The sequence below is a fragment of the Cololabis saira genome, chromosome 11 (assembly GCF_033807715.1).
Source record: "Cololabis saira isolate AMF1-May2022 chromosome 11, fColSai1.1, whole genome shotgun sequence".
Lineage (NCBI taxonomy): Eukaryota > Metazoa > Chordata > Actinopteri > Beloniformes > Belonidae > Cololabis > Cololabis saira.
The window spans coordinates 6,310,820-6,382,908 of NC_084597.1; the positions used below are offsets into that span (position 1 = coordinate 6,310,820).

The following is a 72,089-nucleotide window of genomic DNA, read 5'->3' on the forward strand; positions in this document are numbered from 1 at the left end:
CAAAGTGGAAAGTTTTCAGGAACTTGTGCAGGTTCAATAGACATCACAGGTCAGGGTGTTAAGGTTAAGGTCAGGGTGTTCTCTGGCTTCCGTGCCATTCACTCGGATAAGATTCTGATTCCAGCGAGAACATTCGGAGACATCAGTTAAGTTCAACTTTAACCACTTCGTCCTGACAGGTTTTCCAGACGTATTCGTTGCTTTGAACATACCCTTTAACACACAGATAACATCAGAGACAGTCAATGGTTTAGGTTTTACAAGGACGAGTCCCGCTGTGAGTGGGGCATGAGGGAACATGCATAACAAGAGGAGTTAACATGTAAAGCGTCAACAATAGACTTCACAGCCGTCCACCAGGAGTTTACTCGTCCTGCAGGATCTCGGTCTCGGTCGTACCCTGCATCTGTAATGGGAGCAGACACTCAGTACGTTCACATGCAGCGATTCAACCTGGTTGCAGATCTTATCACATAATGACATGCAGAAGATTGGATCACTTGTCTGATTATACATGCTGTTCTGAGATCAGACTGAATCAGATTGAATAAGCCACCGTAACCAGAGCATGGCTGACTCCGTGACGCTAGGTGGCGCTGTACCCAAGGTAAAAGTGTGGACAACTGGCCGGATCATGTCCACTTCTATTGTTTCTGTGTTTGGCGCTAATATATCCCGTGCGTACATTCTTCCACTTTATTTTGAGCTGCTCCGGTGTCCTCGTGAAGCCCGCGTCAGCCATCTCTTTGGCGATCTTTTTATAAAGGTCCGCGTTCCTACTTTTCCGCCCATCCATGAACCTCAAAATGTTTAACTCTTGCATCTGACGTAGCAGAAAACGCGTCTCCTCATCGGACCAAAAATGAGTTCTTCCTGTAGACATGTTTTGAAGAATTAAAGAATGGCTAAACACGCGCCGCCTCCTTTTCAACTACTGAGCACGCGTCGTCTCCTTTCACTTCCGGGTGAACCCCCCCCTCCGGGGGAAAACCCCACCCGGGGGAAATTCTCGAGCATGCGCAGACTGCAATATCTATGTCCCCGTATACATGGCGTTAACAACCTGGTTGCGACTGGCTTATCTAGGTGCTCCAAACTGGTTGATGAATCCGGCTTGACCAGGTTGACTTGACCAGGTTGAGGTGTTTACATGCAGTTTAAAAGTCGGAACGATGTCTGCAACCGATCTGCAACCAGGTTGAATCGCTGCATGTGAACGTACTGATTGTTTGACCTTTACCATTGATTAGAACATGTTTATCATGTTTACTCTTCACATTCCCATTCCATGTTGTGATTTCAACTTTGGGAGCACTGTCCATGTAGCAGATCTTGTACTGGTACCGGGGAGGCTTCGTCTCCACCCAAGGAGAGATGAGGAAATCAGCACAAGATGCAGCGTTAGGTGAGCTGCGTTGGTCAGGTCGCAGAGTGATGACGAGGTTTCTTCTGGAGGATGTGAGGCTGAGTTGCTTCCTCCACTGTAGAGCTTTCCGGTCAGTGGTGGACGACGACCAGTCGGCGTTGGACTCACCTACGAGATATTTCCAGGACCACGTGTAATAGTCACCAAGAGTCATGTACCAAATCATTACAGGATACGTGCCACTAGGGATGTGCGGTATGGACTAAAAAATGTATCACAATAATTTCTGGAATTTATCCCGATAACGATAAAAATGACGATAAAAAAAAAATACCAATTCAACTCCAACTTTGTAACTATAAATCTATCTCACTCTCAGATCTGCCATGTTTGTTACGAATGTAGCAGAACGAGGGAGCTGCCCTTAATCAACACAGCTGGTAGCCAATTATTGGTCCAGCTGTGTATATAAGTGGCAGCTTTCCCTGTGTCTTGCGCTTCCCCCATTGCGTCATTGCCGCCCCGGACTTTCTTGCCTCTCAGGTAATGCTGCTGCTGCTTCACTCTAGTTGTTAGTCTTGCTCTCTCGGTATGTTAAAATAATTTGTATTTCCTTGCAGAGCGGCGACTGAATGCCGTGCTCCTGTTGCGTGATTTAGCATCTCCTGTGTAGGTCTCTCTCTCTGCTATGGTTGTTATCCACGCTGGCTGAACACTAGTGTGGTCACGGACAAATGCTGGTGGCCGTGCGGGTTTCCTCTCTCCCTCACTCTATGCCTGTGTGAACCTACTAGAAGGTAGGCTATTACTTTTGCTGCCTTCCAAGTTTACTTACTTTTAGCTTGGGATACTAATTTAGTTTTGTCTATAGTAGGAAGGCTCATCAGCTGACGGAGTCCCCGGTGGTGTGACGTCAGAACCACCAGCTGATTAAAGCCGCTGCTGTTTCGTCTCCTGCTGCTGTTTGCTGCAGTTTGTTGCTTGCTTGCTCTCCCACTTGCTTGCTTGCTTGCTCTTCTGCCTTGTCCTCACTGCGGTGCTTGTCTGCTCTGCTGGGGTCCCCTGAAGTCTCGCCCAGTTCCCGGCTTGACCCCGATAATAAATGTGGCGATACAGTGCCGTTTTCTTTTAATTAATTTAGTTTAACAGTCTTTGGGACCAGTGTTTGTTTAACCTTGTTTATTTCATTTCGGGCAGTGTTTTTAGTGTAGTAGTTACCTGCCCTTTTGTCTTATTTTGCATGTTTGATATATGATTATTTTTGTAGCAATTTGTTTGTTTTGCAGTTGCTGTAGGCCGGTGGTGGTGTTGGTGACCTGGGTGGAGTCCTTCCCTTTTGTGTGCTGTGTGCTTGCCACGTGTGGTTGAGTGTTTAATTATTTTTACGTTAATATCTTTCATTTTTTTAGACTCCCACTCCCTTCACTAGTTCCCCTCTGCACCAGTACGCTACAGCTCCTGCCCCTTATTTATTTTGCTCTTTATTTTCATGACTGGTTTTTTAGTATTCTTTTAAAACATTGTGTAATAAAACCTATTTTTATAAAGTATCTGGATTTCACGTCTCTTGCCTTGAGTAAACGAACTTGTGTGTCTTGACTAGAGATATTAAATAATTCTTTGGGTGAAATTCCCGAGGTGGCGTTGTCAGGCAATGTGATTGGACTTTGTATTGGTGCAGCCCTTTACTCGACGCTGCGACATTATGAACGTCAGAGATGTAATTATGACACTGCATACTTGTGAATAATTATAAACATTGAAAAACGTACTTTTATATGAAAATAAAAAGAAATATATATATATATATATATATATTATAATGTCATAATATAAATATTACTAAGAATACTATAGAAATATTAATTTAATATAAATACCTTGTCATAGCTCTGTTTCTTGTTATTTTCATATAAAAGTACGTTTTTCAATGTTTATAATTATTCACAAGTATGCAGTGTCATAATTACATCTCTGACGTTCATAACAAACCAAACTGTTTGAAAATCTGTTGAAAATTGAGCAAGTTAAGGTTGTTTAAGCAGTACATGCAGCATTAAACACAATGTTATGAGTGAGCGAGCTCTCCTGAGGCAAGATGGCCGCCAGTGAACGACGCTGGAGACTCCGCCTTGAGTCATCTAGCCTTTATATATATCTATGCCGCTTGGAGCGGACTGCTCCGCCTGGCAACTCCAAGCTTTATTTCAATTGAAGCAGTGCTTTAAGTCGGCCGGTACGCACCGGTACGGATTACCCGCACTTCTCAATATTAGCCTCTGGCGTACTGGGACTTTTTGCGGCGTACCAGGACTTCTCATGAGCTCACAGTAGTGCTTACCTGTCCTGTCATTATTGCATCTCCATCCCGTTTTCATTGCCATGAGCATTTGCATTATTTAAGTTGACTGGCCATTAACCCACTGTACCCACTCAAAGAATCAATTTTGCATCTGATTGTTTGAGCTAGGGTTAAAAAAAAGAGAAGAAAACACCTGTTCCATTTCTTTTAACAGCCATTCTATTTCTAAAATGTTTGTGTATTTTTTATTGATGATTGTATTTCTATGCCAAATGTTTTATTAGAGAAAAACAATATGAACAAGTGTTCAATGCATCCCCATTTCTCCTGATATAGGTGGTTGAGAGTGAGGCAGAGGCAGGGGGAGCATGTGGAGACAGCTCTGTTGCTGAGGTGAGTGCTGAAAGGTGGCACTGGCAGGCAGATTTTTTTCGGCATATAGTAGGTTAGTGCTTGCTCCATAGCCGGAAACAAGTTTAATTTCTAAAAATCTGAAGCAAACAAATGAACAAAAACTTAGGCTTCGATTAAGGTGACCAAAACCACTAATGAGCGTTGGCCCATAATAACATGAAAAATTATATTTGTAATGCATTGATGTGTAATGACAATTTCTGGACTGTTTTAAGGCCATCATCAATATGAACAAGTGCTCAATGCATCCCCATTTCTCCTGATATAGGTGGTTGAGATTGAGTGAGGCAGGGGCAGTGGAGACAGCTCTGTTGCTGAGGTGAGTGCTGAAAGGTGACAGGCAGTTAAGGAAGATTTTGCATTGCTCATTGGGAGTTTAATGTTTTCAAAATCTTATAATGTCCAGTGCCTCAGTCTACAGTATGTTTACCAACTTTTGCAAAGGCATAATCTGGCATGCCTTGAAGGGGACCTATTAGGAAAAACAGGTTTTTTCTTGTTTTAACATATATAAAGTGGTCTCCCCTCACCCTGCCAGCACAGGGGAGACAAAATCCTATGAATTTCTGCAGGGTCTCTGACCCCCGCCGGACAGAATCCCCCAGTGTCACGTGGTTTTTTTTGAGCCGATGAAAATCTGCGCCTAGGGTGACGTCACCCTAGGCGCAGAGGTTCGGCCTCCGCTGCTGAAACCACGCCCACAACCAGCTCTCTCCGCAGGCTGGAGCGGTCCTTCCTTGAACCAGTCGGACGCGGCGCCGCGGCGGAGCGGATCCGGGTTAAACCCAGGTTCCCGGCTGGTTTGGGAGCTGGGTCCTCGGGGGTCCATCCCAGGTCGGATCAGCTTCACCCTCCGAGATTTTCAGCCAAATCTGTCGGTTTGATCCCCGGTAACGGGCGATGCGCAGAGGATGCGCCCCGGAGGCGATCTGTGCGCCCGCCGTGGGGTTGCGGTGCCACCCCGCAGCATCCTCCGGGCAGATCCGGCTGAAATTCTGCTGGTCGGTCCCCGGGAGTCCCTGCTACCAGTCCAGGCGGGTTCCTGCGGTCCCGGCCGGTCGGAACCGGTCAGATTCCCCGGTTGAAGCCGCGGTGATGCGCGCTGCTCCAGCCTACTTCCTGGTTCCCTTTGCTTTGGGAGCAGGGATTTCTGGGGTACGCCCCAGGCTGGACCAGCTTCACCCTCCGAGATTTTCAGCCAAATCTGTCGGTTTGATCCCCGGTAACGGGCGATGCGCCCCGCAACCCCACGCCGGACGCCCGCCGTGGGGTTGCGAGGCCAGCGTTCAGCATCCGCCGTGCAGATCCGGCTGAAATAGTGCATAAATGTTATTTATATACAACCCATATTTTATTTTTTTAACAATAAAGATGCCATTTGTGAAAATTCAGTGTTGTGATTTATTTACAGGCTCGGGCTGCTCTGGCGGAGCGAGGTTTATTCTCCTCCCCTGCTACACGTCATTCAGGGAGCCAATCAGCACAGAGCCTCATTATCATACCCCCCCCCCCCCCCCCTTCCCTTAGAATGGAGCACAGAAAAGTGGGTTAGAAGCGGTAAAACTAGTGACAGGGCCCACAGGCTGGATTTCTGATTTATGTAGAAAAAACAAGCTTTAGATTGTTTTTAAGACATTCAAGGCCTGTTTAAAATATACATTAAATGCCATAATATGTCCCCTTTAAAGGAGCCGTCTGTAAGAAATGGCCAAAACTGGTGCTGCAGTCACTTTCAAAATATTGTTGAGCGGCGTGTACCCTCCCCCTCCTCCCCCCGACCAGAGGTTGCCAGGTAGGCTGCAGAATGCAGCAGGAACGTAGGCTGCCACGGCTGCGATAATTAGAGCCGAGCTGGCAACCCGGATGCCGAAACAATACTGACTTGGTGATTGGGAGATAGGTAGAGGGTGGAGCTTCAGAAACAATACTGACTTGGTGATTGGGAGATAGGTGGAGGGTGGAGCTTCAGAAACAATACTGACTTGGTGATTGGGAGATAGGTGGAGGGTGGAGCTTCAGAAACATTACTGACTTGGTGATTGGGAGATAGGTGGAGGGTGGAGCTTCAGAAACAATACTGACTTGGTGATTGGGAGATAGGTGGAGGGTGGAGCTTCAGGCCAAAACAAAAAATGACAACATAAACATCAGTTGAGAGCTGCAACTCCTCTTTTTAAACTGGAATATCCTGGCTTGAGTGCTGTTGTCAGTGACATAAGTATTTGAAATGAACATGATTTTTAAATGTCTGTTGACATATCGGGGTCATTTTATGATTAGTTTTATTATTGCCCTAACATACAGCTCCTTTAAGTTTACTGTGGAATTATGAAAATTAATAATCAAATAAAATGAATGGACGATTTCATTGTTATTTTAATTTCTAGGAACAGGAGACATTAGATAGGGAAGAGAGAGAGGGAAATGTTGAGAATGAAGGAGAGGGCGAGATAAGCCAGCCTGAGAGAGACGAGGGTGAGGATGTGTACCACAAGCTAAATCAACCTGATCCAAGAGTCATTCCCCCCCAGCATCTGCTGAACAAGACTCTTACCCTTCAGGAAAAATGGTTTAGGGACTTTCCTTGGGTTCATTATGTGCCAAATGCAGGGGGGGGGGTGTTTTGTTTCTATTGTAAAGAGGCATTCAAAAGGCAGGTAAGCCCTCTTGCTAAAAATGCTGATTTAGCCTTTGTGGTTTCTGGTTTTAAAAACTGGAAAAAAGCCATTGAGAAATTTCGAGCCCATGAAAACAGCCATGCACACAAAGTTGCTATCACAACACACACACACCTTCACAGAAGCATTGAGACACACCTATCATCAGTGAAGATGCAGCAGCAAAAAGAAGCCAGATCATGTTTGCTGAAGATAATGCAATCAGTTCGTTACCTTGCTCGTCAGGGTCTAGCACTACGTGGACATGAGAGTGATGGGCGAAACTTGGTTCAGCTACTGAAGCTTAGAGCAGAGGACGATGAGGTTCTTAAGCATTGGCTCAGTAAGCCCTACCATTACACAAGTCCAGAAGTGCAGAATGAGATGCTAACTATTATGGGCAACTCCGTTCTGCGAAATATATCAAAGGAAATACATGAGGTGTCCACACTGTCAGATTAATCAAAGTTTGAATTAGGTTTGTGCTTATGAAACCACCAGAATCAGAATTTAGGCCTATTAAAGTCAGCTTATTAAGCTGACTGCTGGTTGTCACATTCTTATCACATGTTAACAGATGAGGGCAGCCCTTCCTGTGTTCCGTTAAGGGTTTGGGCTATCCTGGGACAACTGTCCCATTGTAAGGTTAGCCGGCACGCATCTGTTTCAAGACCCACATGAGACTTCCTGTTCTCCAGAAGGGGCCCCATTTGACCCCTTTGACCTTCGTGTTTCTTAAAGACTTTAAGCTGACTGCTGGTTATCACATGTTAACAGATGACAGGGCAGCCCTTCCTGAGTTTGGGCTGTCCAACAACTATCCCATTGTAAGTTGGACAATCTGTTCACACCACAGATAAGTTACTTATTAACTGAAAAGTCATAGGTGTGACCTTTTTAACTATCATCTGATACCATGTCTGTTCTCCATCTGTTCATTGTCCATTATCTATACATTGACAGTCAGTTTACCAAATATGGTCATTCCTGTCATCCTTGCTGAATAAAAGCGCCAGCCTGCAGGGATAATTTGTGAGAAGGCCTGACGAGTTCTAAGAGGAGGGCCGTGTTGCCCTGAAGCTCCTCAGACTTCTCCCCAAAGCTTCTGCAGAGGCGCCTTGAAAATCATTCCACATTCTCTGTGTCTTTCCTAAGTTATGAATTTATGTTATGATGATTTACGAAACCTAACACACACTCATGTACTCCATCATAATTGATGGAGTACAAGATTTGTCTGGGAATGAACAAGAGGCCATATGCCTACGCTATGTAGATAGTGATTTGCTACCTCATGAGGACTTTTTGGGCCTCTATCAAGTCTCCTCAACAACAGGGAAAGAGTTGGCTCGGATGGCAACTGATGTCCTCCTTCGATTGAACCTGCCCTTATCCTGCCTTCGCGGGCAGAGCTATGATGGGGCAGCCAATATGGCAGGTGGAGCTAAAGGCGTTCAGGCAGTCATAAAAGAAACACAGCCTCTTGCTCTCTACGTTCATTGTGGTCCTCATTGCATTAATCTGGTGACACAGACAGCCTGTAGCACAAGCACTATTGTGTCCAATGCGCTGGATTTAGTCCACAAACTTGGCAATCTGTACCATCTATCTGGGAAATATAAAACCATATTTAAGGAGGTTGCCCAGTGAGAAGCAGAGAGTTTCAGAACTCTGACGCCCCTCTGCCCCACACGATGGCTCATGAGGGTGGTAGCTATCCAGGCTGTTGTAGACCAATACGAAAAGATTTTGGTCAGTTTTTTTTTTTTTTTTTTTTTTTTTTTTTTTTTTACCTTGTCTGCACACATATTATTGATTGATACCATGACGGTAGAAACCAAAAGTGTATATATGTGCATTATTACTATATGTAATATATACATATATATACGCACACATATGCGTACACATACATAAATATACACATACAAACCCAGTGTTTTTTTGTTTTTTTTGGGGGGGGGGAGGGGGTGGGGGGGGGGGGGGGGGTGACGACATCCACTGCCAATCCAGGAAGCAGGAACACACGGAGGCACACGTCAAGCACTGGAAATCTGCAACAAAAAACCACAAACAAAGCACGAAACCGGCACGGAGCCAACCAAAACACGAACAGCAATCTTGAGATCTGATCGCAGTCTGAGCTAAGCTATCGCTACCGCTACCTAAACCCAAAAACTAGAGAGCCAGCATGCAGGTGAACAAGCCAGTGTGTATGTCTATGTGTGTGTGTGTGTATGTATATGATCATGCGTGTGTGTGTGTGTGTGTGTGTGTGTGTGTGTGTGTGTGTGTGTGTGTGCATGTGACTAAATGACTATATGTGTGTATGTGTGTGTGTGTGTGTGTGTGTGTGTGTGTGTGTGTGTGTAATAAACCAAACAAAGCTCCACCTGAAGTGTATCTATAGTGGGGGAGGGGGGGGAGCGACCCCGCCACCCGCGAGACCAGAGGCCGACAAGGAAGAGCCCGGAACCCAGGCCACCGGCAAACCCCACAGAGGGGAGAAGTAGGAGGGAGGCAACCCACCGCCTGCGAGCCCCCCCCCCAGCCCGGCGGCGGCCGAGGGGGCCCGCGGGCGGGGCCCCCACGGCGCGGAAAGAAGCAGCCAGGGATCCCGCGGCGGCGGACCGCGACCCAGGCAATCCCCGGCCACCCGGTCCGGGCCGGACACGCGGCCAGGAGGCCCTCACCCTTCAGGCCAACGACCCCCACCCGGCAGGGGGCCAGCCTGCCCGGAGAGACTGAGCCGCCCCGGCCGCCGACGCGGGCAGGCGCACCCGTCCCCCACGAAAGTGGCCCTCCAAGACCAGAGGGGCGCCCCGCCGTAGAGGCAGCGGGGGGGACCGGAGACGGGCCCGGAGAGAGGGAACCCCCCAACAAGGCGACACCCGCGCAGGCCCGACAACGGAGGGCCCCAGACCCAGGCATCCCATTCATTCATCCATTCACCTATCCGATACCTATACTAATAATAATATAATATACTATACATAATAATAATAATAATAATAATACTAATAATAATAATAATAATAATAATAATAATAACCATCTTTGTATAATATAATATTGATAAATTATTAAGTTTTTGATGTCCTGCCAATGGAGGCTCAAATCCTCCATGGCAGGACCCTTCCATACCGCATTCTCACCGACACAGACATACAATCACGCACCGTTTCCCCCTCCCCGGGGGGGTCCAGCACTGCCAGAAGGCACCCCAGGCTGCACGGCGGGCCCCGCCAGGCCCGGGTAACCCGACCCACCCGTCCGAGGCCCAGGCCGGTGAGGGAACGCGGGTGATGTGGGACCCCCTCCCGCCCCTTGTGTTGAGTGCATGTGATTAATGCCATAAAAACAGGGAGGAGGGAGGGCCAAGTATCGATTGACACCGACCCCCCCCCCCTCCCGAACTACGTGTCCTTGTCAAGTGTATTTATAAAGTGTTGAATGTGCAGTGTCTAGTTTGCTGTTAAAACCGTGAGGCGGGGAGTGCCGGGCCACGCGGGACAGTGCCCCCCACGACCCGGACCCCCCGCCTTTCGCCTATGTGCGTATGAATCGTGTAGGGGGGGCAAGAGGGGGAGCGGAGGCCGAAGCCAGGAGGCAGGACCAGATAAGACACCCGCGTCCCCCCACCGGCCATCCAGTAGACGGGGGCCGGCCCCCCGAGCCGGGCCAGGGCCCCACCGTACCTCCACGGGCGCCCCCGGAGCCGCCGGAGCCCCCAGACGGAGGGGGAAACGGTCCAACATCCTCCCATTCATACTGACAACATAAGACATAGATACCTGGGAATGGCGCCACCCCGCCGCCGCGCCCGCCCGTGCACCCCCCGGTCAGGGGAGGCCCGATCTCCGGACCCGGCCCCACCCCCCCCCGAGGCCACCCCGGCGGACACCCCAAGGGTCACGGAGTCCCCACATCCGCAGGGGCACTTGGCCCCCGCCCAGCGACGGAGGACCAAGGCAGCAATGCCCCCCCAGCGCAGACAGCCACCCCCCACCCAGGCAGGACCGGGCCCTCCGGGTGGGACCCCCACGTCCACGGCCCAGCCCCCCCCAGGAGGCCCGGAGACGCCCAAGCCACCGCCCCCCGCCCGAGCCCTCCCCAGCCACCCCCCCCACCGCCATGAGGTACCCCCCCCCACAGGCCCCCAAGGCCCCCACCGGCCAGGGACAGGACCCCGCGGCCCCACCCACCGCCCCCCAGGGGCCACCAGAGGCCCGCGCCCCAGACCCCCCAAGCCGACCCCCAACCCCAAGGGCTACGAGATCACCCCCCCCCCCGCCCCCACTAGGTAACGAGGCCAATAATCGGGGACCACAGAGAGTGCAATTCAGCCGAGTGTTGTTCAGTGGAGGCAGACATTATCTCACTACTAATATGATCTGATAAAAGATTCCTAAAATGGTTAATACATAAACTGGATTTTTGTTTCCAATTTACTAGAATGGTTTTCTTTGCGATACATAAGGCAGTGAGAACCCGGTGTGTCCAATTAGGATCTATTTGAGTGTCTCCCAGGTGACCTAATATACACACCGTGGGGCACACTGGGATTCTGTGGTCGATCCATGTGGATAAATCCTCACAAATCTCCTTCCAGAACCTCTGTACCGGTGTACAGAACCATAAAGCATGCATATAATTATCTGGGGTGTTCTCTGTGCACTGTGAACAGATATTAGAGGTGACAAAGCCCATCTGGAACATCCTTTGTCCAGTATAATGTATTCTATGAAGAACTTTATACTGTATAAGTTGTAAGTTTGGGTTTTTAGTCATAGTAAACGTATTTAAGCATATTTGTGACCAAGAAAGCTGGTCGGTATTCAGAGAGAGATCCGCCTCCCACTTGGAGATCGGGAGAGAGACTGACTCGTCCAGTTTAGACACTAACCTGTAAAGTTTTGATAACAACTTTGAATTGCTTAGATTTAATAAATCTATTATCTTAGCGGGAAGTTGTAAGTCTAATTGTCTAATTTTGTATGTTTTATTTATTATGGCCTTGAGTTGTTGATACTCTAAAAATTTACTCCTGCTGTAAGTGCTGTAAGTACCGTATTCCTTGATCTCTCCATTGAACGAAGTTAACCATCTTTTTATCATTTTTCACGATGTCTGGGTTGTTCCATATGGGTGTACGGTCACATGGAAAAAGTGAAATTTTAGCTACTTTAAGAAATTCCCACCAAGCTGATAAAGTTGTGCTAATATTAATGCTTTTGAAACATTGATGACGTTTGATACTTTGACTAATAAATGGTAACTCTGAGATTTCTAGTTCGTTGCAAAACACTTGCTCTGAGTCCAGCCATTGACTATCTAAAGGATGATCCTTTGACCATTTTACAATATACTGTAATTTATTGGCAAGGAAGTAATACTGAAAATTAGGTAGCTCTAAACCTCCATATTCTTTAGATTTCTGCAATGTCTTTAAACTAATGCGTGGAGTTTTATTTTTCCACAGAAATTTTGAAACACCTGAGTCCAGCGATTTAAACCAGGAAATAGGGGGTTTGAATGGTATCATTGAGAAAAAATAATTTACTTTTGGTAAAACCATCATTTTAATGGTGGCTATTCTACCCATGAGTGAAATGGGGAGAGAGCTCCATCTAGCAAGATCATCTTCTATTTTCTTTATAAGCTGAACGTAATTTAATTTTATTAACTCTGACAGCCTAGGGGAGATGTTTATGCCTAAATATCTAATGTTCCCTGATTGTAATTGAGTATTGGATATATTCCTAAAATTGCAGTTCACGCACAAAACGGTGGATTTAGACCAATTAATAGAATAATCAGACAGAGATGAAAATCCCTCTATAAGTGCAATTGTCTGTGATAGTGAAGATCGTGAGTTCTGGAGGAAGAGGAGTACGTCATCCGCATAAAGACTTATTTTGTGCTCTACTATTTTGCATTGTATACCTTTAATATTTTGATTTTGTCTAATAGCTGCTGCTAAAGGTTCGATAAATATTGCAAATAATGAGGGAGATAGAGGGCAACCCTGTCTAGTGCCTCTTTGCAAGGTAAAACTTGTAGAGATTTGATCATTTGTCCTTACACGTGCCTTGGGAGAGCTGTATAATATTTTTACCCAGTCAATGAAAGATTCACCAAATCCAAATTTATGTAAGGTTGCCAATAGAAACTTCCATTTTACCTTATCGAATGCTTTTTCCGCGTCTAAGGATATAATAGTAGTTTCCTGTTTATTGATACTGGAATAATCTATAATATTTAATAATCTGCGAATATTAGTAGAGGAATGTCTACCTTTAATAAAGCCTGTTTGATCCGGATGTATAATAGAAGGGGTGACTCTTTTCAGACGTTCAGTAAGGGCCTTGCTAATTATTTTAAGGTCTACATTTATTAATGAAATTGGGCGGTAGCTCGATGGGAGCAAGGGATCTTTATCCGGTTTTAATAAAAGACTAATATTAGCAGAGTTCATATTTAAGGGTAAGCTTTTATTTTCCCTAATATTTAGAATCATTTTATAAAATGTTGGTGCTAATATGCTCCAGAATTCCTTATAAAATTCAGCTGGGAAACCGTCTGGGCCCGGAGCTTTATTATTGGGCATATGTTGAAGAGCTTCATGGAGTTCTCCTATTGAGAGTGGTGAATCTAAATTCGTAACCTGTTCCTGATGTAACTTTGGCAGGTTAATTTCTCCAAGAAACTCATTAATGGATTGATCAGATGGTTCAATTTGTGACGAGTATAATTTGTAGTAAAAGTCTCTAAAGATTGTGAAGTTATTGTTAAATTTAGGGAGGCCATTGCTTATCTTACGACAGTGCGAAATAGTGATGTAGTCGAGGCCAGTGACCTGGGTTCTACCTCTGCAGATGTTGATTTCCTTGCTAGTAACACTGCTGATTTGTTGCATTCAGCTTTAGATGAAGTTGCTCCTTTGAAAAGGAGGGTTTCTAGCCACAGGAGCTTAACTCCCTGGTACAATTCAGATATCCGCATGTTGAAACAAAACGTGCGTAAAATGGAAAGGAAGTGGTACTCTTGTAGGTCTGTAGACTCTCATCGTGAATGGAAAGATATTCTAATAGTATATAAAAAAGCCATTCGCAAAGCCAGAACAGCTTATTATTCAACGCTGATAGAGGATAACAAAAGTAACCCACGTTTTCTGTTCAGCACTGTAGCCAGGCTGACAAAGAGTCACAACTCTGTTGAGCCGTGCATTCCTGCAGCTCTCAGTAGTGAGGACTTTATGGGCTTCTTCAACAGTAAAATCGCGAGAATTAGAGAAGAAATCAACCAGCCGGTTGTAGGTGTTTCTTCAGCTTTAGCGACTTCCCTAGGCTCTGACTTGTCTCTAGACTGTTTTGATCCTATAGACCTCCCTGAGCTGACTTCACTCGTTAATAGAGCTAAGTCAACCACATGTATGTTAGACCCCATCCCGACTCGTCTATTCAAACATGTTTTTTCTCTTATTGGTACGACAATACTGGACCAAATTAACCTATCCCTAAGTTTAGGATATGTACCACAGGTTTTCAAAGTCGCAGTAATTAAACCTTTACTTAAAAAACCTTCTCTTGACCCAGACACCTTAGCTAATTATAGACCAATTTCCAACCTTCCATTTGTGTCTAAAATTCTGGAAAAGGCAGTTTCAAGCCAGTTATGTGACTATTTGTATAGAAATGATCTGTTTGAAGTCTTTCAGTCAGGGTTCAGAATGCATCATAGCACAGAGACAGCACTTGTTCGAGTCACGAATGACCTCCTTATGGCCTCAGATAAGGGATTAGTGTCCATACTGGTTCTACTGGACCTCAGTGCTGCTTTTGACACTATAGATCATGGCATTTTACTGCACAGGTTAGAGCATGTTATTGGGATTAAAGGGACAGCTCTATGTTGGTTTAAATCATATCTATCTGACAGGTTCCAGTTTGTTCATGTACATGAGGTTTCTTCAGAACAGTCAAGGGTCTGTTATGGTGTTCCGCAGGGTTCAGTGCTAGGGCCAATCTTGTTCAGTTTATACATGCAGCCGTTGGGAAGTATAATCCAGAATCACGGCATACACTTTCATTGTTATGCTGATGATACGCAGCTCTATTTGTCTATGAAGCCGGATGAAACAGAACCGTTAGTTAAACTTCAGGCATGTCTTAGGGACATCAAGGACTGGATGTCCAGAAATTTCCTGCTTCTAAATTCAGATAAAACAGAGGTTATCATTCTTGGTCCAGAGCATCTTAGGAAGGGATTAGATGGTGTTGCGATGGCTTCCAGTGCAACTGTGAGAAATCTTGGTGTTATTTTCGATCAGGATTTGTCGTTTAAACCATATGTCAATCAGGTTTGTAAAATAGCCTTTTTCCATCTCCGTAATATTGCAAAGATTAGGAAAATCCTCTCACAGAGTGATGCAGAAAAACTAGTTCATGCGTTTGTATCTTCTAGACTAGATTACTGTAATGTGTTGTTAGCAGGATGTCCAAGTAATTTGCTGAATAGGCTCCAGCTGATCCAAAATGCAGCAGCACGAGTACTGACAGGAATTAGCAGGAGAGACCACGTCTCTCCAGTGTTAGCGTCGCTCCATTGGTTACCCGTAAAATTCAGAATCCAATTTAAAATTTTATTACTTGCGTATAAAGCCCAAAACGGCTTAGCTCCGCATTATTTGCAAGACCTGATAGTGCCTTATGTTCCTGTCAGAGCTCTCCGTTCTCAGAGTGCAGGTTTACTCGTAGTTCCTAGAGTATCTAAATGTAGATTTGGAGGGCGGGCGTTCTGCTATCAGGCACCATTACTTTGGAACCAACTTCCAATCTGGGTTAAGGAGGCTGACTCCACCTCCACCTTTAAAACTAAACTTAAAACCTTTCTGTTTAGTAAAGCCTATAGTTAGTGTTTAGTAAACCTCTAGCTGGTGTTGGTAAATCTCTAGGTAGTGTAAACTTTAGTGTGTCAGAGTCGCTCCTGTAGTTTCTTGTGCTGGCCCCCCCTTCTCCTCCCTTTTCTCTCTTTTGTCCATGTTGCAGCATCCTTTGCCGGACACCGGAACCTGCAGGTGGTCGTGGGTGGCTTGTAGCTTGCATTACGGAGCACAAGTCTTTCCCTGACCCTGCACCCCAACCTGGGACTTGCTGATTGGGCCGGAGCTTCGGGAGCTGTGTGCTGGCCTGCGGTCCCCACCCCTGGTCATCCCGTTGCTGCCCCCCCCTTCTCCTCCCTTTTCTCTCTTTTGTCCTGCAGGTGGCCGTGGGTGGCTTGTAGCTTGCATTACGGAGCACAAGTCTTTTCCTGACCCTGCACCCCAACCTGGGACTTGCTGATTGGGCCGGAGCTTCGGGAGCTGTGTGCTGGCCTGCGGTCCCCACCCCCGGTCATCCCGTTGCTGCTTCCACCTGCCTGCTGTGCTGTTGCCGTCCCTGACCCACCAGTCTGGCCCTCGGCAGGAGGGTCCCCCCTGATGAGCCTGGTCCTGCTCAAGGTTTCTTCCCTCCTAAAGGGGAGTTTTTCCTTGCCACTGTTTGGCTTAAGGTTTTTCTCCCACTAGGGGAGTTTTTTACCTGCCATTGTTTATGTAATATCTGCTCGGGGGTCATGTTCTGGGTATGGGTCTCTGTAAAGCGTCTAGAGACAACTCTGTTGTATTAGACGCTATATAAATAAAATTGAATTGAATTGAATTGAAGATTGAATTTATTAAACAGGGATCATGTGTAACTTCCCCTGACTGGTCCTTAATAGATGTTATGGTTGTTTTTTCTTTGTTTATTTTTAATTGATTGGCTAAATATTTTCCTGATCTGTTAGCATGTGCAAATTTGGTCAGATTTTGGTCAGTCTTGAGGAAATGGCATCTGGCTCCTCTGACACTAGCATAACTGCAAGGGGGCTTCTGGAGAGGGTTCAGAAGGGGCAGGTTTTGCTTAGCCTGATTATGGCCCTTGAAGGTCTAAAAGAACTTGAATGTCTTAACCGCTCCCTTCAGAGCAAGACAGTGAGTGTCTCAGGGATGCTGGCGGCTGTTGATTGTGTGGAAAACACAATTCGGGTGAAGAGATGTGATGAAAAATTTCATCAGATATACACCCAAGCCTGTGACATGATCCAGGAGTTGGACATTGAGATTATTCAGACTCCTCATATCCGGAGACCCCCAAAGCGGTTCACAGGAAATGCACCAGCATTTAGGCCCACTTCCCCTGAGGAGTTCTACAGAATAGAATTCTTTAAAATGCTGGATGTAGTGGAGATCCAGTTGACAAGGCGTTTTGACCAAAGCAGCTTTGAAACACTCAGCCTACTGGAAAAAGTGTTAATAACTGGAAAGGTGGAGGATGTGAATGTGGTCAGTTCGTACCATGAACTAAACCGCCATTCGTTGGAGGTACAGCTGGCCATGTTCAAACTTCAGTATCCCTGCAGCACAGTCAGTGAAGTGGTGGATACATTGAGAGCTATGCTGCCAGAGGTTCGAGGTCTGTTCACTCAAGTAGAAGTGTTGGTCAGGCTTCTTCTTGTTGTGCCATGCTCCTCAGCAGAGGCTGAGAGAAGTTTTAGTGCCTTAAGAAGGCTCAAGACCTGGCTGCGCTCTTCAATTGACTCAAAAGCGCTTGAACAATGTGGCTGTTTGCCACATCCACCAAGAGCATCTTGACAAACTCGACTTAGAGGAGATTTGCCAGTCATTTGTGTCTGCAAATGACAAAAGAGGTCACATTTTTGGAGCCTTTGTATGATGGTTATGTTCTATTTGTAGAAATCCTGCTGTAAGCATGTACAGATAAAAGAGGAGATGGGTGAAGATATGGAACATTTAACAGGTTGTATTGAGTATTGAGTTATAGTTGTATTGAGTTATAGTTGTATGTTCTGCAGGTCACTGAATATTTTGTATTTCCTCATTACTTTTTTTTCAAGAGATTTTTTTGTTGCATGACATTATTAATCCTCATTTAATAAAGTGCCAAAAAAGTTGTCAGTGTCAGTCCTCTATGAATTAAACCAAAACATAATAGTAGTCAGTAATTGCAGACCATGCCAGCTCCAAGGAAAAACAAAGAGAGAGGGAGATTATTTTGGGTGTAAAATGCACCAGAATGCGGGAAATTGAATCTACTATTTTCAAAATTTTCTGGGGGAGGACCCCCAGACCCCCCCCCAAAAAAGTGTCCCCCCCACATTACAAAAGCTGCTGACGCCCATGACCGTCCTTATTGAAGTCTCTGAACGCCTCCCTGATCTCCTCCTCACTGTCCGTGTCCTTCATCTTCCTTGCCATCATTGTAAGGAACTCGGGGAAGTCAATGGTACCGTTGCCATCAGCGTCCACCTCGTTTATCATGTCCTGGAGTTCAGCCTCAGTTGGGTTTTGACCTAGTGACCTCATGACGGTGCCCAGTTCTTTGGTGGTGATGGTACCATCTCCATCTTTATCAAACAGGGAGAAGGCCTCCTTGAATTCAGCAATCTGCTCTTCTGTTAGTTGGTCAGCCATGTCTGTGTGAGTTTGACGGTTGGTTTTACTAGCGCTACCGGAGGGAGGAAAGGGACGGACGCCACTGAGCGAGGATGGCCTATCTAACCCCCAAAAACCAACGCCAGCGAGGGATTCCTACAGATACAATAGGGCCTTCGCACTGTCAGTGCTCGGGCCCTAATAATCATAATAAAACAGGGGCAGCATGGAGGTTTCAGAGATCAGCATCCCCACAGAAGCTCGTCCACCTGTGGCTCTGTTTCTGTTTCTGGTTGGACTCAGGTTTTCTCCCCATGTTGCGTGGGTTTCCTCCGGGACGCTCCAGTTTCCCCCCACATCCCCAAAACACCAACCATATAAGTTATTGGAAAATCAAAACTTATAAACCAATCAGTCATCCAATCAATACTTTCTTGTTTAAAAACACACTTCTCTCCTTACTAAGTGGAGCGGGCGTATCAACAACCTGGCGACACTTGTTTCCTGTGGAGAAATAACAATAAACCTCCTAAAGACATCGGAGGTTTTGGTATTCTTCATTCACAGAGATTATTAACTAAATAACACTTTTATTCCCCTCAACAATTTGTAAAAGGTTTTGATTGACTCTTTGCTTCCAGCCATGACACATTTCTGGTCTCTTTCCGGTGACGGTGGGACCAGTTGGTGCTGCTGGTTCAGGTCTGACCTGGATCCAGGCAGGTTTCCATGACGATTAGTCTCAAAAAGTCTGAAAAACTGAATTGAAGATTTGTGTTGAACATATGCAAGAAAATCACAAGCTGCAGAACATTTAATGGATGTTTTCAATTACATATTTAATCAATTTATGATCATTTCCTGTCAACTTTAATTCAAATACTATTAAATAATGCTTTAATTATTACATACTAGGGCTGTCAAATGATTATTTTTTTAAGTCGCATGTTGTCCATAGTTAACTCGCGATTAATCGCATATTAATCGCACATTTATTCACACATTTTTTGCGTTTCTAAATTACCTTCAGGTATTTTTTAAATGTTTTTAATACTGTTAACAACATGAGAAATATGCTGCTTTATGCCAATGTTTTTTCAACTTTCCACAAAAAAAAGCTTTTGACCTGAATGTAACATTCCTTCATAAATACAAACACAATGTAGTCCCCAACTTTACACTTGTAAAGACTAATTTAAGATTCCTTCATTTGTTATGCAGCTCAATGTAAAACAATGAACCATATGCATCACAAACCTTGTACAAGAAGTTCATTGCTCAGTTAAATTTTCCATGTAATTATGTCTAAACTCGGAGGAAAATAAAAGGTTCAAAAAATATCCCCTTCTCCTAAGTGGGATCAAAACAGGGTGATACAAAAAATAAATCACAAACAAATAAAGTGTACATGTAACAGCAGCGAGTGTAACTCAACCTATAAAGTGCAGTTGGGCTATAATTAGTTAACTTCAGATTCCTTGCTCATGTATTCAGGGGAGGAACTAGTCTTCTTCCCTCACATCTATCCAGCGTTGTCTGCTTTTGACGGGGGACGGGGGGGGCGGCTGCGCTGCGCTCTCTGCATCGGTTGTGTTTGGCTGCAAGTGGTATTTTGAGACTCGACGTACTTCGATGGTAATTCATTTCAAATCGACATGCAAATAACTTTAGTCTTGTCCAGCGAACCATCTGGGCTTCTTTTTGAAAGTGAACTAGCTGTTCAAAAGTCCCTTTTCATTCTCCATCTTTCAGTTGACCATACTTTTCCTCAAACTACGGGTGCCGTCAAGCGCCAGAAGTTATATAATGCGTGTTTTTTTTTTATCCTGCACGTTAATCGTGCGTTAAAAAAATTGTCGGCGTTAAGAGGACGTTAAGTGCAATACCCCCCAAGAGCGCTAGTTGATACTTTGTTTAGCTTCCTGTTGTGCATGAACGCGTTCATTGAACACGTTCATTTCTGTGAGAACGTTGAACTGATCGTATTTGCAAATAAAGAACTAGAACGTGAAATTCTTAATTCTGCAAATCAAGAACTGGAATTTTAACTGTTCAGATTATGTGAGTTTCAGCTTCAGTATTTAGGTCCAATTATTACGGAATAATCCTTCTCATTTCACCAGCAGGTGGCGCGGACATTTAAAATACTCGACGAGACGACGACTTCACACTACACTACCCACAATGCAGTGCACACTAGCATAACAACAGCGGCCCGAGCTCGGTGCAGTCTTTACATGACCAGTGAAGAGAGAGACGTTGCAGACGCGGCGTCAGATGACGCCTCCGCTTATGATTATTTGCGGGAATTTTACACATTGTCTCCCAAAGAGTCCGAAGGTAAAAATCGAACCTTTCTAAGCAAATGATGTCCACCTGCGCTGAGAAAAGCAGTCCAAACGTCTGCCTACTAAAGTCAAAACGTCATGTGGAGTCAAAGCATCTGTCCAGTGTGAGAAAATATCTGCAAGTCCTTGACAATCAAAAAAAGTCATCAGGAAAGGCCAAGAAGACCCAACAGCCCCAAACGACCCCAGTCCCACTGCTGCACCTTCAGGGGTTTGATTTACCTGCAACAGGTAGACACATTAATAATGGACTACAATGTTGGAGATTTACAGCCTCTGAGTAAAGCTGAAAAGCCACTAGGACAATACATGATTGTACACAGCAGTGGTCTCCAACCCTGGTCCTCGGGACCCCTGTCCTGCATGTTTTAGATGTTTCCTTGCATCATCACACCTGATTCTAATTAATGGTCATCATCAGCTTGTCATCCAGGTCTGCACAAGTCTGTTAATGACAGTCCTTTGTATCAAGGTGCTGGAGCAAGGAAAAATCTAAAAGATGCAGGACAGGGCACCTGAGGACCAGGGTTGAAGACCACTACAACAGTTTTTAGAACAGTCTTGCGTTTCATTCATACTCCTCACCTAGAAATATTGAAATTAAATCAATTTGAACTTAGTTCAAAGTGAAAATGGTGAACTATGAACGTGAACTGTTCATTTTTAAACTATGTGAACTGAACTTTGAACTAGTTCATGAAAAGTATGAACTTGCACAACACTGCTCTCCGGTCACAGTGGATCAAAGAGATAAGGACAACTATTGTGCAAAAAACCAAAACAACCCAAAAAAAAAAAATCACACACACACAAAGAAAAGAGCGTTGAAAGTTCACTACTGCTTCACGAACCGAAATCGGAAATGCGTTGCTACCAAGCAAATCAATCACAGCCTTCTCGGTCTGCTTTGGCTCTGCGTCGCCTCGACGCATAGTTACATTTTTTGGGAGGTGCACGTCAGGCTACGGCGTAGGCTACGGAGAGCCTCCTGCGTAGCCGCGTACGCAACGGCGTAGGCTCTGCGTTGATTTAACGCGGAACCATAATTCAGCCTTAGGTCTATGACAGCATTCACTCACTTTTACAGTTGACCAGCTGGTCTCAGAAGCAGAGGGTGTCATTAGTAAAGCACTTTGTTCTTACATCCCTCAGATAAAATTAAATCAAGAACCATCATTCATCTATATTGATGAAATCACATGAACAAGGCACTACTGTGGGACACTGTTCTAACATTGACTTCCTGTTTGTTTACAATGGTGTTACTGAGCAAGAAACTGAAATCAACAAAAAAGAAATAACTTTATTCAGAACAGAATAACAGAACAATGAGATTACGATAAAAACATAAACACGTTTACTAATTTACAACCAGAAGCAGAACTATTTAAAAAAAAAATAACATAAAACTGAACTTATTTTCAATTAACTTATTTCCAGATAAACACATTTTATTCAATGTGAACACGTTGGTGTTTTCTTAAATTACTCGATACGGCAAAAGCTGCCCCACACTGCTCACATCTGTACGGCTTCTCTCCAGTGTGAATGCGTTGGTGCCTAGTTAAAGCACTTGATGAGGTAAAAGCTGCCCCACACTGCTCACATCTGTACGGCTTCTCTCCAGTGTGAACACGGTAGTGCCTAGTTAAATTACTTGAGTTGGTAAAAGCTGCACCACACTGATCACATCTGTACGGCTTCTCTCCAGTATGAATGCGTTGGTGCGTAGTTAAAGCATCTGATGTGGTAAAAGCTGCCCCACACTGCTCACATCTGTACGGCTTCTCTCCAGTGTGAACACGGTAGTGCGTAGATAAATTACCTGATCTGGTAAAAGCTGCCCCACACTGATCACATCTGTACGGCTTCTCTCCAGTGTGAACACGGTAGTGCCTAGTTAAAGCACTTGATGTGGTAAAAGCTCCCCCACACTGATCACATCTGTACGGCTTCTCTCCAGTGTGAACACGGTAGTGCCCAGTTAAAGCACCTGATGTGGTAAAAGCTGCCCCACACTGATCACATCTGTACGGCTTCTCTCCAGTGTGAATACGTTGGTGATCTCTTAAATTATCTAATCTGGCAAAAGCTGCTCCACACTGATCACATAGGTGCGGCTTCTCTCCAGTGTGAATCTTCTTATGTCCCTTCAAGGATGATGAAGTGGTGAGTACTTCCTCACACTGATCACAGGGGTAACCTGTGGGCCTCTCTTTGCCTTTACGTTTCTGTAAAGAAAGAAAGAGACTTAGATCCTATTGTCGGTTGACCTGTCAAAAGTTTTTTCAGTTGTATTTAATAGCTTTCTATCATGGTGTTTGCAGTGAAACAACTGTTTACCGAAGCCACTTGAGATGACTGATCTCAAACTTTCATTAGAAATTTTGTCTTTAAAACAGTTTTGACTTCAGAACGGGATGTGAAAACTCAGTTTTATTACCTGACAAATGTGATGTCAAAAACAAGTCCTCATCAAGATAGATGACATAAAAACAAACATTTTGGGCTATAAACCAGCCCCAAAACAAGCTGCAACATGAGACAAAATCAACATTCCAGCAACCTGAATTTATTTGTTGCTACTTTCAATGAACATACATGACAAGCAGCATGAAGGCTTGTGGTCTTATATGTCAAATATGATTTCATTCACTCTTTCAGCTCAATTAGCTTATTTAAAAACACAAATTAAATTCATTGGGCATTAAAATTATGAAATTCATTTATAAAATTGAAAGTATAAAGTCCTTATAAGATCCAAATAGCTCACAGATGAACATTTGGCGACTGAACATAAACGGTGCAATAAAAAAAAATTAATTGGGAGTTATGCGAATGTGTGAGGAATAAACAAAGAAATTCGTTCAGTCAGTTATTTGAAAACACTAGTGCGGAGAAATCTTGTAGTTGTTAATGAACAGAGTACGGATCAATGTAGGTTAAAGTTATCTGTGTGCATTACATTTTTTTTGCTAAGGTGTTTTTTGTCATATCACACTTTGTCCTCTGACAGGACATAGTGTGGGAGATGCTTTTTTCCCCCTTCTTTCCTCGTGTCATCTTTTTCTTACCTAATGAAAGGGCAGTGCTGACACATTGGCTGAACCCTCAGGCACCAGCTCTCCATTTTCTATTGTTTTGTATGATTTATTTATGAAACGTATACAAATATACAATATACAAGAGGCAGTTTTATCCCCAATTCCCACCCCCACCCTCCCGTACAAGTAAAAACGAAATTAACACAAGTACGTGCATAAATGCAATAAATAAAAAATAAATAAAAAATAAAAAAATAAAAAAATAAAAATAATAATAAAAAAACAAAACACTGCTACTGCACTATAGGCTAATGTTCATGTGTGTGTGTGTGTGTGTGCGTGCGTGTGCGTGTGTGTGCGTGTGCGTGCGTGCGTGCGTGCGTGCGTGCGTGGGGGGCAGCAAGACTAGGTTGTCTAGATGTCAGGGTCGATCTCTAATTGGAGAGATCTGACATGATCCAGGAAGGGTCGCCATATTTCATGGAACTTCCGTTCGGAGAAACGAAGAGAGTATTTAATATTTTCCATTCTCATAAAATGCACGGCGTCTTTAATCCATTGAGAATGAGAGGGAGGGTAAGGGCGTTTCCACCGCATCACAATGGAACGTCTTGCTAACAATGTGAGAAAGGCAACAAGCTCAGCAAAGTGGGACGGCAGTGAAAGGCCAGTGGGTAGGACACCAAACAGGGTGAGTAGTGGCGAGGGTCGGATGTTGGCAGATGTGATGGCTGACAGGGAGTTAAAAACGCAATCCCAGAACGGAGCAAGGGTGGGGCAAGACCAGAGCATGTGACTGAGATGAGCTGGACCTAGATGACATGTCACAGTTTGGGTCGATGTCAGGGTATATATGAGCCAGCTTAGTCTTAGACCAGTGAACTCTATGCACCACTTTACACTGTAGAACTCCATGGCGAGCACAGATAGACGAGGAGTGAACCCTACTCAGAGCCTGCTCCCAGGTGGATACATGAATACATGGACGGAATTATGCCAAGGAAGACCAGGATAAAGTACATGTGGAAGATAATGAGAGCCCAATCTCAACCATTTCATTTGCAAAGCAGACCTTGCTGTCACCGGAGCACGTAGGTAATGCACGAGCATTTGAAGAGAAAGCACGTTGGACAGTTGAATGAAACTGACTCCCCTTGGTAAGATATTAAGCGTATTTTGGCTTTAAAAGAGAGCTTTAACATTATGCCTGACTGTGCCTGACAAAAGTATTTGTGATATATGAGCAGCTCTCCATGGCTGATGGTGACGGGTTTCAACAAATGGTACACCAGTTCAACCCAGAGTACGCCCTGCCATCCAGAACCCATTTCACCCACTTGATGGAGAAAAAATATGAGATGTTTTATTTTATAATCTTTTTTTATATAACACATTTGCCTGTTCTTAAAACATGAAAAATGGACAGAGGTTTATTTATTCATGGATTTTTTTCTATACTGACTGAGCACTGTGCCTGTCCCTGGTTTTAGATAGGATATATTTTTTACTTTTTGTATGAACAGCAGTGTTGGACCACCGCCCATGTGATTATGAAGTCATGTGTGATTATGAATTCATGTGTGATTATGGACTCATGGAGTGATTAGGAACTCATTTGAAATGTGTGATTGGGTGAACAGTCAGGCTTTGACAAAATTACCAGGCCGGATTTCGGACCTTCAACCGAAGCCTCCCTAAAGTTTTATGACACCTGCCACATGGTCTGGAGAACAAATGGAGCAATGGAAATTTCCACAGCCCAACTGTCTGTGGTCCCCTGAGGGGCGGACTGTACTTTTACGGTAGAGCCGCCTGCAAGGACTGTGTGAAGTCAGAGAATCCTTAAATACCGGCGGCTCCCCAAAAGAACTCTCCTCTCTCTTCTGTACCTCGCCTTCAAGTTTGGGGCTTCAGCTCCAGTTTTTTCGTCTCTTACCTTTTTGTTTTTTTCCTTTTTCCCTTTTTGCCCGTGCCTTTTTGCTCCCCGTGCAACGACCCGTTTTGAGTGGTCTCCAGTCCCGACTTTGGTCCCTCACAATTCCGCTCTTGCACGCGGACAGCCGTGACTCTTTCGCCTCCAATTAGCGCTGCATCTGCCCCGGAGCGCCCTGCTGGAGCGGCCTCGCCACAGTAAAGGATTCCCCCGGAGCATCCCAACGCAGGGATTCGGCCCACCGGCCGCAAAGAGGAGCCGTTAGGGGTCGCCACCGCTGGTAAACGGGTTCGCCCCCGGTCCTGCAACGCCGCTTGTGTTCCTTTTTTCAGAGTCGGACGGAGTGAAACGGGAGCCACCCGGTCCGCTTAAAACCGCAGACCGCGCCACGGATTGAAGTGCCTGAGAGCTTTAAAACCTCCCTTCCGAGGACGCTGCCACTTCCACTGGTCCGATTCCAAGTAAGAGGCAATTAGTGTCTGGGCAGATTTTAGTTTAAGAGCATTCTTGCGTGGTGTTTCATTTTGTTTATTGGGTTTCATATATTGTGTGACGCGTTGATTGTACTGTTTCCGCCTGTCACGTGAGCTTTCACCGCCGAGTGATCGAACCACGGCTCCCGGTTGAATCTCGGGCGGGTGATCTCAATCCCGACCCGACTCCCGAGTGGGACCCGTGGAACGATCCATCGAATCGGCCGTTAGAGCACACACCCGTTTGATTTTCACGGCCGTGGATGTGATCATCTGCAGCTGTGCATTTGTGTGATGCGTCGAGGATCCCGCAGGCAGGCCGGCGGTCGTCAGAGCACGATCCGCTCCTCCTTCTCTCCTCTGATTAAAACGGTGACGCCTCAGACTCGCGTGGCGGTTCGCCATTTTTACTCGTGGTCTGAGTTGCGTTGTCCGCCACTTTCCTTTCGGGTAGTAGCGTGACGTGGCCCGCCCTGTTGGCTACGTGCCCACGTAACCCGCCCCCTGGACTGCGTGTCCGCGCGACGTGACGCCACGCACGCACGCACGCACGCACGCACGCACGCACGCACACACGCACACACGCACACACGCACACACGCACACACACACACACACACACACACACACACACACACACACACACACACACACACACACTCGGAAAACCTGCATTATCTCATTTTCTGTCTCTGTTAAAGGGGACATATTATGAAAAACAAGTTTTTTCTTGTTTTAACATATATAAAGTGGTCTCCCTTCACCCTGCCAGCACAGGAAAGATGAAATCCCATGTATTTCTGCAAGGTCTGTGGAGCTCCGAACCCGGGGGCTCCGGGCTCGGGGCTCTATTAGTACCGTGATACATTTTTCTTCTGTGGTTTCAGATCTTTCAAGCACCTGGAGCTGTTCACATTCAGAAGACGCGCGGTCCTTCCTGAGCCAGCAATAGTGCATACATTTTATTTATATATTTTAACAATAAAGTTGGCATTTGTGAAAATTCAGTGTTGTGATTTCTTTACAGTTACATGATTCATTTGTCTTGTAACATAAGAAGTGAAATGATGAGGAATTGGAGTAAATAACTGTGGTGTACCTGTTTAGAATTAAATTCAATCTTCCTGTGTGAAGACGAGGTGACTAAAGGCTGATTTATGGTTCCGCGTTACACCAACGCAGAGCCTACGGCGTAGGGTACGTGTCGATTTAACGCAGAACCGTGGACACGCTTTGCTACGCAGCCGCTGCTTTTCTCCCCGGAGCGACGCTTTGTCTCCTCCCCTGCTACACGTCATTCAAGCAGCCAATCAGCGCAGAGCCTCATTATCATAGCCCCCCCCGCCCTGAAAATGAAGCACAGAAAAAGGCTTTAGAAGCGGAAAAAATAAAAACATGGCCCAGAGACTGAATTTTTGATTTATGTAGAAAAAACAAGCTTTAGATTGTTTTTAAGACATTCAAGGCCTGTTTAAAATATACAATACAATTACCCGGAATGCTGTTTTACCATCTGATTGACACTGGTGTGAATAAATTCTGATTGAAAGAAGTCGTCTTTGTTTATTACACATGCATTTGCCACGGATGTTGGGTGCCGGAGTGTTCGGATTTCATCCTTCATCCTTCTGTAGAATAATTAATCTTGAGACTGATTCTGTTGTTAAGTTATCATTTTCCTGGTTAAAGCTAAGATGGTGCCCCGAAAATAATAGTCATTTTGAATAATTCAATTTGATAAGTAATTTACTTTATTAATTATTAATAATTGTTGAAGGATAATTATTAACTTTTGATAACTGAACAGCACTGCATGTTGCACAACAGCGGCAAGTTGTAATAAAATATCTATTTTTCATTGAAGTACCCATCTTTCTTGTGTTTATTATCATTTTCCACATAATTAAAGCAACCTCATACTAAATTTACGAAAAAATGACTAATTATTCGATTAGTCGACTAATGGTTTCAATAGTCGATGACTAGTCGACTATTAAAATAGCCATTAGTTGCAGCCCTATTCCGGACACTCAAACAATGAGGTGAGAAGAAAAGCAGTCAAGTTGCTTAAACTAGTCATTGAGAAGTTTTCTGGAGATGTCAGCAAGTGGCAATGTTTCTGGAGCCAGTTTGAGACGGCTGTTGACAGTGATGTAAGCCTAACAAAGTCTGATAAATGTACATATTTGAAATCATTTCTGTATGGCACAGCAGCTGTAGTTATGGGACTTTCTTTATCAGACGAAAATTATGACAACGCAAAAAAAAATGCTTTTCAGACGTTTTGGTCATAAAGATCTTATCATAAATAAGCTTCATTTTACTCTGCCAGCGTCAGAGATGAGCCAAAGTGAGAAAGAGAGTCTCAACGAAATTAAAAGGAACCCTGGTTATTAAGACTTGTAGTCCCTAATTAGCCACAATTGTTCTCTTATACTAAAATATGTTGTTAGAAACAAGTAAAATAATCTAATTGCTTTAAAAATCTACAATGTTTATCACATATTTTGACCTGCGGGAGGCGCCATGTTTTACTTGCGCAATGCATTCTGGGGGCGATGACGTAGTTCGGTGGCTCTGGGAAGATAAGCCCCGTTAGTTTAACTGGGACAGGTATCTAAAACATAGATGAGCAGCACTCTCCCGGCCGTGGAGGCTGACGAGGGAGCCCATAAGACGTCTCGGTTCAGGCAAACTGGATCAAAGTTCTGTGATGCACGGGAGATCTGCAAAAATGATCAAAGTCGTGCGCATCTTACCTGTGCATTAGGCTCCTGCGTAGACGGCGTAGGGTACGCCGTAGCCTGCGTAGCCGTGGCTCTATGAGCCTGCAGCGCTCCGCCACCCGCTCTCCGCCCTCCACTCTCGCCGCCGCCGGGATGGAGACGCCGGTGGGCAGGATGCACGTTTGGGTGGGCATAGCCCACCCCTGCCCCCCCCTAAAACCGGCTTTGGTGCTGATGACAGACCAGAGGCTGAGGGGACTGGCCCGGGACTTTGACGAAACGGGAGGCGCAGACTTCGCTTCAAATAGGCAAGAACATCTTTATTTAATTTAATGACACCAGATCTGGCTGGGGTTTTTATTGTAGCATCGGTTATCTGCTGGTTGAAACGTGTGGTCGGTTAGTCTGTCTGAGTTTTATGGTGTTTTTATAGTTCATGCTGTATGGTGCGGTACTTTTTTTTTTTTTTTTTTACTTTTTTGTAGGTGCGCCGTCACCTTAATGTTTAGCTGTGTTTTGATCTGTGTTTCTGGTGCGCCGTCACCTGTTTAGCTGTGTTTTCATCTGTTTCTGGGTGTCAGAACAGTGTACGGGGGTTAGCAGGAGCCACCGTCTGACGTCACTACCCAGAATGTAAACAACAATGGCGACCTACGAGTTAAATTATATTTTCAAATTTTATAAAAACGAAGACATCAACAAGGTTTTTTATATCACATTGTTATAATTGATACCAACATTTATCTTTTAAGACCTACATGTCTTAATAGCCAGGGTTCCTTTTAAGAGTTGTATTTGATGCCTCCTCTCATGAGAAAAATAGCTGCTCACTAAACGAGTGTCTGCTTCTAGGTCCCAATTTAAATCCTGACCTTTCGAGCATTCAGATCATATTTAGACAATATCCAGTCGCTATAATGGCAGAGTCCGCCTTTGTGCAAATCTCCCTCCACCAAAGTGACAGAAACACACTACCATTTCTTTGGACAGATGACAAGCCAATGTCGCAAAAGGACATAAACGTAAAAACACTCAGGGTGACAAGAGTTCCGTTTGGAGTGTCATCAAGTCTCTTTCTGCTACTGTACGACACCACATAAAACAGCATGAAGAAGAAAATCCCGAAACTGTACAAACAATAAGAGAATGTCTTTATGTGGCGCAGCGGAGGAGCTGTGTGTAAAGGCCAGAGAAATACTGGCGAGTGCGGGAATTGAACCACAAGAACAAGTGAAAGATTCCACTCCATTAAAAGCTTCTGGGCCTCATCTGGAAAAGTGAAATGGATTAATTTGTCTTTCATGTGACAAATTACGGGAAGAATAAAAAAACTCAAAAAAACAGCATCAAGAATATTCAATCCCATTGGATTCTTGTCTCCATTTATTATTAGAACAGAAATCGTGTTTCAAAAGATGTGGGAAAGAGGCTTGGATTGGGATGAAGAGCTCCCGACAAATTTGGCTGCATGTTGGAAAGAGTGGTGCGAGGAGCTGCAAAACGTGAGTAAAGTGTCAATGAACAGACGTTATGATAAACAGTTTAATTAAATCGAAAATTCCCAAGAAATGCTAGAAATTCATGTGTTGTGTGCCGCTATAGGGGTGTAACAATATATCGTGCCACGAAATTTTGCGATACAAAAACGTCACGATACGTGTTGTGGAGGTGACAAAGTGTATCGCGATATTGGGTTATTAATATTAATCTATTGTGTTGACTAGAAACGCGCATCCGACCGCGCGTGCCGACCGCGCGTGCCGACCGCGCCTCGACCCGCGGACCAAAATCTTCCTCCACTCAGAAGAAACTAGTACCGCTTTGCGGTCCCATTTTGAGCTCTGAACCTTTACTTATGTAAGGCTGGTGTAGAGTTAAGCCTTACCTTATTAAATTAAACCTTTTTCGGGTCGTGAGTAGGATAAACACGGGGAAACTTCTGCTGAGTTCCAGTGTACTTTAATGTCCCTCAACAGTGTAGGATTTTAGAACATCAACACAGCACCTAGTGCCGTACTGTGGCGTATCACTCCGCCCAATCTAAAACAGACTAATCACTACAGATAAACTGACTAGTGTCATTATAGTCCCTGATTTACATCAGAATATAAAGAATATATTTATAAAATAATGAACCCTGAATTACCAAAATAACCTTCTTAACAAAAATAAATCTCCTCTTACACTTATAAGGTGAGCATGAATCAATCTTTTTTATGATGTAAAATTGTATGTATTTATTTACTTCTATTTATTTATTTAATTTTAGTTGTTACATTTCTGGAAAAGAAAAATGTCAAATCATACATGAGAGAAACTATTCAGTTTGTGGTAAAATATTTTTATTGTATGAAACTGAAGATCATAATGCAAACCTGACATTTACTTTTAGTTCAGTTTGTGGAAAATGGTTGGCCTGGCTTTCTCTTTAAAACTTAAACAGTTATAAAGCATTACAAACTGTAACAATAGGGCAAACGTACAGCATTGTTTTGTATTTTGTGTCTTTCAAATAAAAGACAATTTTTTCCAGTCATATGTTCCTCATTCAAGGTTGTTAACAAAATACTGCTATAATATCGTATCGTATTGTTATTGTGACCTCAATATCGTGTATCGTACCGTATCGTGAGATTAGTGTATCGTTACACCCCTAGCCGCTAGTGAACGAGCCTACTGTGCCGCTGCGTATTTATGCACAACCAAGCTGGATGGAACAATCACTGTGAGTTTAATCTCTGCTAAAACTGAAGTGGCTCCGCTAAAAAGGGTGACTTTATCCCAACTGGAACTGCCGGGAACTCTCATCTGTGCCAGACTTGGTAATTATCTGAGCAAGATCTTGAGTCTGAACAATGTTAAGTGTCATTTCTGGACTGACTGGATGATCACCATTCATTGGACCAAGAGCAAAGCAAATGGAATCTGTTTGTGGCTAACAGAGTAGCGGAGATCCAAAGTCTAACGCTGATGGAGAACTGGAGACATTGCATGGGAAAAGAAAATCCTGCAGATCACGGAACTCGTGCATTCAGTTCAGAGACACTTGTAAATGACAGGCTGTGGTGGAATGGACCGAGTTGGTTAAACTCGGGCAATGCAACATCTGCGCAGGAAATGAACACGCCTCTACCGGCTGGTGAGTGTGTAGAGTATAAGTTAGTTCTTTACTGCCAATGCCAATGATATTTTCTCCCAGAATAAAACATTTGTTGTCAAGTGTTATTTGATTTCATTTGGTTATATGATTTCAAAAGAAGTTTTTGGGAAAAAAATGTTGGGAAAAATTATAGTGTTGGACTTTGCAGACCACTTAAGAAATAAGATCAATGCTATTAGATACAGCATACATAATTACATACATAATTGGATCTTATTTGATCCCAGGGCGACATCTGGGTGATGTCTTGCCAATGAGCAAATGCTCTCCGTGCGACGTCTTTACGATTTAGGTTTGTTTCGTCAGCAGGAGACAGACGGGCCGAGAAGGAGCGGGTTCGTGGACCTGAACACTGACCTTCAGAGCAGCAGCGTCCACTTTAGTCCTGCTCCTGGAGTCCTGGCTCGGATCCCGGTCCATCTCCGGACCCTGGTTCTGATCCCGGTCCTGGATCTGATCCTGGTTCTGATCCGGGTCCATCACCCTGGCTCGGATCCCGGTCTGTCTGCAAACCTCGGCTGTAAGAATATCAAAATATATATGAAATAATAATAATAATAATAATAATAATAATAATAATAATAATAATAATAATAATAATAATATAAAATATCAAAACTATCAAATTATGCTACCCCAGAAATATTGATTTAAAATGGATTTGTAGTATTTGATCCTTCAAAATACACGACCCATGACATGAATTGCATTACACTTTGTGAACATTATACGATGAAGAGGGAAAAAAAACAATTCTATCACTTTATTTGATATTCATTCCCCTTTCATTAACCAGGCAGGTCATTAAGAACACATTCTTGTTTACAATGACGGCCTGGCAAGAGACAAGAGACACTTGGGAGAAAAGGAAGTGGGCTAGGGAGTAAAACACAGTAAAATTGTAGCTCTACAAAGGTAGAAAACCATTAGGTAGCATTTCTTGTACACTTTAGTATGGGCAGTTTTCTTGGTTGGAATACAGTTTAAACAAGGACGCGATTTTCTGTAAAATAGACATTTCCCCAGAGGAGCTGACGCCACACTTGCGAGAGGGTTTTGTGGACTGGAAGCAGCTGCGTCAGGCATGTTTGTTTGTTTTCTCCTTAAAAGTTTTTATAAGTCCGCTTTTCATGGGACAATACGGCACACCCATTTTTGTCCTGGCCCACCCAAAAAAATATTTCTACCTACGCCACTGTGTTGTAGTATACAGGCTGAGAAATACTTAAAGAAACGCCTGTTACACCCACAGAGTGCAAGCTGACTCATAGGGTGACATATTTTAGAAAATCATTAATTCTGAAAGAATAAAAAAAAAACGGAAATGTGAGTCGGCTGATCGTCAGTGGCTTTTACTGGTCCCAGTGTTAACTGAACTTATTTGGACCAATACAAATGACAATATAACAATAACAATATAATATCCAATCTAAAAAAAAAATCTCAATATTTCAAAATACGCTAATAACAATACATTCACTAAGTATTTCAATGTAAAATCAATAGGCTAATAGAATCACAATAAACATAAAATAGGTGGTTATGAATAAACGTAGGCTATTAAAAATGATCAATTCTATATTTATGTTATCTACCATTCTTATTATTATCTATAAAAAACAATGATATTATCCCCTTATGCCTTTAGTCACACAATTACATCAATAATATCAGGGGTGCATATCCGATGTCAGGATTGGGGGGAACACCAACGTGATTTTATTTTTTAATTTTTTGCCAATATGCAACTCATACCATGCCATAAATTGGTAAAGGCTCGCCAAAAAATACTGCACAGGGAATCATTTATTGTTTATTTGTCCTAAACAGCCAACAGTGTGTGTCACTGCTTATATTCGTAAATCATCATTTTAAGGATTTTGGGCATGTAGTGTCTACTCATCTCAAATTCTTCTCACCATCTTCCTTTTATCCTATGGGACGACTTTATGCACGATCAATTGATATATGGATGAAATATGGAGCCCTAAACAAGTTGTTTAAACTAACTGATCATGTTTTAACACAGTTATGGTGGTAAACAGTTCTAAAAAAAAAAAAAAGGACCCATTGCTAAGAGCACAATAAACACGGCCCAAGTTTACCCAACATCAAATTATTTACATAAATGTCCATGTTCGTTTTCATCTGTCATTTTCCAGGACTCCCTGGAAGAAGAGATCCTGTATCTTAATAGGCTAACTCTTCTTGTCTGTATAAATCTTCTTATCTGTATCTAGACCAGTACTGGAGTTGAGGGGGGATGAGGGGGATGGCATCCCCCCCTGAAATAAAAAGGGTCCAAATCATCCCCCCTGTAAAACTGCCATCCCCCCTTTCCATCCCTTATGTCATTTCATCAATGAATGAGGTTTTACTGCTATTTCAACATTTAGAGTCATCACCAGAAAAATAACACCAGAAAAATAACTTATTTGACAATTTTCACCTGTTTCAAGTAAATTTTCACTTGAAATAAGTAGGAAAATCTGCCAGTGGGACAAGATTTATCTTCTCATTACAAGCAAAACAATCTTGTTCCACTGGCAGAATTTTCTACTTATTTCAAGTGAAAATCTACTTGAAACAGGTGAAAATTGTTTTTTTCCAGTGATGAGTATTGTTTTAAGTGTAATAAGATTTTTTTACTGATTTTTTACTGAATGAGACATTTTAACTAGAAATAAGACACATATTATTGTTAAGATTTTGAGTTTTTGCAGTGATCCATTTTACTTATCCTGTGAAGGACAGAGTCATATTGATAAGTTCAGAAAAGTGTTTTTTATTGTTGTGTTTTGATGTATTTGATGTAAGCCCAGTGGATATTTAAAGCTTACAGAAGGCTGCATTTAACTGCTGCTATGTCATTCCTGCAGTATTTCTGCAGCTGTTTTGGTCACTGTTATTATTTGTAATATATTATATTATTTGTAATAAGCACAAATTATCTGTCCCCATATGATAAAATCCACCATCCCCCCTGATTTCTCTTTTACAACTCGAGTACTGATCTAGACAACTCATGGATAATACAACTTGACAATGAATTCATATTCATTCATTTATATAGTCATTCATTTAGAGAAGAGACAACAAAATCATGAAAATTATCAATAAAATGTACCCATGTTGCCCTAATCTCTCCCATTTATCCTCTTTGTTAACATGTGACGTGTTACAGCGTGCGCGCTGCCTGGTTGCCTTGGCAACGGTAAACTACAGCGCTGATATTCAGCTGGTGGGAAATTAATAACCGTTAGGAGAAAATTAATAAAACACAGAAAAATATAAACAACAAAACACTCTAAAATTATATCGTACTCATATATATGTATCAGTTGAGTCAGGCAAACGTCATATCCGACTCCGATTGACAGTTGTAACATTAATTTGACCAAAACCAACTCACCGTAACCGGCGAGCTGCTGCTTTAGAAACCAAACTAGTACAAATACCGCTGACTAAATACACGTTATAATGCGACAGTACACTAAATAAAAAGCTAACAATATTGACCAACTGTAGTAATGTTTATATAACATTTACCCACCTGAAAGAAGTCGGTTGATCGTCAGTGTCTTTTACTGCAACCAGTGTTAATATATAATAATAGGCTATATATTATAACGGCCAACTGAAGAATTCAGCGCAGCCACAGCTTTTATACCCCCAGCTGGTCTCGTGCCTTTTATACTAAAAAATAAAATAAGAAATTTTTAGAATTGAATCAGGGTGTTTGTAAATATGCAATATAAGAGCTATGTGTATAAAATAACATATTTAAGTGAGCAGGCAATTATTTATTGTAGCGGCCCGCTTTGCGGAGCCTTAAGTAATATCCTATGTGAAAAATTAAATGAAATTTTTTTTATTAAAATAAAATAAACAAAATTAAAATGAATAAAATAAAAATAAAATACCCTTCCTCTCTTTCTTCCTCCTTTTTATCTATTTATTTACTTTTCCTTTGTTTTTGGTTTTTTTTTGGGTTTTTTTTGCTTTGGGTTTTTTGTTTTCTTTTTTTTCGCCCCCTTTTTATTAATCTATTTTTTAATTTATACTGTGTAGCTTTAATACTTAAATATTACTTAAAATAATTTTCATTTATTTGTCATTATTTTGTGTGGATTTTTTGTTCTATTCTTAATTTTAAAAAAGGAGGTAGACTGTATATCTTTTTATTTGTTTATTCCTGTTCTACTGTGCCTTACCCCCTAATAAAATATTTTTAAAAAATAAAATAAAAATAAAATACCCTATGTGCCAGACTACTACTGCTGTTGTTATTGTTGTTACAGTATCTTTGTTTTATAAAGGGGAGGCATTTTCATAAGCCTTTTTGGCTTCCATCTCTCCTGCACAATGCTTAATTTGACCATTGTTTTTACTGTTTGTTCCGTTTTATGTGCAAATAAACTAAACTAAACTAAACTTTGATTATTATATACATATTACTTTTCATTCAAAGTAAGTTTTTAAAAAGAAATGTAACTTTGTCAGAGAAAGCTAAGTGAAAGGGTAAACAGCCTGACATCTAGCAGCATCTTTTGTGCCCCAGTGCCACACATCCATCTCCATCCTGCTCCTCCAGCATTAGTTTTTCCCCTATTATAATCTAATCATTTTAAAAAAGCATTCTTGTTCCTCTCCTAATTGAGTTGGCACTAGCCTCGCACATCTGTATGACCCGTCAGCGAATAACAGAAAAACATGAGTCACATGACAAATTAAAAGAGAATTTTATTTTTTATTTGTATTTTTTAATCATTTTCTAGTGTGGGATATTTTATTTCATTTTGTTTTAATTGTATGTATTATTATTATTATTTATTGCTGCGTATTATCTGTAGCGGCTAAGCCCAAAACTTAAAGCCACTGAGGGGCTGCATAGACAGGCTAGATTTAATTGACGCGCTTGCTGCTCTACTGAACTTTGTGTCTGATGAAACAAATGACCTTTACGATTCACTTCTTTTGTGATGTTCTTTTATTTATCACCTTTTCACCACTACCAAACAAAGTGACAGAGCGGAGCGGAGCAGAGCAGAGCGGTCAAAAAACTATATGCTCCTCCGTCTAGCAACACCTGCCAGCTGATTGAAAGCTCTCACCTTTATACTAATTACAAGGAGGAAGTGAGGACACCTACTGGCCCAATTTGGTATCATACAAACACACACCCACATAGAAATGGCTCCTACAATTATTAATATTACTATTATTATTATCATCATCGTCATTATTACTATTATTATTATTTTGTGTAGACTAATGATACTTAATTTGTTCTTTTTGTATATTCTATTCTGTTAAAAGGTGGGCAAGATAAACTTTATGCTTCAAGCCCAGACCTTTGCGGTCAAAATAATCACAATGTTGACCAGGGAAAAACCTGTGTTATCTTGTTTGTTCATTTTTATGTTTGTGATTGACCGAAATAAATATTAACTAACTAACTATTTATTTATTAATATATTTAAGTATTCATTGTCTTCCTTTCCCTTTATGCAATCTCAATTAATAGGAGGTGTAATTGTTCTCTCAATCTGATGTCCTATGTTTCCATCTGAGTTTGTCATTGACTCAGTGTTAAATAAAGTTTTCAAAACAACACATTCTACGTTTGTGGACACTGAACAGAGAGTGTGGTCTGAGTCCAGTATATGTATATGTATATATGTCTATGAGTCCAGGGAGCAGCTCGGTTCCTGCTGCAGTTCTGGTCCGGGACGGCGGGAGCTGCTCCAGCTGCAGGAACAGAGGAAGGAGTGATGATGCTCCATCACCATGGATCTATAAGTCCATCACCGACGCTGAAGCAGCAGCAGCTGAACATGGATGCAGCTGAAGCGGTGGGGGCGGGGCTTATTCATGTGACCCTGATGACGTCTGAAGCGGTGGGGGCGGGGCTTCTTCTTCATTCAGACCGTGTCAGCTGATGCTCCGCCTGGAAACTCCAAGCTTTATTTCAATTGAAGCAACAACAACACAGAGAGATATTATTAGCGGCTACACTCGTCTCCCTCGTACTGGGAGACCAAACAATAAAAGACTGAAACACGGCAAAATCACACACATGCAGTACTGGAGTTGAGGGGGGATGAAGGGGAATGGCATCCCCTCCTGAAATAAAAACAGTTAAAATCATCCCCCCTGTAAAACTGCCATCCCTCCTTTCCATCCCTTATGTCATTTCATCAATTAATATGGTTTTACTGCTATTTCAAAATTTAGAGTCATCACCAGAAAAATAACACCAGAAAAATAACTTATTTGACCATTTTCACCTGTTTCAAGTAAACTTTCACTCGAAATAAGTAGAAAAATCTGTCTATTTATCTTTTTATTACAAGCAAAAAAATATTTTTCCACTGGCAGATTTTTCTACTTATTTCAAGTGAAAATCTATTTGAAACAGGTGAAAATTAAGATTTTATTTCACTAAAATTAGACATTTTAACTAGAAATAAGACAAATATTCTTGTTAAGATTTTGAGTTTTTGCAGTGATCCATTTTACTTATCCTGTGAAGGACAGAGTCATATTGATAAGTTCAGAAAAGTGTTTTTTATTGTTGTGTTTTGATGTATTTGATGTAAGCCCAGTGGATATTTAAAGCTTACAGAAGGCTGCATTTAACTGCTGCTATGTCATTCCTGCAGTATTTCTGCAGGTGTTTTGGTCAGTGCTATTATTTGTAATATATTATATTATTTGTAATCAGCATAAATTATCTTTCCCCATGTGATAAAATCCTCCATCCCCCCTGATTTTTTTTTACAACTCGAGTACTGCACACATGAAATACATAAATCCACAGTTAGTGAAGGAAACCTCCAAAAATGTATTTATTTTTTTAATAATCTTTTTATTGGTCTTTTTTAGGCAGTAACAAAATGGTACAAACACAGATATCAAAACCAACCCTATCAAGTATGCCTGTAGGAACAAAAAAAGGCAGCTGAGGCCGCTTGCTGACGCGTCACTCAAAAAAGGGGAAAATAAAAGTCAGTTGAATTGGTTCTTAAAATGATCCAGGTTTATTGTAACAAAAAGATCAAAAGGCAGCAATCAATTATTATAATGCAAAAATTAAAATAACAAACAATGAATATTTGTATCTGAATAATATCTGAATATCTGAAGCAAAACGGTGACGGTCAACAAAAAATATATCAGCCTACTAAATGAACACTTTCCTTTGTCTTCCACCCGCCACCACACAATCAAACCAACCAACCAACAAATTAAAGCCACACCTATAAGCCCCAACATGATGACGTAACATAAGTATCATTTCTATCATTTAAACTTATCCATAACTTAAACTTAAAGTACCATTATAATTAAGCAAAGCAAAAATATGTTATTTTTAGCTGCTACAATGCCATTATTAAACCCCAACCCACCTCACGATTGCATGGCTGTACAAGATAATATATAGATGTGCAGAGAGAGAGAGAGAGAGAAAAAAACAAAGAAACAAAAACAAAACAAAAGAAAAACAACAGGACAAACTTGAATTATTCTGACACTCTGAGGAGTATAAGGTTGTGTAGAATGTAGTTTATGTCTTTATGTTTGGTTAACAATGTGGGAGATTTAATTTGAGGAATCAAACGAGATGAGAGATGAGGTGAATGAGCGAACTTGGGGAGCTAGGAGCTTGTTAGCCTTTTCTCCATACTACAAATTTGTGGCGACTCTTCAGCAGCAATTGTTCTTCTTTGGAAGTTGATAGTAGATTATATTCCGCCTGAAGGCGCAGCCTCTCCTTATACAACTCGGGGTCAGGTGATTGAGCATATTGTTCGTCCAATCTAAGAATCGCCTGCGATAGCTCTTTAAGTTTAGCGACCTCATGTTTCCTATTATTAGACGAATAGGAAATAATCTGGCCTCGGATGTATGCCTTGAGAGCCTCCCATAAGGTTGATCTAGATCAGGGGTCGGCAACCCAAAATGTCGAAAGAGCCATATTGGACCAAAAACACAAAAAACAAATATGTCTGGAGCCGCAAAAAATGAAAAGTCTTGTATTAGAATGAAGGCAAATGGCAAAAGGTGAAAAAGTCGAAATGTTGAGAAAAAAGTCGAAATGTCAAGAAAAAGGTCAAAATTTCGAGAAAAGAGTCGAAATGTTGAGAAAAAAGTCTAAATGTCGAGGAAATAGTCGAAATGTCGACAAAAAAGTCTAAATGTCGAGATTAAAAAAGAAAGGAAAAAGGAAGAAAATAAGAGAAAAAAGGAAAAAAATAAGAAAAAAAGAAAAAAATAAGAAAAAAAGGAAAAAAAAAGTCAAACATTTTTGAAAAAGCTCCAGGAGCCACTAGGGCCGCGCTAAAGAGCCGCATGTGGCTCTAGAGCCGCGGGTTGCCGACCCCGATTTACTCCTTACATTTTCACGCAATTATCTGTACTTTTTACTCCTTACATTTTAAAAACAGCCTTCATTTCTGCCTTTAAAAAAAAACTATCCAGTTAAATTGCTCCATCCGGATAGAGTGAATTTGGTTGTGGTTGTTTCAGATGTTCTTGTCCAGTTTTGTTCTTACATCCGTTCCCTCAGATTCCTGCAACTAAACTTGGATGTACATTCCAATAAAGGTTAGGATAAATGATAACATGAACATGAAGTTTGACTTTTTGCACCATTACAATACTTATAGGCAACTAGTCATCATATCTCCTGCTCTCTGAAACACATGTTAATGCTCAATAGTACACATATATGCTTCTTTAATATATTTGCATTATACTAAGATGCATTCATTTTCAATGGCTTTTGTCCTTAATGGCTTTTTTCCCCCTTACATTACTTTTACTTTTATACTTTAAGTAGTTTTGAAACCAGTACTTTTATACTTTTACTTGAGTAAAAAACTTGAGTTGATACTTCAACTTCTACAGGAGTATTTTTAAACTCTAGTATTTATAGATACTGATACGGAGATCTGTCCGGTGTAGTTTTATCTGGGGTTTCCAGGTGATGTCCAGCAGTCTTCTGCAGAAGAGAAGAAAACAAGTCCAGAATCACATCTTTCCTCTTTTCCATATTCTCTTGGAGATTCTTGTCCAGCCTGCTCACCTCACTCCTGCAGTTGGTCCGTTTACCAACCCAATAGTCTGATTTGAAGGTTTGCAGCATCAGTGCTTGGAAATAAAGAGATAAATAGAAACATGAATGCATCAATTTAATAGAATATGGAGATGGGTAGAAGTCAGTCTTGCACACATTTAGCTGCTATCTCACCTCTGACATTTTAACAATACTTAAGTAAAGAAAAGTAAAAAACAGAAAAGAAATGTCAGTGACAGAACTCGTGTCCTTTATGTATGTAGGAATTGTTTCAGCTGTTTTTTCATTCCCTGTTACGATGTTTCCATCTAGTGGTGACTTTCAGGTACTGCAGAGACTGTAGGACTCAGCGCCAAATACTGAATGTAAAATACATTCAATACAAAACCAAAATACATCTCTGATCTCCTTTTTTCTCATGGTGTGAACCATGTGTGTGAACCACCTACTTCCAGCTACAAATAATAATAATGATAATAAGCAGCAATAAATAATAATAATAAATAACATTAAAACAAAATAAAAGAACATATCCCACATTAGAAAATGAATAAAAAATAATTAAAAAAAAATTCTCTTTTAATTTGTAATGTTTCTCTGTTATTCGCTGACGGGTCATACAGATGTGCGAGGCTAGTGCCAATTCAATTAGGAGAGGAACAAGAATGCTTTTTTAAAATGATTAGATAATAATACAGGATAAACTAATGCTGGAGGAGCAGGATGGAGATGTGTGGCACTGGGGCACAAAAGATGCTGCTAGATGTCAGGCTGTTTACCCTTTCACTTAGCTTTCTCTGACAAAGTTACATTTCTTTTTAAAAACTTACTTTGAATGAAAAGTAATATGTATATAATAATCAAAGTTTAGTTTAGTTTAGTTTATTTGCACATAAAACAGAACAAACAGTAAAAACAATGGTCAAATTAAGCATTGTGCAGGAGAGATGGAAGCCAAAAAGGCTTATGAAAATGCCTCCCCTTTATAAAACAAACATACTGTAACAACAATAACAACAGCAGTAGTAGTGTGGCACATAGGGTATTTTATTTTTATTTTATTCATTTTAATTTTATTTATTTTAATTTAATTTAATTTTTCACATAGGATATTACTTAAAGGCTCTGCAAAGCAGGCCGCTACAATAAATAATTGCCTTAAACAATTCTTAAAAAACCCACTTTCAATTTGGAACTTTATACCAAATCTTATTTTTTCTAGATTGGGGGGCCTAAATTTCCTTTTATTCGTAACTATAACATCGAAAAACTCCCTACAAAATTATCCAACTTTCATAAACAGATGCTTCTCTCATGGTCATTAATTTATAAACATAATTTTTCTCCAATCCATTTTTTACCCTCATTGGTTTTCTAATAACATTCTTTTGATTGGTCAACTGTTTAATTTCAATGGCTTACTCTTGACATATCAAGAATTTTTTGTGAAATTCAATATTATTGTCCCCGTTAAGGAATTTGATGTCATTATAAACGCAATCCCTAATGGAGTTGTTATGTTATTTAAAAGTATGACGGGACAGAACTTAAATTTGTCTTTTGATCCAGCTAAACTGGAAATTGGTGAGATTTGTTTCTCTTCAAGACGTAATAATAATCGTCTTTTACGTGCATTGTTTCAGAAAGATGTTGTATCAATTCCATATGTGGTTTCTTATTGGAATAACCTTGTTAACTATCTTGATTGGAAAAATATTTGGTCGTTACCTGCAAAATACTTCATTACAAATAAAATGAAAGAAGTATGTTTTAAAATAATTCACAGAGTGTACCCATGTAAAATGTTTCTTCAACGCTTCAAAAAAGACATAAACACTGCCTGTTGTTTCTGTGACGGATCCCTTGAAGATGTTTTTCCTTTATTTTGGAGTTAATCTTTCACGACAACATTATGGGTCCATATCTGTAATTTGATTTGTGTTTGTGTTGAACCACATTTCTCCCTTTACTTTGAACATGTATTGTTTGGCTTCATTGACTATCCTTCTGTAAAAAAAAAAACAATTTAATATTATTAATCTTATTATACTCTTGACAAAATGGTTTATTCATAAATCCCGATATACTAATCAAAAGCCTCTCTTTTGTACTTTTGAAAATGAGGTCAAACAATACATTAGAACCATTAAACTCTCCACCAATGCAAATGCCATTAAGACCTTAAGTTTATGTGCTCTTTTCAATTTATTTTTGTAGTTCATTGTATCATTGTGTCCTGATTTTCCGCCGATGAGTGTATGTCTCCCCCTGGCGGTGGGTTGTGCTGTTTGCATCTTGTTTTTCAATTAAAAAAAAAAAAAAAAAAAAAGATAATTGCCTGCTCACTTAAATAAAATATTTTATTTATATATGGCTCTTATATTGCATATTTACAGACACCCCCATTCAATTTTAAGCATTTCTTATTTTATTTTTATAGTATAAAAGGCACGAGACCAGCTGGGGTATAAAAGCTGTGGCTGCGCTGAATTCTTCAGTTGGCCGTTATAATATATATTATTATATATTAACACTGGTTGCAGTAAAAGCCACTGACGATCAACCGACTTCTTTCAGGTGGGTAAATGTCATACAAACATTACTACAGTTGGTCAAAATTGTTAGCTTTTTATTTAGTGTACTGTCGCATTATAACGTGTATTTTATCAGCGGTTTTTGTACTAGTTTGGTTTCCTACACTGGGACGAGTTTGCAGCAGCTCGTCGGTTACGGTGAGTTGGTTTTGGTCAAATTAATGTTACAACTGTCAATCGGAGTCGGATATAACGTTTGCCTGACTCAAATGATACATATATACGAGTACGATATAATTTTATAGTGTTTTGTTGTTTATATTTTCTGTGTTTTATTGATTTTCTCCTAACGGTTATACATTTCCGTCAGCTGATTATCAGCGCTGTAATTACCGTTGCCACGGCAACCAGGCAGCGCGCAGGCCGTAATACGTCACATGTAAACAGAGGATAAATGAGAGTGTTCTGCCTATTTTCTTCAATATAGCCACAGCCCCAGCCTTAAAAGAGTGGTTTTAACACACCTTGGTTTTAGATCCAGATCCAAAACATATTTTTTTTAGATTATTTTATTTTCAGCATTTTTCAAGGTATATACATGAACACACAAACACAGAACTCCAAAACCCTCCCCAACCCACCCCCCCCCCCCCCCAAAAAAAAAGAGAGAGAGAGAAAACATAAATAACAAATAAATGAGGTTGAGAGGCAAGATAGACGACAATAAGCACTGACAGCAAAAAAAGCTTATAAATCTACAACCCGTCCATCATAGATGCTGACAATGTGTCCATATATGCCAAATAGGGTTGCCACATCTCTATAAAGGTTTGATAGTCTTTCCTGAGTGTATATGTAATTTTTTCAAGTGGAACACAGCTATTCATTTCCGAAACCCATCTTCCTATAGAAAGTTGGGAGTCAGACTTCCATGTGACGGCGATTCACTTCCTGGCAAAACACAAGGCCAGAGCGAGAAACTTCTTTTGAGCTTTTCTTAATTGAGCATCAATTTTTGTAGTATCTCCTAATAAGCATGTTTGAGAATCTAATGGAAGACGCACTCCTACAAGTTTTGTCATGATGTCAGAAAAATCATGCCAGAATGTGTTAAGTTTTTTGCATAACCAAGTGCAGTGCAGGAATGAGCTACTCTTCTATCCCACATCTAAAACACAAGCTGGATATCTCAGGTTTATATTTATGCAATTTCAGTGGCGTAAGATAGGACTGATGGAGAAAGTTATAATAGGTCAGCCTGTATCTGGAGTTAATAGTGGCAGTTAGACTCCTACAAAACTTCTTAAGCCAGCACAAAGTGTATGTTCTTGTTTATGTGAAAGAAAGAAAATGTATGAGAATGCTATGGTGAGATTCTATGGTGAGTTGTGGTTAAAAAACTGTGTTTGCTTCCCAACTAAGGCTCGGACTCCATTGTCCCACAAACTTTTTCCACTTCCCTTTGTTAACTGGCACCACACCCACAATTACCATGGGTGTGGCCAAGCTGTCACTCGGTGGCCAAGCTGCCAAATAGTCGGCTGCATATATGAAAAAAAACCATCATACCCCAAAAAAATTCTAACAAAAGGTTTTTCAGTGGGTTATTGTAGTACTAGGTGTACTTAATGACATCCTAAAAGTCTACCAAAATCTGACCACCAGAAAGGTGTATTTTTCAAGATGGCGACCAAGGTGGCCAAGAAATCCCAGGTGAATAGGGTAAAATTTTTAACAAACAGATATCATCATGAAACTTCCCCAGTTAATTACTTACATGAAGACAAAAAAAATTGCATTGGAAGTTTTTTGAAATTGTATGTGTAACTATGCAAATTGGGCGTATCTCATTGAATATGCGCCAATTCGCATAAAGGAACATATATCTTAACATTGGATAAAGCTAGGTTAAAAATTAAAAACAAATCAATGAACTAGAAAAAAATGGGTGTGCCGTATTGTCCCATGAAAAGCGGACTTATCAAAACTTTTAAGCAGAAAACATGGCAAACATGCCTGACGCAGCTGCTTCCAGTCCACAAAACCCTCTCACAAGTGGGGCGTCAGCTCCGCTGGGGAAATGTCTATTTTACAGAAAATCGCGTCCTTGTTTAAACTGTATTCCAACCAAGAAAACTGCCCATACTAAAGTGTACAAAACATGCTACCTAATGGTTTTCTACCTTTGTAGAGCTACAATTTTACTGTGTTTTACTCCCTAGCCCACTTCCTTTTCCCCCAAGTGGTCCTTGTTTAAAATGACGGCCTGGCAAGCAACAAGAATGTGTTCTTAATGACCTGCCTGGTTAATGAAAGGGGAATGAATATCAAATAAAGTGATAGAATTGATTTTTTCCCCTCTTCATCGTATAATGTTTTTTTAGTTTTTTTTTTTTTTTTTTTTAGTTTAGTTTAGTTTATTTTCGGTCATGACACAAAAAAAAAAAAACAAGAATAAAACTGAAAACAAGAAAACGAATAAACTGTTCAAAGAAAACATAACAAAAAAGTTTCCAGTAACATCTAGACCGAAAAAGGGGTAGGCTGAAGCAAAGCTTATTATTTGCCTACCCTCAAAAAGATTAATTGAATTAATGAAATAAAAGCAAAAAAAAGAGAAAGACTGCCAGTAAAACAAATTGCCTCTGTGGGGATAACAAACATTCCTAAACAAATAAAAAAGATTTTTAAAATAAAGGTGCAGGTGTTATCTTCATCCTTAAAAAATCAAAGCAAATCACCAATTAAATAAATACCCAAATCAACATCAAGCCACTCATTAATTTAATATAAGGAAACCATCCTTCTTTTCAATGTTTTTTTAAATAAAGTTAAAGTTCTACATAATTTCAAATCTATATCTAATTTATTCCATAAATCCACCGCTGCCACTGTAGCATCTCAGTTTGGTGTTGGTTTTGATTGTTGATTTCCTGTATCTGCTTTCCCCTCTGAGGTTATAATGGCTTTGTCTTAAAATTTTGGATACAGTCTGGCAGCATGTTATTGTTGATTTTGAATGTTCACAAAGTGTGATGCAATTCATGTCATGGGTAGTGTATTTTGAAGGATCAAATACTACAAATCCATTTTAAATCAATATTTCTGGGGTAGCATTAATTGATAGTTTTGATATTTTATATTATTATTATTATTATTATTATTATTATTATTATTTTATATATATTTTGATATTCTTTTATATATATTTTGATATTCTTACAGCCGAGGTTTGCAGACAGACCGGGATCCGAGCCAGGGTGATGGACCCGGATCAGAACCAGGATCAGATCCAGGACCGGGATCAGAACCAGGATCAGATCCAGGACCGGGATCAGAACCAGGATCAGATCCAGGACCGGGATCAGAACCAGGACCAGATCCAGGACCGGGATCAGAATCAGGGTCCGGAGATGGACCGGGATCCGAGCCAGGACTCCAGCAGCAGGACTAAAGCGGACGCTGCCGCTCTGAAGGTCAGTGTTCAGGTCCACGAACCCGCTCCTTCTCGGCCCGTCTGTCTCCTGCTGACGAACCAAACCTAAATCGTAAAGACGTCGCACGGAGAGCATTTGCTCATTGGCAAGACATCACCCAGATGTCGCCCTGGGATCAAATAAGATCCAATTATATGTTTTAAATGGGAGAGTAATTCAATCTTAACTTTAAAAATTAACTAAATAAGTTCTTATTTTGAATGGACTTCATGAATTAATAAATAGATAAATAAATGAATACTAATGAATAGGGCTGGGCGATATATCGAGATTTTAATATATATCGATATATTTTCAAACGCGATATGGTACGAGACAATATCGTTTATATCGATTTAAAAAGAATTTTTTTTTTTTTGATTTTGATATAGCTTATTTTGTGACAAATTGACTTGAATGTTTTATTTGAGATTTGCACAAATGTTTTGTTATTTGCACAACTGTCAACCTCAGTGGAAAAGTCTGCCTGTTACTGTCTACATTGTATTAATCGCACAGTGTATTTTAATTTAATTGTTATGCAGGAAAGGAATATTTGTTCTATTTTATCCAAGAAGCATTTTTATTCTATATATGCAGGCAGTTTATTTTTATTTCATTTGTTTTATACATTTTGATATTGTGCAGACCTCTGTTAATAAAGGAACCTGTGTGACATTTGGCACGAGGCTTTGTATTAAAACTGACTGTTTTTTTAAGGCTTTGCCTCAGAAAAAAATGAAGCTAACAGAGATGCTAACAGAGATGCTAACAGAGATGCTAACAGAGATGCTATGCTATAATGCTTTGGGGGAAACCCCAATTATGGCACAGAAAAAATATCGATATATATCGAGTATCGCCATTCAGCTAGAAAATATCGAGATATGACTTTTGGTCCATATCGCCCAGCCCTACTAATGAATAATAAATGAAGCGAGGAACCCCCACCAATGACCAATGAGGGCATCACCACGGGGTCATGGCCCAGATCAGGGCCACAGCCAGGGCTGCAGTGCAGGACTCCCCAGTGACCCGAACAGGGCGATCCCCACAGCAACGGCCCCACAGGCCGAGGAGACATAGTCTACGGCAGGGGTCGGCAACCCGTGGCTCTAGAGCTGCCCTAGTGGCTCCTGGAGCTTTTTCAAAAATGTTTGACCTTTTTTTTCCTTTTTTTCTTTCTTTTTTTCCCTTTTTTCATCTTTTTTTCTTTCCTTTTTTTCTTCTTTTTTCCTTTTTTCTTTTTTTTCTTCTTTTTTTTCTTTTTTTCCCTTTTTTTCTTCCTTTTTCCTTTTGTTTTTAATCTCGACATTTCGACTTTTTTCAAGAAATGTTAGTTATTTCCTCGACATTTAAACTTTTTTCTCAACATTTCAACGTTTTTCTCAACATTTCGACTTTTTTCTCGAGATTGTACATCAACATTAATCTTGATAATCCGACTTTTTTTCTCGAAATTTCAACTTTTTCTCGACAGTTCGACTTTTTTCTCAACATTTCGACTTTTTTCTCGAAGTGCATCATGAAAAAATAAATCTTCCCCCAGTTCTAACTAATATAGAAACATGCAGCATGTGTTGTCTTCATTCTAAGGCTGATACAAGACTTTTAATTTTTTGCGGCTCCAGAAATATTTGTTTTTTGTGTTTTTGGTCCAATATGGCTCTTTCAACATTTTGGGTTGCCGACCCCTGGTCTAGGGTGTGGGAAATCCCCACGAGGAAAAAGCACTGGCGTTAACAACTTAAAATATAAAAACAACATTAAAATAAACCTAAAAACAAAATAAATAAAAAAAGTTAATACAAAAGTATAAGTTCATAATAAAATAATTAAAAAAATAAAGTTAAAGTGATACAAAAAACTAGAAAACAATAAACTAAACCACTTTAATAAAATAAATAAAACTCAGCTAAACAAAAAAGGAAGGTCTTGAGCCTCTTTTTAAAAATGTCAACATTCTGTGGGGCCCTGAGGTTTTTTGGTAAGCTGTTCTACAGGTGAGGTTCTCTGGTAGGATGTTCTACAGGTTAGGGCTGGGCGATATGGACCGCTGCGAGCCGCGGGTCGCTCTCGCGCTGACTCCCGCTTCCTGATTCAAACGTCTGCCGGCCCCGCCCCCCGACCAATCAGAGACGTGGAGGGTGGTGACGTCAGAAATAGTCCCTGCTCAGCCCCGTATAGAACCTCGCTGAAATGGTTACAGAAATAGTATCTGCTTGGAGCGGCTCTACCCGCTTCAGCCCCTAGTGCAAAAGCGCAAAACGGGGCCGTGGCTGGTAGAACCGAGTTAAGGCGGTACTAATGCAAAAGCGCCATATGTCTCCTCGGCCTGTGGGGCCGTTGCTGTGGGGATCGCCCTGTTCGGGTCACTGGGGAGTCCTGCACTGCAGCCCTGGCTGTGGCCCTGATCTGGGCCATGACCCCGTGGTGATGCCCTCATTGGTCATTGGTGGGGGGTTCCTCGCTTCATTTATTATTCATTAGTAGGGCTGGGCGATATGGACCAAAAGTCATATCTCGATATTTTCTAGCTGAATGGCGATACTCGATATATATCGATATCTTTTATGTGCCATAATTGGGGTTTCCTCCAAAGCATTATAGCATAGCATCTCTGTTAGCTTCATTTTTTTCTGAGGCAAACCCTTAAAAAAACAGTCAGTTTTAATACAAAGCCTCGTGCCAAATGTCACACAGGTTCCTTTATTAACAGAGGTCTGCACAATATCAAAATGTATAAAACAAATGAAATAAAAATAAACTGCCTGCATTTATAGAATAAAATGCTTCTTGGATAAAATAAAACAAATATCCCTTTCCTGCATAACAATTAAATTAAAATACACTGTGCAATTAATACAATGTAGACAGTAACAGGCAGACTTTTCCACTGAGGTTGAAAACAAAACATTTGTGCAAATCTCAAATAAAACATTCAAGTCAATTTGTCACAAAATAAGCTATATCAAAATCATAAAAAAAAAAAAAATAAATAATGTAATCGATATAAACGATATTGTCTCGTACCATATCGCGTTTGAAAATATATCGATATATATTAAAATCTCGATATATCGCCCAGCCCTACTACAGGTGAGGTTCTCTGGTAGTCTGTTCTACAGGTGAGGTTCTCTGGTATAGCGGAGCAGATAAGTCACATAATCGTGCATTTGGTGATACAAGCATGAAAATTGGCATGATCACTCTCCATGGGTCACTTGACAAGAAAATTCGTCGGGCCACTTGAAATTTCAAGTTGGCGGCCATTTTTCAAGATGGCCGCCACCTTGGTTGATCAATTAAGTGATGTAATTGTTTGGTTGGTGATATAGACATGAAAATTGGCATGAGCAGTCTCCATGGGTCACTTGACAAGAAAATTGTCCGGGCCACTTGAAATTTCAAGTTGGCGGCCATTTTTCAAGATGGCCGCCACCTTGGTCGATCAATTAAGTGATGTTATTGTTTGGTTGGTGATATAGGCATGAAAATTGGCATGAGCAGTCTCCATGAGTCACTTATCAATAAAATGCTAACAGCCACTTGATGGCAGCCATTTTTCAAGATGGCCACCACCTTACTGGAGCAGTTAAGTGATGTAAAGTTGGTTATACAAGCATGAGAATTGGCATGAGCGGTCTCATTGTTCCCTGACAAGAAACTGCTCACAGCCAATTGGGATTTCAAGATGGCGGACATTTTTTCAAGATGGCCGCCACCTTATTGGAGCATTTAGGCAAATACAAGCATGGAAACTGCCGTGAGCCGCCACTGGATCCTCAAAAGATAAATTTTCCCATTTACATTTTTTTTTCAGTAAAGAGGACTTTATTTTTTAAGTTTTGGATGATGCCAAAACAATTTTATGCCATGAAAAAAACCTCTAACACTGAGGCATAAAAGTACATTTGTGTTGATTTGGTGATTACGGGTAAATTAGAATAGAGATTAGACAATTGCAAAACTAAGTGCAAAGATGGTGCAGCAACCCATAGGCACTCGAGAGACCGTGAAACTCCATTTGCTGTTTACATTGGAATGACGGTGTATGCTAAAACACGAAAGCGACAACTCATTGACCTACTTCATGAGAATGGGATATGCATCTCCTATGACAGGGTGTTGGAGGTTTCCGCACTGCTAGGAGAATCTGTGGTGAACCAGTATGTGGTAGATGGGGTTGTCTGCCCACCGATTCTGTAGAAAGGGACTCTTCACCACATCTGCTATGGAAAACATTGACCATAAGCCCACAGCAACCACGGCCCATACATCCTTTCATGGTACAAGTATTTCCATGTTCCAAAATCCAGGTCTTAACAATGAGGGTGAGATAAGGCCACCACTCCAACTTTCAGATGACAGACCAAGCAAAGTTCCTGAAATTCCTGAATCCTTCTCGAACATCCAACCAGCTTTCTTCAGAAAGAAAAACCCAGAGCCCCATCCTGTAGCCAACCTACCTTTACCAGACCTCACTGTATTCAACAGAAACTTGGCACCCGAGTTTGACTGGCTGGAGAAAGTTAGCCTAACCCAAGCAGTGGATGCTTCTGCCAATATAACATGGTCAGCCCACCATGCATCCCAACGGAGGAGCCTTGATTTTAAAGTCAGCATTACATCACTGCTTCCCCTCCTCCGAGACCAAGCCCACTCTGTTGCAACAGTAAAGCATGTCATGGACAAAGTTAGTGATACAGCGGCATTCCTGAATCCAAGACCAATGCCTGTCATAACTGCTGACCAGCCACTCTATGCTCTTGCAAAACAGAACCCTCTGCAGTGGATGAGAGCGACCTGCAAGCTTTGGAGAGATTTGTTGTGCTAATGTATGACAGATCCAGCGATGTCACAACTGTGAATGAGGCGAGGCTTGATCTCTTTGCCAGAAAGCAAAGACCATATGACCTGATCCCACCAACTCAAGCAGCACTCAAAGAGCATGCCAAACGTGCATCTTATGAGGCTGGATACGTGTGGGGACTGGCATTAAAGTGACAACCACAAATGCCAATCCATCTGACTGGGGATGGATAAAACAAGATGAGGAATGGAAAACCTTTTGGACTCCTTTTCCACCTATTGCAGAGAGTTGTAGGGAGTTGACCAAATGCGGGTGCACCAAGGCATGTACTGGAAGGTGTAAGTGCTTCAGATATGGGTTACTCCCCCTTGGCACCTGTGTTTTCAGGTGTAGACCTATGGCTCCGCTCCCCATGGCCACATCAGTTTGTCTTCAGTTTTACCAGTTAATCGCATTTTTAGTTTAGTTCTTTAGTATTTTTTTCCACTGGCTAATTACCAGTGAGAGATATTTTTAGTTGAGGAGATACTTTGTAATGTCAGCACCTCTACCTTTTATTTGTGAGTGATATTTTCAGTTTATCATGGTTCCACGGCTATGTCAGTCAGAGCTGCTGTTGCCTCTAGATCTGCCCATATTGCCATTCAGTAAATAATTGTTCAATTATTTTTTGGAGCGCTATCCATTCAGCACCAAAGCTTGCCATTTTAATAATCTTCCTTTTTGTTTCTCCATTCCTTAGTATTTATTTGACAACGTTACTGTCTGTTCATTTAGGTAAAAAAAATAAAAATAAAAAACCAAAAAAAAAAACCTCCCTTGTGACTGTTACCTTGTCGTGGTAAGGGAACTTGTGCACTTCACTGAACCCTGATAGCTATGCCGTTAGGAGGCAACTCCTGGCTGGTTTTACCACATCGGACAGGTCAAGGGTGAGGAGTTAGACAAAATACCGTAAAAAATCCACTCTTGGCCTTTTTAGGACCTCAAATTAACATGGGAAAATATATTATTTAAAAATCCAGGTGGCAATCTCAAAGAATGGCTGCCATCTTGAAATTTCAAGTGGCTGTGAGCAGTTTCTGGTCAAGTGACCCATGGAGACTGCTCATGCCACTTTTCATGCCTATATCACCAACCAAACAATAACATCACTTAATTGATCAACCAAGGTGGTGGCCATCTTGAAAAATGGTCGCCAACTTGAAATTTCAAGTGGCCCGGACAATTTTCTTGTCAAGTGACCCATGGAGACTGCTCATGCCAATGTTCATGTCTATATCACCAACCAAACAATTACATCACTTAATTGATCGACCAAGGTGGCGGCCATCTTGAAAAATGGCCGCCAGCTTGAAATTTCAAGTGGCCCGACCAATTTTCTTGTCAAGTGACCCATGGAGACTGCTCATGCCAATTTTCATGTCTATATCACCAACCAAACAATTACATCACTTAATTGATCGACCAAGGTGGCGGCCATCTTGAAAAATGGCCGCCAACTTGAAATTTCAAGTGGCCCGACCAATTTTCTTGTCAAGTGACCCATGGAGACTGCTCATGCCAATTTTCATGTCTATATCACCAACCAAACAATTACATCACTTAATTGATCAACCAAGGTGGCGGCCATCTTGAAAAATGGCCGCCAGCTTGAAATTTCAAGTGGCCCGACCAATTTTCTTGTCAAGTGACCCATGGAGACTGCTCATGCCAATTTCCATGCTTGTATCACCAAATGCACGATTCTGCCTAAAATCCACTCTTAGCCGCTCCACTAGTAGGCTATTTTCGGTTTCGGCCACAAATTTTCATTTCGGTGCATCACTAATCAGTATAAGGGCACATGACTTACTTAAATCAATTAGGCTGGGAGGGGTGGATCACAAGATCTCGCTTTACATGGACGATATCATACTTTTCATCTGAACCTCAACACTTTACCCCACACCTTATTCAGCTTGTCATATCCTTGAATGTGGTTTCTGGGTACACCTTCAATTGGCACCTTGCAAAGTTTTCCTTCATCAGTGGCAGCTCAGACACTTTGACAAATTGAGAACTACTCTTTTAGTAGGGGGCTTTGACCTTTGTCATTGGCAAAGCAATGATCCTGCTGTGATTAACGATTTACCATCTGAGGCAAGATCGGACAGTTGTGAGCTCTGGCTTTCTGAGGCTCAGGCTGATCCTCAGGAGCAAACACTGGGACTGCTGTGGAACTGCAAGACTGAACGTTACTACATGTAACATTGCGTTACATGCAGTAACTCTGTTGTATGATCCATTAGCTTGGAATTCTTTGGAAAAGGAGCTTTGTTATCTTCCTCAAATCAAAATCCCACGCTGCTATTCCTCCAAAGAGATGGACCGTCCGAGGCCATATCTGTTTTGATGCGTCTGAACAAACATATAGTGTTGTTGCATATGTCAGATCTAAGGATGTCAAAGGTCACATCAAGCTAAGTTTCATTCTTGCTTGCTCACTAGGGATGGGCAGTATGGACAAAAAAATATATCACGATAATTTCTGGCATTTATCCCGATAACGATAAAAATGACGATAAAAAAATACCAATTCAACTCCACCTTTGTAACTATAAATCTATCACCACATTCAGTCTTTGGAGCCCCCAAAACACTGCTCTAAAAGATACTAAATGCTACTAAACTACACCAATTAAATTGAATTGATAAAAACCAATTAAATGAGTTACACCTGTACTGCAAAACTGGAATGACTCAGATCCGCCATGTTTGTTACACAAACACGTATCAACGGGAATTTATCTTTCTTTCTTTCTTTCTTTCTTTCTTTCTTTCTTTCTTTCTTTCTTTCTTTCTTTCTTTCTTTCTTTCTTTCTTTCTTTCTTTCTTTCTTTCTTTCTTTCTTTCTTTCTTTCTTTCTTTCTTTCTTTCTTTCTTTCTTTCAGGCTCATTTCTTTCTTTCTTTCTTTCTTTCTTTCTTTCTTTCTTTCTTTCTTTCTTTCTTTCTTTCTTTCTTTCTTTCTTTCTTTCTTTCTTTCTTTCTTTCTTTCTTTCTTTCTTTCTGGCTCATTTCTTTCTTTCTTTCTTTCTTTCTTTCTGGCTCATTTCTTTCTTTCTTTCTTTCTTTCTTTCTTTCTTTCTTTCTTTCTGGCTCATTTCTTTCTTTCTTTCTTTCCTTCTTTCTTTCTTTCTTTCTTTCTGGCTCATTTCTTTCTTTCTTTCTTTCTTTCTTTCTTTCTTTCTTTCTGGCTCATTTCTTTCTTTCTTTCTTTCTTTCTTTCTTTCTTTCTGGCTCATTTCTTTCTTTCTCTTTCTTTCTTTCTTTCTTTCTTTCTTTCAGGCTCATTTCTTTCTTTCTTTCTTTCTTTCTTTCTTTCTTTCTTTCTTTCTTTCTTTCTTTCTTTCTTTCTTTCTTTCTTTCTTTCTTTCTTTCTTTCTTTCTTTCTTTCTTTCTTTCTTTCTTTCTTTCTTTCAGGCTCATTTCTTTCTTTCTTTCTTTCTTTCTTTCTTTCTTTCTTTCTTTCTTTCTTTCTTTCTTTCTTCTGGCTCATATCCATCCATCCATCCATCCATCCATCCATCCATCCATCCATCCATCCATCCTTCCTTCCTTCCTTCCTTCCTTCCTTCCTTCCTTCCTTCCTTCCTTCCTTCCTTCCTTCCTTCCTTCCTTCCTTCCTTCCTTCCTTCCTTCCTTCCTTCCTTCCTTCCTTCCTTCCTTCACGTACGTTGTGCGTGGATTTAACACAGAACCATAAATCATCTTTACACAAAAACGTCATCAACAGGAATTTATCGTTTTTACCGCGAGATGACAAATTCTTACCGTGGGGAATTTTGACGGTTTATCGTGAACGGTAAAATATCGCCCATTCCTATTGCTCACATGTTTCACCCAAGCAACAGCTACCAGTTCCCAGACTGGATTTACGTGCTCATCTAACTGGTACACGCCTCTGTGACCTCATCAGGACAGAATTCACTTTGCCAGTCTGAACTATTACACTGTGGACTGACTGAACCACTGTGCTCCACTGGTTCGTGCCGATGGTGTTACAAGAGGGTTATCCCTGTCAGATATTTTCCTCCCAAACAGATGGATGAATGCCCCAGCATTTTTATGCAAACCTCCAGATACTTGTCCTGAACCTTGAAACTTTTGTATCTGTTGATGACCAAATTGATTTGAAACAATCTGTCTGTTACAGTGTTAACGTTGCTGTTACTGTGCCAAATCCTGACAGTTTCAAAACTTACCAAGAATTACTGGATGCCACTGCCCAGTCTCTTTCCAAACAGACCACTGTAAATCCCTCTGCAGCTGAATTTCTGAATGCTGAACAAGAAATCCTCTAAAAAGGCAAACAAAACGATAGCTTTTGGGAGGACACAGCCTGTCTCAAATCACACAAATCACTTCCAACACACAGTCGCTTACTCTGTTTAGCCCAAACTTACATCCAATTGTACTGGATCCTACTCACAAGGTGACACAACTAATCATTAAAGATTATAGCAAGATATTGTGTCAAGATGGTTTAAAAAGGATCTTTGCTGAAATAGGAACATTTTGGATCTTGAGGGGCGCAAGGGCGTACATAGACATCAGCAGAAGTGTGTTTCATGTCAAAAATGGAGAGCTGGTGCCTGAGGGTTCAGCACTGCCCTTTCATTAGGTAAGAAAAAGATGACGCGAGGAAAGAAGGGGGAAAAAAGCATCTCCCACACTATGTCCTGTCAGAGGACAAAGTGTGATATGACAAAAAACACCTTAGCAAAAAAAATGTAATGCACTCAGATAACTTTAACCTACATTGATCCGTACTCTGTTCATTAACAACTACGAGATTTCTCCGCACTAGTGTTTTCAAATAACTGACTGAACGAATTTCTTTATTTATTCCTCACACATTCGCACAACTCCCAATTAATTTTTTTTATTGCACCGTTTATGTTCAGTCGCCAAATGTTCATCTGTGAGCTATTTGGATCTTATAAGGACTTTAAACTTTCAATTTTATAAGTTAATTTCATCATTTTAATGCCCAAGGAATTTAATTTATTTGTGTTTTTAAATAAGCTAATTGAGCTGAAAGAGTGAATTAAATCATATTTGACATATAAGACCACAAGCCTTCATGCTGCTTGTCATGTATGTTCATTGAAAGTAGCAACAAATAAATTCAGGTTGCTGAAATGTTGTCTTTGTCTCATGTTGCAGCTTGTTTTGGGGCTCGTTCATAGCCCAAATTGTTCGTTTTTATGACATCTATCTTGATGAGGACTTGTTTTTGACATCACAATTGTCAGGTAATAAAACTGAGTTTTCACATCCCGTTCTGAAGTCAAAACTGTTTTAAAGACAACATTTCTAATGAAAGTTTGAGATCAGTCATCTCAAGTGGCTTCGGTAAACAGTTGTTTCACTGCAAACACCATGATAGAAAGCTATTAAATACAACTGAAAAAACTTTTGACGGGTCAACAGACAACAGGATCTTAGTCTCTTTCTTTCTTTACAGAAACGTAAAGGCAAAGAGAGGCCCACAGGTTACCCCTGTGATCAGTGTGAGGAAGTCCTCACCACTTCATCATCCTTGAAGGGACATAAGAAGATTCACACTGGAGAGAAGCCGCACCTATGTGATCAGTGTGGGTCAACTTTTACCAGCTCAGGGGATTTAACTAGGCACTACCGTGTTCACACTGGAGAGAAGCCGCACCTATGTGATCAGTGTGGAGCAGCTTTTGCCAGATTAGATAATTTAAGAAATCACCAACGTATTCACACTGAAGAGAAGCCGTACAGATGTGATCAGTGTAGGGGAGCTTTTACCACATCAGCTGCTTTAACTGGGCACTACCGTGTTCACACTGGAGAAAAGCCGTACAGATGTGATCAGTGTGGGGCAGCTTTTACCAGCTCAGGGGATTTAACTAAGCACTACCGCATTCACACTGGAGAGAAGCCGTACAGATGTGATCAGTGTGGGGGAGCTTTTACCACATCAGGTGCTTTAACTACGCACCAACGCATTCATACTGGAGAGAAGCCGTACAGATGTGATCAGTGTGGGGGAGCTTTTCCCACATCAGGTGCTTTAACTACGCACCAACGCATTCACACAGGAGAGAAGCCGTACAGATGTGATCAGTGTGGTGCAGCTTTTACCACATCAAGTGCTTTAACTACGCACCAACGCATTCATACTGGAGAGAAGCCGTACAGATGTGATCAGTGTGGTGCAGCTTTTACCAACTCAAGTAATTTAACTAGGCACTACCGTGTTCACACAGGAGAGAAGCCGTACATATGTGAGCAGTGTGGTGCAGCTTTTGCCGTATCGAGTACTTTAAGAAAACACCAACGTATTCACATTGAATAAAATGTGTTTATCTGGAAATAAGTTAATTGAAAATAAGTTCAGTTTTATGTTATTTTTTTTTAAAATAGTTCTGCTTCTGGTTGTAAATTAGTAAACTTTTTTTTATGTTTTTATCGTAATCTCATTGTTTTGTTATTCTGTTCTGAATAAAGTTATTCGTTTTTTGTTGGATTTCAGTTTCTTGCTCAGTAACACCATTGTAAACAAACAGGAAGTCAATGTTAGAACAGTGTCCCACAGTAGTGCCTTGTTCATGTGATTTTATCAATATAGATGAATGATGGTTCTTGATTTAATTTCATCTGAGGGATGTAAGAACAAAGTGCTTTACTAATGACACCCTCTGCTTCTGAGACCAGCTGGTCAACTGTAAAAGTGAGTGAATGCTGTCATAGACCTAAGGCTGAATTATGGTTCTGCGTTAAATCAACGCAGAGCCTACGCCGTTGCCTACGCGGCTACGCGGGAGTCTCTCCGTAGCCGACGCCGTAGCCTGACGTGCACCTCCCAAAAAATGTAACTAGGCGACGCAGACCCAAGGCAGACCGAGAAGGCTGTGATTGCTTTGCTTGGTAGCAACGCATTTCCGGTTCCGGTTCGTGAAGCAGTAGTGAACCTTCAACGCTCTTTTCTTTGTGTGTGTGTGATTTTTTTTTTTGGGGTTGTTTTGGTTTTTTGCACAATAGTTGTCCTTATCTCTTTGATCCACTGTGACCGGAGAGCAGTGTTGTGCAAGTTCATACTTTTCATGAACTAGTTCAAAGTTCAGTTCACATAGTTTAAAAATGAACAGTTCACATTCATAGTTCACCATTTTCACTTTGAACTAAGTTCAAATTCATTTAATTTCAATATTTTTAGGTGAGGAGTACGAATGAAACGCCAGACTGTCCTAAAAACTGTTGTAGTGGTCTTCAACCCTGGTCCTCAGGTCCCCTGTCCTGCATCTTTTAGATTTTTCCTTGCTCCAGCACCTTGATAAAAATGACTGTCATTAACAGACTTGCGCAGACCTGGATGACAAGCTGATGATGACCATTAATTAGAATCAGGTGTGATGATGCAAGGAAACATCTAAAACATGCAGGACAGGGGTCCCGAGGACCAGGGTTGGAGACCACTGCTGTGTACAATCATGTTTTATCCTAGTGGCTTTTCAGCTTTACTCAGAGGCTGTAAATCTCCAACATTGTAGTCCATTATTAATGTGTCTACCTGTTGCTGGGAAATCAACCCCCTGAAGGTGCAGCAGTATTTGGGACTGGGGTCGTTTGGGGCTGTTGGGTCTTCTTGGCCTTTCCTGATGACTTTTTTTTGATTGTCAAGGACTTGCAGATATTTTCTCACACTGGACAGATGCTTTGACTCCACATGACGTTTTGAATTTAGTAGGCAGACGTTTGGACTTGTTTTCTCAGCGCAGGTGGACATAATTTGCTTAGAAAGGTTAGATTTTTACCTTCGGACTCTTTGGGAGACAATGTGTAAAATTCACGCAAATAATCATAAGCGGAGGCGTCATCTGACGCTGCGTCTGCAACGTCTCTCTCTTCACTGGTCATGTAAAGACTGCACCGAGCTCGGGCCGCTGTTGCCATGGAGCTGGTGCCCATCGTTGTGCTAGTGTGCACTGCATTGTGGGTAGTATAGTGTGAAGTCGTCGTCTCGTCGAGTATTTTAAATGTGCGCGCCACCTGCTGGTGAAATGAGAAGGATTATTCCGTAATAATTGGACCTAAATACTGAAGCTGAAACTCACATAATCTGAACAGTTAAAATTCCAGTTCTTGATTTGCAGAATTAACAAGTTCACGTTCTAGTTCTTTATTTGCAAATACGTTGCGTTCAGTTCAACGTTCTCACAGAAATGAACGTGTTCAATGAACGCGTTCATGCACAACACTGCTGGAAAGGCAGGAAGCTAAACAAAGTATCAACTTGCGCTCTTGGGGGGTATTGCACTTAACGTCCTCTTAACGCCGACAATTTTTTTAACGCACGATTACATGCAGGATTAAAAAAAAACGCGCATTATATAACTTCTGGTGCTTGACGACACCCGTAGTTTGAGGAAAAGTATGGTGAACTGAAAGATGGAGAATGAAAAGAGACTTTTGAACGGCTAGTTCACTTTCAAAAAGATGCCCAGATGGTTCGCTGGACAAGACTAAAGTTATTTGCATGTCGATTAGAAATGAATTACCATCGAAGTAGGTCGAGGCCCAACTGCACTTTATAGGTTGAGTTACACTCGCTGCTGTTACATGTACACTTTATTTGTTTGTGATTTATTTTTTGTATCACCCTGTTTTGATCCCACTTAGGAGAAGGGGATATTTTTTTAACCTTTTATTTTCCTCCGAGTTTAGACATAATTACATGGAAAATTTACCTGAGCAATGCACTTCTTGTACAAGGTTTGTGATGCATATGGTTCATTGTTTTAAATTGAGCTGCATAAAAGAAGAAGGAATCTTAAGTTAGTCTTTACAAGTGTTAAGTTGGGGATTACATTGTGTTTGTATTCATGAAGGAATGTTACATTCAGGTTAAAAGCTTTTTTTTGTGGAAAGTTGAAAAAACATTGGCATAAAGCAGCATATTTGCCCTTTCTCATGTAGTTAACAGTATTAAAAACATTTAAAAAATACCTGAAGGTAATTTAGAAACGCAAAAAATGTGTGAATAAATGTGCGATTAATATGCGATTAATCGCAAGTTAACTATGGACAAAATGCGATTTTAAAAAAAATAATCGTTTGACAGCCCTAGTATGTAATAATCAAAGCATTATTGCTAGAGAGAAAAAACACTCAGTGATCTGAAGAAAGAAGCTGAGACATCTTATTTTCTTGCATGCAAGGGTAGGCGCACGAGCAGCGAACTACAACGGTCCTGCCCCCAGCAAAGTTTATTTAAAGACATGAAAAAATGGGTGTGTATTTACAGAAGAAAAGTGTGTCGATTTCAGAGTACAATCAGGAAGTAGGTGTGCTGTGGGTGTGGTGTGGATCACATCATCGCACAGTGGATTCAGATGAGGCGACCTTGACACGGCTCACATGACGCAGCAAAGAATGGTGAGAAAAGCAGATAGATAAAAGAAACAAATCAAACAGGCCACATCATGGGAAAATATTTTCCCTCTAACATTCCCCCCTGTTTATCATTTTAGGATAATGCACATGCGGTATATCAAATCTTTGTAACTTGACAAGCATTTTCTACCAGATCATCATTAATTACACGTCATCATCCTGCATCGCCTGTTGGAATTTCGCCCCCAGCAGTGCGAGGTCCGAATCTTCAGCAGTGGACGCATAGCATAGCAGTATATTGAATCATGGAGACGTTGATCATACACAGTACTCGAGTTGTAAAATAAAATCAGGGGGGATGGTGGATTTTATCATATGGGGACAGATAATTTGTGCTGATTACAAATAATATAATATATTACAAATAATAGCAGTGACCAAAACAGCTGCAGAAATACTGCAGGAATGACATAGCAGCAGTTAAATGCAGCCTTTTGTAAGCTTTAAATATCCACTGGACTTACATCAAATACATCAAAACACAACAATAAAAAACACTTTTCTGAACTTATCAATATGACTCTGTCCTTCACAGGGTAAGTAAAATGGATCACTGCAAAAACTCAAAATCTTAACAAGAATATTTGTCCTATTTCTAGTTAAAATGTCTCATTTTAGTAAAAAAAAAAAAAATCTCATTACACTTAAAACAAGACTCATCACTGGAAAAAACAATTTTCATCTGTTTCAAGTAGATTTTCACTTGAAATAAGTAGGAAAATCTGCCAGTGGAACAAGATTTTATTGCTTGTAATGAGAAGATAAATCTTGTCCCACTGGCAGATTTTTCTACTTATTTCAAGTGAAAATTTACTTGAAACAGGTGAAAATTGTCAAATAAGTTATTTTTCTGGTGATGACTCTAAATGTTGAAATAGCAGTAAAACCACATTCATTGATGAAATGACATAAGGGATGGAAAGGGGGGATGGCAGTTTTACAGGGGGGATGATTTGGACCGTTTTTATTTCAGGGGGGGATGCCATCCCCCCTCATCCCCCCTCAACTCCAGTACTGATCATACATGATATCATACAGTGGACACAGGGTATGATGCAGCTAATGAACACACAGAATACAATACACTTAAATGGCAAGACATAGTTAATCTGAACACCACTGTGATAATATACAAGGCTTATAACAAATCACTTCCGGGCTGCATGCAGGAACTGTTCAAGCCAAGAGAGGGCAAACACGACCTCAGGGGAACAGCAATGTTTGACACAACAGCAATAAGAACAAACACAAAGGGCCGATGTATATCTGCTTTAGGAGTAAAACTGTGGAACTCATTACACAACGACCTTAAACTAGCAAACTCAATAAAATCATACAAGATATTATTTAAAGCAAAGGTAATGGACACATATATAGAAACACAATAAGCAAACAAAGAAGAATGTACACATGCATGAGATGACAACTTAAATTGGGTTTGTCGGTTTCCCCAGCATCTTTTCACTTTCTGTTTTCAGAGCTATCAATATTATTATTATTATCATTATTATTATTATTTTGTGTAGACTTATGATACCTAATTTGTTCTTCTTGTATATTCTAGTCTTTTAAAAGGTGGGCAAGATAAGCTTTATGCTTCAAGCCCAGACCTTTTCGGTCAAAATAATCACAATGTTGACCAGGGAAAAACCTGTGTTAACTTATTTGTTGATTTTTTGTGATTTACCGAAATAAATATTAACTATAACTATAACTTTAATAATATGAGAACACTACCAACGGGCATAAGTAGCTTAATAAGTCCTCCGGACCAGATCCAGGACCATATATCCCAGCCGGAGGCGGATTCATAAGCATCACCTTTTTTCATTTGCGCAAGCAGATCATTCATATGACTGATGGTGTCAGAAATATTTGCAGCCGCATCAGAAATGTAAGATTCTGCCAGTGGACCAAGATTTTTTTTGCTTGTAATGAGAAGATAAATCTTGTCCCACTGTTGTTCCTACTTATTTCAAGTGAAAATTTACTTGAAAAAGGTGAAAATGGTCAAATAAGTTATTTTTCTGGTGATGACTCTAAATGTTGAAATAGCAGTAAAACCACATTCATTGATGAAATGACATAAGGGATGGAAAGGGGGGATGGCAGTTTTACAGGGGGGATGCCATCCCCCCTCATCCCCCCTCAACTCCAGTACTGATCATAACCACAGAGCCACGCAGCGCTGGTGGGGCTGCTGCATCCTTCCTGCATCCTAAATGCAGAAAAGACAGAGGTGATAATTTTTGGCCCTAAAAATGAAAGGGAAAAGATCAGCGCTCACCTTGGCTCCATGTCATTGACAGCTACGAATCAAGCCAGAAATCTTGGTGTAATTATTGACTCAGACCTGAACTTCAACAGCCATCTAAAGTTTATCACCAAATCTGCCTATTACCACCTAAAAAACATTGCTAGAATTTAGGGTATTCTGTCTAAACAAGACATGGAAAAACTTATTCATGCATTCATTTTCAGTAGGTTGGATTATTGCAATGGCATCTTTACAGGCCTTAACAAGAAATCAATCAGGCAGCTGCAGCTGATCCAGAACGCTGATCCAGAGTCCTTACAAACACCAGGAAACTGGACCACATTACACCAGGAAACTGGACCACATTACACCAGGAAACTGGACCACATTACACCAGTCATGAAATCACTACACTGGCTTCCAGTGAGACAAAGGATAGAGTTTAAAATCTTACTGCTGGTCTACAAAGCACTGAATGGTCTTGGACCAAAATACATGCTTGATCTGTTAGTTCCCTATGAAGCTCCCAGACCCCTTAGGTCTTCTGGATCTGGTTTGTTGTGGTTCCAGAACCAGAACCAAGCAAGGTGAGGCAGCGTTCAGTTATTCTGATCCTCACCGGTGGAACAAACTTCCTGTAGACCTGAGGTCTGCTCCTACTGTAGATCCTTTAAATCAGGCCTAAAAACATTACTGTTTACTAAACCTGCTGTACTCTACTCTACTGCCCTTATTTTATTTTATTATTATTTTTTTTTTAACAGCTTGTGCTTTTTATTATTTTACTTCTTTTCTTATTCTTACCTATTTGTTATTATGTCTTGCCGCTTTTAATGTCAATGTAAAGCACTTTGAATTACCTTGTGTTGAATTGTGCTATATAAATAAATTTGCCTTGCCTTGCCTTCATCAGAAGGCCAGGAAACAGCATCTGTGTCAGAAGAGTTACCTGTCAGGTCACTTACAGAAGCGGCGTTAGCGCGGGGACCGAGGCAAACCGACTGATTATAAAGAGGCCCTTCACCACACGTGGCGTGGACTGTCATCCGACAGCCGGAAGTGGAGCCTACTGGAACGCTCGGTTTAGCATCCTCATATGAACGCCTGAAACAAAGTGGAACGTTTTCAGGAACTTGTGCAGGTTCAATAGACATCACAGGCTGGTTAAGGTCAGGGTGTTCTCTGGCTTCCGTGCCATTCACTCGGATAAGATTCTGATTCCAGCGAGAACATTCAGATGTATTTTGTGTGAGATTTCCAGCAGATTTATTCATTTATTGTCACCCCTAAAAAATGTATTTTCTGTACTCTTACTACGTCATCTATCTGTATAGAAGCCCTGTTATCCATATTCTTATTTGTTTGTAATGATAAGTTAAAAATGTGAGTTAACGGTCTGGATTTCCCAATAATGACTTTCTTTTTACTGTTTTCATATCTATATCGTTATAATCAATGGATGTCTTGTTTTTGCAGATGTTTGCAATGTCTATTATTTCTTTTCTACGACAGGTTTGAGAAAAATGGAGTTTGAGTTTCTATCTATTAAGTTATCATTATATATTCCTGATTCTTGAATTTCATTAGCTAATTTAGGTACAATATTTACAAAATAATCATTTAGTCTATTTGCTACTTCATTCATATTGTTTATAATTGTATAATTTTCTATAAAATATTGTGGATAGTTCATATGTCTAGTTTTATTTCTACTTATACTATTAAGAATATTCCAAATACCTTTTATATTATTATTTTTACTTTTTTTTTTTTTTAGTATAAAAGGCACGAGACCAGCTGGGGTATAAAAGCTGTGGCTGCGCTGAATTCTTCAGTTGGCCGTTATAATATATATTATTATATATTAACACTGGTTGCAGTAAAAGCCACTGACGATCAACCGACTTCTTTCAGGTGGGTAAATGTTATATAAACATTACTACAGTTGGTCAATATTGTTAGCCTTTTATTTAGTGTACTGTCGCATTATAACGTGTATTTTGTCAGCGGTATTTGTACTAGTTTGGTTTCCTAAAGCAGCAGCTCGCCGGTTACGGTGAGTTGGTTCTGGTCAAATTAATGTTACAACTGTCAATCGGAGTCGGATATAACGTTTGCCTGACTCAACTGGTATATATATATGAGTACGATATAATTTTAGAGTGTTTTGTTGTTTATATTTTCTGTGTTTTATTAATTTTCTCCTAACTGTTATTAATTTTCCGCCAGCTGATTATCAGCGCTGTAGTTTACCGTTACCATGGCAACCAAGCAGCGCGCAGGCTGTAATACGTCACATGTAAACAAAGAGGATAAATGGGAGAGATTGTATTATTCACAGAGGTGTCAAAAGTATTCACATTCATTACTCAGGTAGAAGTATAGATACTAGAGTTTAAAAATACTCCTGTAGAAGTTGAAGTATCAACTCAAGTTTTTTATTCAAGTAAAAGTATAAAAGTACTGGTTTCAAAACTACTTAAAGTATAAAAGTAAAAGTAATGTAAGGGGGAAAAAAGCCATTAAGGACAAAAGCCATTGAAAATTAATGTATCTTAGTATAATGCAAATATATTAAAGAACCATATATGTGTACTATTGAGCATTAACATGTGTTTCAGAGAGCAGCAGATATGATGACTAGTTGCCTATAAGTATTGTAATGGTGCAAAAAGTCAAACTTCAGAGGCATGTTATCATTTATCCTAACCTTTATTGGAATGTACATCCAAGTTTAGTTGCAGGAATCTGAGGGAACGGATGTAAGAACAAAACTGGACAAGAACATCTGAAACAACCACAACCAAATTCACTCTATCCGGATGGAGCAATTTGACATGTCCCACCCAATTTCTGAAAAACATGAATTGTCCCCCCCAATAAAAATACCCTAAATTATTCAAAAATAATTACTGGTCAGATTCATGATAAAAAGGGCAACATGGGTACATTTTGTTGATAATTTTCATGATTTTGTTGTCTCTTCTCTAAATGAATGACTATATAAATGAATGAATATACATCTATTGTCAAGTTGTATTATCCATGAGTTGTCTAGATACAGATAAGAAGATTTATACAGACAAGAAGAGTTAGCCAATTAAGATACAGGATCTCTTCTTCCAGGGAGTCCTGGAAAATGACAGATGAAAACGAACATGGACATTTATGTAAATAAATTGATGTTGGGTAAACTTGGGCTGTGTTTATTGTGCTCTTAGCAATGGGTCCTTTTTTTTTTAGAACTGTTTACCACCATAACTGTGTTAAAACATGATCAGTTAGTTTAAACAACTTGTTTAGGGCTCCATATTTCATCCATATATCAATTGATCGTGCATAAAGTAGTCCCATAGGATAAAAGGAAGATGGTGAGAAGAATTTGAGATGAGTAAACACTACATGCCCAAAACCCTTAAAATTATGATTTACGAATATAAGCAGTGACACACACTGTTGGCTGTTTAGGACAAATAAACAATAGCCTTTACCAATTTATGGCATGGTATGAGTTGCATATTGGCAAAAAATTTAAAATTAAAATCACGTTGGTGTCCCCCCCCAATCCTGACATCGGATCTGCACCCCTGATATTATTGATGTAATTGTGTGACTAAAGGCATAAGGGGATAATATCATTGTTTTTTATAGATAATAATAAGAATGGTAGATAACATAAATATAGAATTGATCATTTTTAATAGCCTACGTTTATTCATAACCACCTATTTTATGTTTATTGTGATGCTATTAGCCTATTGATTTTACATTGAAATACTTAGTGAATGTATTGTTATTAGCGTATTTTGAAATATTGAGATTTTTATATAATACTGTAATTTGGATATTATATTTTTATTGTTATATTGTCATTTGTATTGGTCCAAATAAGTTCAGTTAGCAGTTAACACTGGGACCAGTAAAAGCCACTGACGATCAGCCGACTCACATTTCCGTTTTTTATTTATTCTTTCAGAATAAATGATTTTCTAAAATATGTCACCCTATGAGTCAGCTTGCACTCTGTGGGTGTAACAGGCGTTTCTTTAAGTATTTCTCAGCCTGTATACTACAACACAGTGGCGTAGGTAGGAATATTTTTTTGGGTGGGCCAGGACAAAAATGGGTGGGCCGTATTGTCCCATGAAAAGCGGACTTATAAAAACTTTTAAGCACAAAACATGACAAACATGCCTGACACAGCTGCTTCCAGTCCACAAAACCCTCTCGCAAGTGGGGCGTCAGCTCCGCTGGAGAAATGTCTATTTTACAGAAAATCACGTCCTTGTTTAAACTGTATTCCAACCAAGAAAACTGCCCATACTAAAGTGTACAAAACATGCTACCTAATGGTTTTCTACCTTTGTAGAGCTACAATTTTACTGTGTTTTACTCCCTAGCCCAGGGGTCGGAAACCCAAAATGTTGAAAGAGCCATATTGGACCAAAAACACAAAAACAAATATGTCTGGAGCCGCAAAAAATGAAAAGTCTTGTATAAGCCTTAGAATGAAGACGACACATGCTGCATGTAGCTATATTAGTTATGACTGGGTCCTCGGCTGCAAATGTAGCTGCTAATGTCTTTCCACATGACTCTTTTTGTTACGCATTTTTTTTTCATTATGCACTTCAAGAAAAAAGTCGAAATGTTTAGAAAAAAGTCAAAATGTCGAGAAAAAAGTCAAAATGTCGAGAAAAGTCAAAATGTCGAGAAGAAAAAAAGAAAAGAAAAAAAGAGAAAAAATGAAAAAAAAGAAAAAACGAAAAAATGAAAAAAAAAATTTTTTTAAAAAGCTCCAGGAGCCACTAGGGCGGCGCTAAAGAGCCGCATGCGGCTCTAGAGCCGCGGGTTGCACTAGCCCACTTCCTTTTCCCCCAAGTGGTCCTTGTCTCTTGCCAGGCCGTCATTTTAAACAAGAATGTGTTCTTAATGTCCTGCCTGGTTAATTAAAGTGGAATGACTGAATTAATATCCAATAAAGCGATATAATTGTTTTTTTTCCCTCTTCATTGTATAATGTTCATAAAGTGTAATGCAATTCATGTCATGGGTCGTGTATTTTGAAGGATCAAATACTACAAATCCATTTTAAATCAATATTTCTGGGGTAGCATAATTTGATACTTTTGATATTTTATATTATTATTATTATTATTATTATTATTATTATTATTATTATTATTATTATTATTATTTTATATATATTTTGATATTCTTACAGCCGAGGTTTGCAGACAGACCGGGATCCGAGCCAGGGTGATGGACCGGGATCAGAACCAGGATCAGATCCAGGACCGGGATCAGAACCAGGACCGGGATCAGAACCAGGATCAGATCCAGGACCCGGATCAGAACCAGGATCAGATCCAGGACCGGGATCAGAACCAGGATCAGATCCAGGACCGGGATCAGAACCAGGGTCCGGAGATGGACCGGGATCCGAGCCAGGACTCCAGCAGCAGGACTAAAGCGGACGCTGCTGCTCTGAAGGTCAGTGTTCAGGTCCACGAACCCGCTCCTTCTCGGCCCGTCTGTCTCCTGCTGACGAACCAAACCAAAATCGTAAAGACGTCGCACGGAGAGCATTTGCTCATTGGCAAGACATCACCCAGATGTCGCCCTGGGATCAAATAAGATCCAATTATATGTTTTTAATGGGAGAGCAATTCAATCTTAACTTTAAAAATTAAACTAAATAAGTTCCTATTTTGAATGGACTTCATGAATTAATAAATAGATAAATAAATGAATACTAATGAATAGGGCTGGGCGATATATCGAGATTTTAATATATATCGATATATTTTCAAACGCGATATGGTACGAGACAATATCGTTTATATTGATTTAAAAAGAATTTATTTTTTTTTAATTTATTTTTTTAATTTGATATAGCTTATTTTGTGACAAATTGACTTGAATGTTTTATTTGAGATTTGCACAAATGTTTTGTTATTGTCAACTGTCAGCCTCAGTGGAAAAGTCTGCCTGTTACTGTCTACATTGTCTTAATTGCACAGTGTATTTTAATTTAATTGTTATGCAGGAAAGGGATATTTGTTTTATTTTATCCAAGAAGCATTTTTATTCTATATATGCAGGCAGTTTATTTTTTATTTCATTTGTTTTATACATTTTGATATTGTGCAGACCTCTGTTAATAAAGGAACCTGTGTGACATTTGGCACGAGGCTTTGTATTAAAACTGACTGTTTTTTTAAGGGGTTTGTCTCAGAAAAAAATGAAGCTAACAGAGATGCTATGCTATAATGCTTTGGGGGTAGGGTTGCCACCCGTCCCGTAAAATACGGAATAGTCCTTTATTTGAGAAAAAAATGTTGCGTCCCGTATTGAACTAATACGGGACGCGATTTGTACCGTATTTTCATTAACTTTTACACCATATTCTAGTTGAATTATTGAAATAAATTAACCTTTACACCATATTCTAGTTGAATTATTGAAATAAATTAACTTTTACACCATATTCTAGTTGAATTATTGAAATAAATTAACTTTTACACCATATTCTAGTTGAATTATTGAAATAAATTAACTTTTACACCATATTCTTCACCTGTAGGCTATATTACATCTGGGCTGATGTGGACATACAGTAGCATAGGAGGCTATTTCAGTTGCTAGTATGGTTGGCTGTCTGTACAGTCATGCAAGTTCAATGCTATTAAAGCACTTTAAACTTGAAATCAAAGCATTTTGTTTTTTTATATAAAAATGTTATATAAAAATAAACACATTTTTATTCAGTTTAGAAGTTTGGGGGCTTTTTTCTTTTGGCTCCTGCGCTGCTGAAATCAGGGTGTCCCTTATTTCTATTTCTGAAAGGTGGCAACCCTATTTGGGGGAAACCCCAATTATATTATAAAAAATATCGATATATATCGAGTATCGCCATTCAGCTAGAAAATATCGAGATATGACTTTTGGTCCATATCGCCCAGCCCTACTAATGAATAATAAATGAAGCGAGGAACCCCCCACCAATGACCAATGAGGGCATCACGACGGGGTCATGGCCCAGATCAGGCCCACAGCCAGGGCTGCAGTGCAGGACTCCCCAGTGACCCGAACAGGGCGATCCCCACAGCAACGGCCCCACAGGCCGAGGAGACATAGTCTACGGTGTGGGAGATCCCCAAGAGGAAAAAGCACTGGTGTTAACAACTTAAAATATAAAAACAACATTAAAATATACCTAAAAACAAAATAAATACAAAAAGTTAATACAAAAGTATAAGTTCATAATAAAATAATTGAAAAATAAAGTTAAAGTGATACAAAAAACTAGATAACAATAAACTAAACCACACTAATAAAATAAATAAAACTCAGCTCTGGTAGGATGTTCTACAGGTGAGGTTCTCTGGTAGGATGTTCCACAGGTGAGGTTCTCTGGTAGGATGTTCTACAGGTGAGGTTCTCTGGTAGGATGTTCCAAGGGTGAGGTTCTCTGGTAGGCGTTTCGGTCACAAATTTTCATTTCGGTGCATCACTAATCAGTATAAGGGCACATGACTTACTTAAATCAATTAGGCTGGGAGGGGTGGATCACAAGATCTCGCTTTACACGGACGATATCATACTTTTCATCTGAACCCGAACACTCTACCCCACACCTTCTTCAGCTTGTCATATCCTTGAGTGTGGTTTCTGGGTACACCTTCAATTCGCATCTTGCAAAGTTTTCCTTCATCAGTGGCAGCTCAGACACTTTGACAAATTGAGAACTACTCTTTTAGTAGGGGGCTTTGACCTTTGTCATTGGGCAAGCAATGATCCTGCTGTGATTAACGATTTACCATCTGAGGCAAGATCGGAGATCGGACAGTTGTGAGCTCTGGCTTTCTGAGGCTCAGGCTGATCCTCAGGAGCAAACACTGGGACTGCTGTGGAACTGCAAGACCAAACGTTACTACATGTAACATTGCGTTACATGTAGTAACTCTGTTGTGTGATCCATTAGGTTAGGTGATCCCCTTCTTACAGCTTGGAAATCTTTGGAAAAGGAGCTTCGTTATCTTCCTCAAATCAAAATCCCACGCTGCTATTCCTCCAAAGAGATGGACCGTCCGAGGCATCCATATCTGTTTTGATGCGTCCGAACAAACATATAGTGTTGTTGCATATGTCAGATCTAAGGATGTCAAAGGTCACATCAAGCTAAGTTTCATTCTTGCTTGCTCACTAGGGATGGGCGGTATGGACAAAAAAATATATCACGATCATTTCTGGCATTTATCCCGATAACGATAAAAATGACGATAAAAAAATACCAATTCAACTCCACCTTTGTAACTATAAATCTATCACCACATTCAGTCTTTGGAGCCAAAACACTGCTCTAAAAGATACTAAATACTACTAAACTACAGCAATTAAATTGAATTGATAAAAACCAGTTAAATGAGTTACACCTGTACTGCAAAACTGTAATGACTCAGATCCGCCATGTTTGTTACACAAAAACCTCATCAACGGGAATTTCTTTCTTTCTTTCTTTCTTTCTTTCTTTCTTTCTTTCTTTCTTTCTTT

The 72,089-nt window shown here is 40.5% G+C and overlaps 1 protein-coding gene across 1 annotated transcript; it reads right to left on the minus strand.

Moving 5' to 3' along the window:
* Positions 1–364: 364 nt before the first annotated feature.
* On the minus strand, positions 365–18,312 carry LOC133454855 (calmodulin-alpha-like). Its single transcript, XM_061733577.1, has 3 exons — positions 17,957–18,312; positions 1,278–1,534; positions 365–406 (listed from the first exon to the last, which is right to left on the minus strand). The coding sequence occupies exons 1-3, from the start codon at positions 18,252–18,254 to the stop codon at positions 365–367; spliced, it is 597 nt and encodes a 198-aa protein (XP_061589561.1). The 5' UTR covers positions 18,255–18,312.
* Between the last annotated feature and the right edge of the window lie 53,777 nt (positions 18,313–72,089).

What these genes read in the sequence shown, in the direction of transcription:
- LOC133454855 (XM_061733577.1), bottom strand. Translation starts at nt 18,254, where the DNA reads ATGGCTGACCAACTAACAGAAGAGCAGATTGCTGAATTCAAGGAGGCC. An exon ending in CAATAAGGACGGTCATGGGC is followed by an intron (nt 1,535 to 17,956) that starts GTCAGCAGCTTT and finishes AATATCTCGTAG; the next exon opens with GTGAGTCCAACGCCGACTGG. An exon ending in TCACAACATGGAATGGGAAT is followed by an intron (nt 407 to 1,277) that starts GTGAAGAGTAAA and finishes CTCCCATTACAG; the next exon opens with ATGCAGGGTACGACCGAGAC.